Source organism: Urocitellus parryii, chromosome 8, assembly GCF_045843805.1.
Source record: "Urocitellus parryii isolate mUroPar1 chromosome 8, mUroPar1.hap1, whole genome shotgun sequence".
Taxonomy (NCBI): domain Eukaryota; kingdom Metazoa; phylum Chordata; class Mammalia; order Rodentia; family Sciuridae; genus Urocitellus; species Urocitellus parryii.
In genome coordinates, this window is record NC_135538.1 from 120,957,202 (window position 1) to 121,029,290 (window position 72,089).

A 72,089-nucleotide genomic window follows, 5' to 3' on the forward strand; every position below is an offset into this window, starting at 1 on the left:
AAGCAACTCTCCATATAAACATGCTAAACTCTCTAAATCCACAGAACCCGCTCTGCCATCTCATCTATCATGCACTGTGAGATGGTGGGAAATGCCTGACACCCAAAATACAACAAAATGTGCCAAAGTACGTTTGGCTTGTTTGTTTGTTTTGAGATAGGATCTATCTATGTTGCCCAGGCTGGACTTGAAGTCCTACATTTAAGTGAGCCTCTCATATCAGTCTCCTGAGTAGTAGGGACTACAGGTGCCCAGCTGCCAAGATACAATTTAAGTTTTGTAAAACATACAGCATTTCATAAAGTCAAGGGAAGCGATTCTGGAGAACTGCTCCAATGAGTGCAGCCATTGGCAGAAGGACCTGAAAGAGTTCATTAACAAATGAAGGGGACATATATATGCTTTGTAGGGGAAAATATGGATATCAAAGTCAAAGGATTATGAGGGAAATTGAAGGCCTCAACTAACTTTTGCAAAAATGATCCAGTGTTAGATACGTGAACATGAAATGATGTCCTATTGTCCAATAATATAATCTGGGGAGAACAATAAACCTCAAATAGTCTTTTTGCTCTAAGAATTAGCTCAATGAAATTACATTTTGTTGAAAGATATTTGTTTTAACAAAACATCGGGGAGATGTTTGTCAAAGTATATAAATTTCAATTAGAAGGAATGAGTTCTGGAAATATACTGTACAACATGCTCACTACACAAAAAATGATGAGGTAATGCATGTTTTGTTATAGCTTAATCTAGCCATTCTACAATGTATATATATTTCAAAACATCATGTGTGTGATAAATATATACAATTTTGACAATTAAAAATAATTTTCAAAATATGATTGTCAATTAATTTAGAAGAGATACTTTTTAAATAATAGTTTCATTTTTCAAGACAAAATCCTAATCACACCTTTATCATTCTTTTCTATATGAAACTCTGGTATTTTTTTTTAAATGTTTTAGTTGAACATGGACACAATACCTTTATTTTACTAATTTATTTATTTTATGTGGTGCTGAGGATGGAAGCCATTGCCTCACATGTATAAGGCGAGCGCTCTGCCACTGAGCCACAACCCCAGCCCGAAACTCTGGTCTTTTAAGTAGTTTGACTCTCAAATGTGTTTTCAGGCCCCAGTTCTTTTTGGCTACAGTCTTTGAATGTTTACTTACCTGCTTGATCTTCCGTAATAGGTGGCACTTTCTTCAGGGCAAATAGTGCCAGAATCAGAAATGCCATGTAGTCTATGGAATAGCAGGGCTGGGATGCATCTGAGTGATCAGAAAAGTGTGTAAGAGCCTCAGCCCCCAATTCCTTGTTAAAGGAGAGTCATAGGGTACATCCAGGGCTACTGGATGCAAAGACCTCACAGCTGAGGGCTTGGCCAGGGTTGTCCACAAAGTGCGATTACAGGGTACAGAAATGAAGTGGGACAGAGGGGCCTGAGCAGTGCTGGACTCCTACTCTCAGCTGCAACTAGTCCCTTCAAGCACTGTCATGGGTCTGGGGTCCTGAAGTGGTTTGGAGGATAAGGCTTCATGGAGGGTTGGGCCTGGGTAGGGTGCTCTGGGAGCCCTGCTGCCAGGTTTTCTGCTCTAAAGCCACACAGAAGCCAAGTGTGGTGGCTTTGGCTGCTCTGGTTCCTTCCTTCCAGAACTTTCTACAACCCAGTTTCTAAACAGATTGAATGGTAGAGTTTTTCCCAGACTCAGGAAAGGCCAGTGGAGATGTTGGCATGAATTCAAGTACAACATGGAAACAGGAGACCAAGTCTCTACTCGGGATTGGAAAAGAAGAGGGCAAATTGGCACTTGGGTTTACTCGGCCCTAGGTGCTAGCCATATCCTGGAAGCAGAGGACAACAGCAGAGGCCAGTTTAGGTGAACCCTGGCTGAGCCGGCAGAGTCTCCAGGCCCCTGAGAACTAGTCCTATACTAACATCATTGAGCTGTATGGGGATCTGCAGTACCAGGTGTACACCAGAGGCATGGTCACATAGGCTGTCTGGGGAGGTCACCTGATACAGTCTCCCCAAGCACCTGCAGAAGGTGGGCTCCCCTGCATTCCTAAAGAGACTCATATGGAGCTGTGGTAGTAATGAGTTTCCATTTTGAAAATCTTGATTATTTTTTCTGTGGTGCTGGGATGAAACCTAAGACCTTATGCATGCTAAGTGCATGCTATACCACTGAGCTACACCCTCAACTTGATTTATGAATTTCCTAGGAAGCAAATGTGAAAAAAGAAAAGAGAGCTGAGTCTCAGGAGTCCCCACACCCAGGAAGCAGAGAGAGGGTATCAAAGGCAGCTGCAGATAGGGAACCAGAGGTGTAGCAACTATTCATTGTTGGTGGGGGGTGTTAAGAAGGAATGCTTTGAAGTTGGATCTGGGGTGCATATTTGGGCTGCAGACACTGGAGCACAGTGACATGGGCAGCAAGAGCAAAGAAAGTGAGGAGGAAGGGGAGGTGAAGTAGACACCATGGGGAGCTAATTCACTCTTTTGGGAGCTCCAGGGTGAAGGGGAAGACAGGTAACCAAATTCAGGTTCAGAAGTTCATCTGACAAAAAAAACCAAAGTTCAAGAGATGAATGTTAGAGAGAAAGAAAGGCTTTATTCAGTGATCAAAGAATGGAGAAATAGGAACCAACCCATGCTCACAAATCACTCCATAGAGGTTGAGCAGTTACAGATAACAGGGTAGGAATAATGCACAATAAAGGGGAGGAATATTCATGTCTTTTCTGAGAAAAGTAGAAATCTTCCAGAAAATTGGTGCTACCTTTTTTTGTTCCTTTCATGGCCTGGTATTTCTATGGTGACTGGTATGTGTCTTTAGCTTGGAAATGGGAGGAAAGAGACTCAGTAAGTCTAATCAGCTGAACTCTGGATAGCTCTGAACAAAATATTTCTCAAATGTTCAAATGTTCTCACATGGCTACATGCAGAAATCTGACCCAAAGATCATGGCCAGCAAAAGAGACAGACACAATGTGAAGGCAGAGATGTTCAAGCCTTTTCATCTCATGCCAGCCACACATTGGAAATCTACAGGCTCAAGAGAGGAATCTGTATTTTCAGCAAAAGAAGCCTAAGTCCCTGAAAAGTAATCTAGGCAACCATTATTATCTTAACCCAAAAGCTAATGGGAGACTAATAATGTACTACGAGTTGTGTGACACCCCCCCCCGACACAAATTAGTAATTTTTACATCAACTAAAAGCAAGTGAAGCTGGAGAGGTTATTAGTCCTCAATTAACACTTGGACATTTGCTGGAGGCAGAGACGGCAAGAGCTTGCTTTTCAGACTTTAGGGTTCCATAGCTTTGGGGACTGGGGAGGAGCCAAATCAGGCTAAAGTCATGAGAGACATGGCATAAAGCCCTATACCACCTGGCTGATGTCATCTTTGTCAGCTTCTGGGTCCTAACCTCAAAAATGTAGGGTTTCTGATGAAAAAAACAGTACCATGGTTTGACTAGTCTGTAACACATGCTAAAAATTAGTAAGGCTTTGTTGCATTTTGCATTTTCAAAAAAACCAAAACCATTTGGGAGGCTAAGGCAGGAGAATTCCAATTTCAAAGCAAGCCTTATCAACTTACCAAGACCCTGTCTCAAAAGAATAAAGTAAAAAAATGGGCTGGGGATGTGGTTCAGTGCCCTGGGGTTCAATCCCTGGTACCAAAATAAACAAACAAAAAGAAACCACTGCCAAAACCATGACAACCCACTAAATAAAGATGTTTAAGTTAGTTGCCTCTAAGAAGTGGTAATTTTTGTACTGTGTTAATAACAATGTTTTAGATTCTTTGTTTTTGTTTGCCATCCTAGGGATGCCACCCAGGACCTCCTGCATGCTAGGCAAGCACTCTACCACTGAGTTACATCCCCAACCCCAGTGTAATTATTTTAAAGTAAAAAATACTATTGGAAAATTCAATAGTAGAACTTTCCTTGCAGTGAGAACACCCTCCAAATTGCCTCTGTAAATAGAGATGTTCACATTCTGGGCTGCTAAAAGTCCCTCAGCCCCCTGAGCCTCTTCCTGCCCCATACCTCAGCAGGCCTGGAGGGTACAGCTGAGCAGTTCCTGTAGCACTGGAGCCCTAGGAGCCCAGGAACAGGAGTCTGACCTGGCTCAGACTCAGCCTCCCGAGCCACTGGGATTACAGGCATGCACCACTACTGCTCCCATGTCAGCCAACTTAGAATGAGCAGCAAAAGATAGTGCGTTCTCTTTTTAGGAGAAAAACAAGTCTTACTTAGAGCTATTTGCCTGCAGGTCATGTGGGTCTAGCCTGCTCACTGCCCTGAGTGTTCTTCAGTTCTCAGGGTCTCTCAGGCAGGGGGATCCTATTAGAACCTTTGGGTAAGTATTTGAGAAGGGAAAGAGAAAGTGAAGGTGGGGAAGAGGAGAAAGAGCAGCAGTGCTGGTGACAGTTGTTCTCTCCCTCTCCCCAAGCTCTCCAGATGCTGGCACAGTACCCGGAGGGAAATCTCTGCTCTGAGGCTTTCTCACCATTCATTCCTCCCACAGCCCACAGCCCGAGTCAACCTGAGCAGGGCCCATACAGGCTATTTCCATGGTGGCTGTCCTCTTTTGTGGCTGCAAGGCATCCTTTAGAGGAGAGCCACTAGCTCAAACCAGTTAGTTCAGAAAGCTGCTTCTCGGCTCCTCTGTGGATGCAGTTCCAAGAGCAAGGGGTGGAGGGTTCAAGGCCCCTTTCCTCTCAACCCCAATAAAACTAAGATCCTATTCCACAGCTCAGTTGGCAGCTATTTAGAGGCAATAACTTATAACAGCAGCCTCCATTTCAATTGATGCTCATCTCAGTAACTTCCTGGAAAGTAGAGATCTTACTGTCACCCCCCAGACATAGCCAGGAGCCCCGAGACAGCAGCTAGCTACCTTATTAATCAGAAAGCAGAAGACAGAATCATGGTACCCTTGAGGTCACATGTCACATCCCAAGAGCTGACAGGGACTCCCACAGTAGGAGCTATGCTAGTACAGTGTACACCAGCTGACACTAGCACCTTCTGGGGGAATTGAACCTCAGATGCCAGGGATTCATCCTCCAACTGGAGAAATGTAGTGGGAACCATTTACCATGAACTCACATCTTTTTTTTTTTTTTTTTGGTACAAGGGATTGAACTCAGGGGCACTCAACCACTGAGCCACATCCCCAGCACTATTTTCAATTTTATTTAGAGACAGGGTCTCACTGAGTTGCTAAGTACTTTGCCATTACTGAGGCTGGCTTTGAACTTGTGATCCTCCTGACTCAGCCTCCCAGCCACTGGGATTATAGGCATGGGCCACCATGCCCAGCTATCCTGTCTGTTTTAACTTGGATGATAAAATCTTAATTATGCTCAGCTACTTTAGAGTCTTATGGCATGGGGGGTGATGGCAGGGAGACCACCTCAAAGCAAGGTCTTTACTTTCTCTTCTACCCTCAGGTGGAGATATGCTTTGTTTAGAACACAGCTGGCCTGTACCTCTACCTCAGGCATCCACACTGCATACAGGCAAAGCCCACCCTGCTCCCCCTGACATCTTACAGCTCAGTCTTCAGTTGGGAACTTAAAACTCCTCAGTGTTCAGCAAAGTGAGGCCACACCTGACATCAGCCTCAGCAGGATTGTTGTTGGGGCAGGACTCAGGAGTTCTCTGACAACCCCAAAGAGCAATTTGTCAGCCCCTCTCCTTCCTACTGCCTTTATATGCTTTTTATTCCTTTGGTGGTGCTGGGAATAGAAACCATGGTTTTGCACTTACCAGGCAAATATCCTATCACTGAACCACATTTTCAGCCCATCTTTATATGATTTTAGACCTGTATGTATTAGAAAATTGTTTCAATTCTATAATAGAACACATACATTAACTTTAGTTTGTTTTTGGCTAGTGATACCTTTGCAATTAGTGAAAAACTGAGATCAGAATGCTTCAAAGTCAAAAATTTTAACCTTTTGAGGTCAAAGCAACCAGGACTCACTTCACTGATTTAAGGTGACTTGAATTTAGATGACTCATGTGAATAGCATCACTTGTTTTATGCATTCGAAAGGGTAAGAACAAAAATACCAAATTCCACTAACACTAGTTTTTTTAATGTGGCTGGATCAGAAGCATTGCTGGGCTATGATGGGTCAGAATGTCTGACTGCCAAAAAAAAATGTGGCATGGAATTTTACTCAGCATTGAGAGAATAAAATCATAGCATTTGCAGGTAAATGGGTAGCAGTGGAGAAGATAATGCTAAGTGAAGTTAGCCAATCCCCCAAAAAAACAAATGCCAAATGTTTTCTCTGATATAAGGAAGCTGGCTCATAGTGGGGTAGGGAGGGGAAGCATGGGAGGATTAGATAAAATCTAGATAGGGAAGAGGGGTGGGAGGGAAATGTAGGGCACAGGATTTTAGCAAAGACAGTGGAATGTGATGGACATCATTATCCAAAGTACATGTATGAAGACTTGAATTGGGTGTCAACATACTTTATATACAACCAAAGATATGAAAATTTGTGGTCTATATGTGCAATAAGAATTGAAATGCAAAAAAGTACATGTATAAAGACAAATTAGCATGAATATACTTTGTATACAAAGGTATGAAAAATTGTGCTCTATATGTGTAATAAGAATTGTAATGCATTCTGCTGTAGTGTATTTAAAAAAAATAAAATCAATTTTAAAAAAAGGAAAAAAAAATGAATGTCTGACTGCCAAAGGCCACCTCATCTTGTGGGACGTTGGGAAGGGGAGCATTTACAAAACACCAGCTTCAAACCCCTTTTGTGCCAGGTGCTCTGCTATAGATGAAGATGTAGTGGAATTTGGCCCACAGGCAGCTCAGCTGGTACTTTGAGGCTGGGATTCAAACCTGGGTCTAGTTCTTTCCATCAAACTGGTGCATTTCAAATTGACCCCTGTGGCAACACTTCAGACATTCTTTGCATACATTTATTCCAAATGCAGCATTAAATATTAAAAACAATCTTTAGTATGTACACTTAAGGGTCTAAAACACACTTTAGCTGAGGCTTCGAACACCTCACAGCATGGTCTCCATTGTTGTGCATGTGGCCTATATAGGCAGAAGTCACTGATCAGGAGGGTGTTGGCCAGGGGCTGTGATCACCAGGCTGTAGCAACTCAATGCTAATGGCCCACCATCTATAAGAATTTTGGGTGTTTCTTACCTGATATATGGCAAGTGATGAATATTTTATTAATTTGTTTCAAGCATCTACTGCAGTTCTATCAGGAACCAGAGAAAACAGGCAAGCTGTGACTTACTATTTAAAATCACTTATCTATATAAAATCAGAATTTTTTCCCTTCCATATTGTACAACCAAAACAATTCAGAAGTAAACTGGATGCTGAAACAGTTCCCAACTAATCAATTTGCATTAATCAAAAAAAGTTCCCTCTCCAACCCCAGTGATTAAAGATGTTATGACTTGAATTTTGACTATTCATACTAATGATATCATTTGTTTTTATACTGTTGAAAAAGTAAAAATAAAAACAAAAACAAAATTATATTATCATGCCCTTTTGATTTGGATTAGAACAGAAAGTAAGGTTCATAATTTAACAGCTTTTTTGGTAAAAGCTACTAAGCCCCTCTCCAAGATTTCTGGTCTGGCCAACACAAAGGGAACCAAGCTAAAATAGCTATTTACATAAGGTTGCCTTATGGAAACCCAAGAAATTAGGGGGAGGGAGCCAGGAAGTTTTAATTCAAATTTTGCTATTAACTCACTGGGTAATCCATATGACTTTTTGCTCCTCTCTGAGCCTGTTTCTTCAATGAAAGGGAGGAGGCTGGATTAAATTAATAGATTTTAGACTTTTAAGAGCCAAAGTCTTTCTTTTTAGAAGATCTTTCTAGGAAGTTTAGTAGACCTTTCAGGGGCCTAGGGCTCCCGACCTACCATGATCCTGCAGAATAGTAAGAAAAACCACAGAAATGGGGTTGGAGATGTGGCTCAAGCGGTAACACACTCGCCTGGCATGTGCGGGGTGCTAGGTTCGATCCTCAGCACCACATAAAATAAAATAAAGATGTTGTGTTCACCAAAAACTGAAAAATAAATATTAAAAAATTTTCTCTTTAAAAAAAGAAAAAAGAAAAACCACAGAATCAAGTGATGTAAGGCCCCTCCTACCTTAAAGTCCAGGATTTCTGTACCCTGCTTTGAGATTATAAATGCTGACCCATGGCACCACCTCCTGTCTGAACCCCTCTCCTGGACTAGGCTGAGCAGATTCATCCCTTGCACACAAGACCTTGCCTCAGCACTGACTGGAGAACCATAAGGGCAACTGAAATCCAGGGGCTGAACAACTGTTTGTGGGTAACAATGGGATATTTATTCAACTTAAATGGTCAATGAGGCTACAGCAGAATCAATGCTGTTACAACAGGCAAGCACTACTGTCAGCATCAACACACCAGTACATCTCTTCACCAGCATCTGTGCCTCATAGGTTACATTCTCATTGTTTTTCTTTTAAATCTTATAAACCAGTTGGGAAGCAGCTAAAGGCCAATTTTAAGTACCAACGTAAAACAAACTTCACTGAAAATACAATTCAAATACAACTAGATCAATGTAGGAAAAGTTGACTAAGAAATTAGGTGTAATAGAAAAGAACTTACTGGAGTGAGATGGTATCTTAGGGTAGTTTTGATTTGCATTTCTCTGACTGCTAGCGATGGTGAGCATTTTTTCATGTACTTGTTGATTGAATGTATGTCCTCCTCTGAGAAGTGTCTGTTCAGGTCCTTGGCCCATTTATTGATTGGGTTATTTGTTATCTTATTGTCTAATTTTTTGAGTTCTTTGTATATTCTGGTTATTAGGGCTCTATCTGAAGTGTGTGGAGTAAAGATTTGTTCCCAGGATGTAGGCTCCCTGTTTATCTCTCTTATTGTTTCTTTTGCTGAGAAAAAACTTTTTAGTTTGAGTAAGTCCCATTTGTTGATTCTATTTGTTAACTCTAGCGCTATGGGTGTCCTATTGAGGAATTTGGAGCCCGATCCCACAGCGTGTAGATCATAACCAACTTTTTCTTCTATCAGATGCCGTGTCTCTGATTTAATATCAAGCTCCTTGATCCATTTTGAGTTAACTTTTGTGCACGGCGAGAGATAGGGATTCAGATTCATTTTGGTGCAAATGGATTTCCAGTTTTCCCAGCACCATTTGTTGAAGATGCTATCCTTCCTCCATTGCATGCTTTTAGCCCCTTTATCAAATATAAGATAGTTGTAGTTTTGTGGATTGGTTACTGTGTCCTCTATTCTGTACCATTGGTCCACCCGCCTGTTTTGGTACCAGTACCATGCTGTTTTTGTTACTATTGCTCTGTAGTATAGTTTGAAGTCTGGTATCGCTATACCGCCTGATTCACACTTCCTGCTTAGTATTGTTTTTTGCTATTCTGGGTCTTTTATTATTCCATATGAATTTCATGATTCTTTTATCTATTTCTACAAGATATGCTGTTGGGATTTTGATTGGCATTGCATTGAACTTATAGAGAACTTTTGGTAATATCGCCATTTTGATGATGTTAGTTCTGCCTATCCATGAGCAGGGTATGTTTTTCCATCTTCTAAGGTCTTCTTCTATGTCTTTCTTTAGGGTTCTGTAATTTTCATTGTATAAATCTTTCACCTCTTTTGTTAGGTTGATTCCCAAGTATTTTATTTTTTGGGGGGATATTGTGAATGGAGTAGTTGTCCTCATTTCCGTTTCAGAGGATTTGTTGCTGATATACAGGAATGCCTTTGATTTATGCGTGTTGATCTTATATCCTGCCACTTTGCTGAATTCATTTATTAGCTCTAATAGCTTCTTTGTAGACCCTTTTGGGTCTGCTAGGTATAGAATCATATCATCTGCAAATAGTGATAATTTAAGTTCTTCTTTTCCTATTTTTATGCCTTTAATTTCTTTTGACTGTCTAATTGCTCTGGCCAGTGTTTTGAGGACTATGTTGAACAGAAGTGGTGAGAGAGGGCATCCCTGTCTTGTACCAGATCTTAGAGGGAATGCCTTCAATTTTTCTCCATTCAGAATGATGCTGGCCTGTGGCTTATCATAGATTGCTTTTACAATGTTGAGGTATGATCCTGTTATCCCTAATTTTTCTAGTGTTTTGAACATAAAGGGATGCTGTACTTTGACGAATGCTTTTTCTGCATCTATTGAGATGATACTGGCAGCCATTAGGAAGTCAAACAACAATAAGTGCTGGAGAGGATGCGGGGAAAAGGGCACTCTTGTTCATTGCTGGTGGGACTGCAAATTGGTGCAGCCAATTTGGAAAGCAGTATGGAGATTTCTCGGAAAGCTGGGAATGGAACCACCATTTGACCCAGCTATTCCCCTTCTCGGTCTATTCCCTAAAGCCCTAACAAGAGCATGCTACAGGGACACTGCTACATCGATGTTCATAGCAGCTCAATTCACGATAGAAAGACTGTGGAACCAGCCTAGATGCCCTTCAATAGATGAATGGATAAAAAAAATGTGGCATTTATACACTATGGAGTATTACTCTGCATTAAAAAATGACAAAATCATAGAATTTGGAGGGAAATGGATGGCATTAGAGCAGATTATGCTAAGTGAAGCTAGTCAATCTTTAAAAAACAAATACCAAATGACTCCTTTGATATAAGGGGTGTAAACAAGGACAGGGTAGGGACGAAGAGCTTGAGAAGAATATTTACAGTAAACAGGGATGAGAGGTGGGAGGGAAAGGGAGTGAGAAGGGAAATTGCATGGAAATGGAAGGCGATCCTCAGGGTTATACAAAATGTCATATAAGAGGAAAGGAGGGGTAAGACAAGAGAATACAAATGGAAGAAATGATTTACAGTAGAAGGGGTAGAGAGAGAAAAGGGGAGGGGAGGGGAGGGGAGGGGGGATAGTAGACAATAGGACAGACAGCAGAATACATCAGACACTAGAAAGGCAATATGTCAATCAATGGAAGGGTAACTGATGTGATACAGCAATTTGTATACGGGGTAAAAGCGGGAGTTCATAATCCACTTGAATCAAACCGTGTAATATGATGTATTAAGAACTATGTAATGTTATGAACGACCAATAAAAAAAAATAGAAAAGAACTTAAGTGGTAAATAAAATACAATAGCAGCATTTAAAGACTAATTCCCAGTTCAAAAGATGCCCCTTCCCCTGCCCATACCATACCTCATGCCTGGCCCTGTCCAAGAGGTCTGTTAGATCAGGCAAGGCAACTGGCATATGCATACAAACATGCAGCAGAGGAGCAAGGCTTCTGTGTGTTTATGTGCTGAGGATCATAGGACTCATGTTTAAGTGACAGACTCTTAGAAGGGTCACCTCCTACTCCACAGGAAGCCTCTCATGCATTCTGGGCCTGTCCTTGAGAGATCTTGTCAGTAACCTCAACTTAAAAACAACCTCCTTGGAAGTGTGACTAGAAATTAAACAGCTGGGACTCCTGTCATGTTTCCCAATTCTCTCCACAGCCTAGAGCCCATTTTAAACCCTATTAGCTCTACTCTCAGTTAATGCAATTTTGGAGGGTACAGCTGCAGCCCCAGAGACAGGCCACTTGAACAGGTACCAGTTAGATGAAACCCTGTAATAGCACCTTCAAATCAGCCCTCATTCTTCAAAGATAGAGGTCAGGGCTACAGTTAACTTCCATAGGCATGGAATCTCCTAACCTCAAGTACAGTCAAGTTTTTAAGTTATTTCAAGACCAATCCCTTGCAATCTTATTCTAGGATATACCCTTGATTCCTATTTTAGTATCAAAAACTAGAAATTGTTCAACAATTTCTATTGCACTGTTTTTGTTCATTCTCCTTTAGAAATGCCACGACACCTTTTTCCTAGAATACTCTTTGCTAACATGCAAAGTTAACAGTGAACAGATACACAAAATTGATAAGAGAAAAAATGTTCTATACACCTCCACTGGGAAATCCCAATGGATTAAGGCAGCCATATCATGGGAGTGGAGGGGAGGAAAGAGACTTGGAGTTAAGGAGGTCAAAGTGACATGTGTGTATTGAGAAAACACCAGGATACTCAAGTTCGGAGATGAAAAGGACATTCTGGCAGCTCAAGATCTCTGTTAGTGCCAACTACTTTAGGTATAATTCCTCTACATAATGGCCTGAAGACAGCTGGCCTCACCCATGGAAAATGGCTTTTCTCATGCACAGCCATCTTCCATAGGGCAGTCATAATGTGCAGGTATGTATTATGGCTCCTCTCTTCTTATCCCCAGCAGTTCTCCATTTATGGGCCCCCAACATGGCTTGCTTAATTATGCCAGTGTTTTAATTTGATGAGGATTGAGCCATTACACTTCAAGAACAGCAGTACTGTGTATAGGCACACATTAGCCATAACACCACTCAAGTTCTTCCACACCTTGATCTGAATGCAGACTGGGCTCCCTAGTTGACTGAACCAGACTCAAGGGGCTAAGGTGGAACCCTCTTTATCTGCAGAGGGCAGTTTTATTCTCAGACAAGGCACCCACAGCTTTCAAACTGAAACCAGCTGAGTTGTTTTTAAATGCTTATGCACTTTAGGGAGAAGGGACATCCAGAAAGAGATCCTACAAAGCCTGCCCTGAAGAGTGAAGGCCCCCTGGGGTGCTCTGAACAGGTCACTCTTCAGAACCCACCTGACTCACCACAGACCTTAGGCTGGGGACCTGAGAGCCAGGTGCCACTTAACACCAACCTTCCAAAGAGATAATACATCTCACCTACAGACCCATAGGATGGACAGGATGCTAAACACCCATGTAGGGAAAGAAAATCCACTTCTTTTTAGAAAAAGTAATAGTCCAGAAATGACTAGATATCATGGCCTTGCTCAGCTTAGAAGTCAAAAATCTAAGTAATGGAGCTTCCTCTCTGTGGGGGAAGGGAGGATGATGCTCTATTTAAGCATATAATCCAGTCATATTCAATTCTATTTCTGCCTCCAAGTTCTCTTGCTGCCCACTTGTATTATCTCATCCAAGAAAGACTGGCTAAGACGTCTTCTACCCACTCCCCACACCATGTCTCTGCCTGCTCCCTGCTGCATGCAGGCTATAATACTCCCTGGGTGGGGTGGAGTAGGGGTTCAGGGGCCAGAGAATTGGCTGCCCTGAAATCAGAGGAGCAGCCAAAAAAAAATTAAAAAAAACAAGGAGCCTAGAAGTCAGAGATAGTTTTAATTATTACTGATTCGCAATTCTTCCAATGCAGAAGAACAGTCAATTGTTCAAATGCCTGATGGCTTTGCCCCTTTTTAACTTGGGAGAGCTTAGGGGCAAAATCATTAAGGAAGTGTTTTTCAGTGCTTGGGCATCATGATCAATCTCCTTGCCAAGGTCTAGAGTTGAAAAGAAATCTGTCATTTTCCTTTGCCAAATGTCAAGTTTCCCATCAGCACCAAGAGATCAAGAGACCAAGAAACGAAGTGACCAAGAGGGGATAAACCACAGGGCAAAGAATTAAAACATGATATAGCAAATGCCACCATGTGAAACACTCAACTTTATTCACTTTATTTATGTATTTAACAATTCTAAAGTATTTACTTCTTGCTTTAACAAAAAATGAAAAATATAGGAGCAATGACTGACTCCTCTTTAGGAGAAAAGGGTTATATGTACAGCTACGGAGAGTTATGGTTCCTCCTTTACATACAAAGAAAAATATTTAAAAAGTGCTTCATTGATCAAAAAAAGAGCTAAGAGCTGCAAGCATTTATTCACACTGTACATCAGACCCAAGAAACCCGTATCATTACCTCTTGGCACCTGTCACTAAGAACTGCACAATCTTCAATTACACGTACTTCTCCCTACCTTCACCATCAGAGCATGTGGAGTGTGGAGAAGAATTACACCCTGTTTCTCTAAGCTCAGACTCTGGGCTTTGCCTGGACTGACAGCACCAGGAAATGTTTCTGGGCCACATGTAACCATACTCAGGCACACATAGGAGCCACCTTCCTAAGACACAGCTTGCCCTTGGCCAGGGACCTGCTTCCAAAGGGAAAGGGCTGGAACTTAAGCATTCCCTAACCTCACCCTTTCACCTTACATGATGTACCCTGCCACCAGTTAGCAGCGTTCAGCAAAACCAAGCATGGCCCAAGAGGGAGGGCAGGCACAAAACATGGATGCCAACATCACAAAGCACAAACATAAATTCCTCCCTGTCCTTCCCCACACCCATCTCCATCACAAATACTCTTGATTTAAGGCTCTTTTTGGACCACATCAAAGCTCACTGAGGAAAAGTACCCCAAATCTCTTCCAGGTGATGTCACATCTCTAAGGAACACTGCAGAGTAACCAAGTGGCCCTTTACTGCTGGCCAGCAGCCAGACACGTACCCACTCAGGCAGCCAGAAGCAGGGCAGGGGGACTGCTGGGCCTTTCCTGCTGCTCCAAGAAAGGAAGGAGGAGGAAGGCTGATTGTGTGGGGACCTTCATAACTATAAAGGCTGATTCTACCCCTTAAGGGGAAGGTCCATGATTTGTTTGGTTTGGGAATGGGGAATTTTTGGAACCCTGAGTCTGGATTTCCCTGTCCTGGCTGAGGAAGAAAGATTGTTTGGGGGACCAGGCCCTGGACGTGGCTCCAAGGTGTGCCTGGGGCTCAGGGTGGGCCTTGGCCATGGAAGCAGGACACCACATTCTGGCCATTCTGTACTCTCACTCACAAAGAAGCACTATCTGGCCTGCCCAGGAGGCAGCCCCCTGAAAAACGAAGGGAGCCCTAGACAATTTGGGTCAAGTTAAAACAGAATCCCATGGGGAACAACATGCTGATCACCCATCCCTAGCTCCTTCTACCTTCCCCAAAATGGGGCCTGAGGGATCCATTTGCTGTGTGTGTCCCTCCCTCCAAATATAAACCTCATTTTCTGTTTGTAAAGTGGGATGGCCCAGCCCCTCTCAAAGAGAGAGAAGGCACCTGGGGAGGTTCTCTTGGGAAAGATGCTTCCAGCTTTCCTGGCAACAAATGTTTCCCAACCAACTTTGATGTGGTGGTGGTGGTGGTATGAGGAATGATCACAAATGTTGGTGCTAACCTTCTTTCCTGCTCACTGTCTCAGGCCTCCACTCTTGGCTCTGACCAGCCTCCTTCCATAAGGAAGCACCAAGCCATCTCCCAGTGTGCCTGACAGTAAGCAGCTCGGCAATTACAGGAGACTTGGCAACCTCTGGTCTTCCATTAAAAATAATAATAATAAAACAACCAGGGGATTTTTTTCCTTTTTGAGGGCAGAGGGAGGATGAAAAAGGGAAGGGGGAAGGAAAGGGGGAGAAGGGGAAAAAATTTTTTAAAAAAAATCGATCTACAATCCAATGGTACATCCCAATTTCTGTCACTCTGTACAGGTGATTCCATGCCCCCATTCCAAAGTGCATGGGCTTCTAGGTCTGCTCAGGCTGTGTGGCCCTGTCAGTGGGTCAGCAGCTTGGCCTCTGCCCACCCCAGGTCACTGAGCTTCAGTTTGAAGTGGCAGCAATGGGCTTATCCAGTTCAAGGTCAATGCTGAAGCTTGTGGGATGCAGACTGCTATAGCAAGACTTGGACACTCTACTGGGTTCAGAGAGCTGCTGGCTAGGAACCAGGACCTTCTGGTTATAACAACTGGAGCAGAATACGTTTCCACAGTTCCTTAAGAAGAAACAAAACAATGTTAGCTTCCATTAGCAAGTATGCAGTAAAGAAACCAACTTCAACAGAATTTTGTTCTGTGTGATTTTTAGGATGTGCTGGAGACTCTCTTGAAATCAAACACTTTCATTTCTCTGGCCCAGGAACAAGATAGGAAGGAATGATATCCCTACCTAGTAGAATCATATGTCATTTTCACTTTAAGGCCAAGGATACTTGGCTGTCTTACCACAATGGCTCAAGGTTATCAGGTGTACAGGAAGATGCTGCCTGACAGACCTCTGTGAGAACAAATGTTTCCATGGCAGAAGCAGTTACGAGCTAAATGGTAAGTCCTGACCCAGAAACTTACCCAGTGGCCACACCTACCTAGGCAATGGCCTCTGTGTAGCTTGTGATCACTGAGTGATCAGAGTCAAATGGAGTTGTCTTTGGGCCCTCAGAGGAAAGAAACAAGCATCCAGCCCAGTTGGGGATAAGGAGCCTTATCCAAGGGCCACTACCCAAGAGGTTTAGAGGCAACAACTTATAGGGCAGACTGCTCCCATTTAGGATGGCTCTGTAGGCAGCATGCAAAGCCAGGAGTCAAGCAGCCCACAATTCATGCTCAGAAAGTGAAAGAGAGGAGAGGTATAAAGACAAGAGCACAAATGAGCATACATGCACACACATACCCTTATTAGACAGCTGTCAGTCAGTATGGCTCCCTGCCCTGCCCCATGCATCTATCTTCAGGGAAACTCAAAGAGATCTGCCAGAAGGCTTGACTACAACACAGACCCAAGGTCTCCACCCTCTTCCACTGAAAGCCCAGCTCTGATGCATCTGTGTGGTCCAGATAAATGCCCATCATAGCTAACAGGAAAGAGAACTGACAGAGGATCAGTTTCTGCCTACCTTATAACTCTACTTTTGTTGGACTTTAAAGTATAAACTAATCACAATGAGCTCAGCACAGCAAACTCCAAGGGTCATGACACAGCCCACCAACGACTAGGGGAAAGCAGCTCAAGGGAAAGCCTCCTTCTCAGCCAGCATCTCTTTCTGCCCTTTTCAGTCAAACCCCTCAGTATGCAAACCTATTATTGGATTAATGCCACTCAGGCACAGGAGAGAATATTTAAGACTACTTGGGGACAAAAGAACTTTACAGAGAAAAAGGTGGACCAAGGGCCACAGAAAACTAAAATGAACACATGGAGACCCTGTGGTTACACAGAAAACTTTCTGAATGCCTATGCTTTTTTTTTAATACTCCTGCTGGAGTTCAGCTCAAAAATCTGATACAAATTTAATCAATTAAGCTTCTCTTACTTCTTTCAGGGGACTCCAAAAGACCTAAGTGGAGTCTGCCCTTAAAGTCTTCCATGCTAAAACATTCTCTGTGAAGATCACTTGTTCAGTTCTGTCTCTTTAAAAACAAAACAAAAAGGCACACTGATACTTGGAAGGTACAGCATCATTTCAATGAATGACTGACCCAAAAGAAATAGTTCTGAAAACCCAACTGGCTCCTCCATAAAATTAGACCCCGAAGAAGCACTGTTTCTTGTTACAGATGAGATGGCCCAGCTGACCTGTATGGTCAGGAGAAAAGCACATGGCTGCAGCTGGACTCAACCTCAATGGTCTCCATCATCAGCTGTTGAGGACCACCCCCAAGCCCACCTGCCTGCCTGTGCTCCCCAACCTCAGGCTTTACCCCACTGAGTGCAGAAAGGGGAGATGACAGCATTAGTGTGGAGAAGTTATTATAGATGTGCAGACATCACAGACAGTTTGTTGCAAATGCTCACCACGTTTGATCAACACGGTCAGTGTCCCTGCAAGGAGGGGAGAAAGAGCTCAGAGAAGAAGCCAACCAAAGATATTTGGGCTTCGGGTGTAAGGTGGGAAGACATGTGGTCCTATAAGCATCATTAACAGATAAAGATGCTGTCCCACTTTCAAACCAGGTTCACTCATGTGGTGAGCAATGGTCCAATTCTGATAAACATTCTATCCCAAGAACACTGAACATCTGCCAGTCACTACCCCAGTGAGGCCAAAGCATCCCTAGTAATTCACTACCCAAACCAAGAAAGAGAAAATAAGTTGGGAGCAATATGAATTGAAGACCATCTTCGGCCCTCTACTACTCTGCTCAGCTACAGCTGTTCATCAGTGGCACAGGGACACGAAGTTCAGAGACAAGGAGCAGGGAAGGAGTAGGAAAATGAAGTACCCTGCCCACAGACAGAAAACTATTTTTGCTCATAGTAGTAATGTTGAATTTTATGATGGGAATAAGAAACTGATTTGAGTGGTAGCTATTGCCTCACCAATCTGGGGCATGGGATGGGGAGAGGCTATCATTTAAACATTTCAAAATATAAAAGTGATCACTCTCAACTGGAAGAAAGATATCAAATGTAGTTCTTCAGCACCAAATTCATAGGTACAGAAGTCTGCCCAGACAGCACACTGCCAGAGTCTGCCCAGACAGCATACTGCCAGCCAGATGCTTGCCATCCACCATATTGCAGACTCTGTGGGCCAAAGCTTAGTTTCCACACCCAGCCCACAGCCCCTATAGGCACCTGCAGTGGTGTTTCCTGCTGGCGAGCCAGAAGGCACTGTCACACGCATAGCAGTGGGCAGCCAGGTGGTCAGGGAGCCAACAGGTCATCTGCAAAACAGATGGGGCCAGGTTAGTGTGACAGGATGGGCCAGGCAGCTGGAGCCAACAGAGCCATGCTGGGGGCAGCAAGAGTCACAAGGACCGTATTGGCTCTGGAAGCACCAGCCCAGCAGGTCTGATGCCAAAAGTACAAGAAAGGAGTCCAAATCGTTTCCCTGAAGGGGACTCCAATCTCCCCTGAGATAAAGTGGCAGCATCACCTTAGGTTGCTGTGAGGGCTGGCAAGGGTCCAGTTCACAGAGGCAACGTAGACAGAGGGCCAACCTGCTGAGTCTCTCTGGCTCAGAAATGATGGGCCTGATGTGGGTTCACAGGAGCTGAAATACCAGAAGCTCAGGACTAACTGTGCTATGAGGTTCTTCCTTGGTAAGGGGCATGGGGCAGAGATGGGGCTCAAGAAAAACCACCAAATAGTTGCATGGATGGCACTGAGAGCAGGGGCTGAGCCTGTACCTCTGTGTCCTGTTTATCCACCTGCTCCCAGCTGGCTTCAGAGAAAATCTCTGTGCTGCAGCGAGACAAACAGTTCTGATCCAGATTGCTTTCCAAGTCAGGGATTGAAGTCTGTTGGCAAACAAACACAGCTGAACAGAATGAACCCAGTCTCCTCCTAAAAGAAGAAGAAAGGGCTTGGTGAAGAAGGGAGCACTGAGGACTAGGTGCAGGCCTAAGTACTAGGGCTACCAAATCTGAGATGCATCAACCATTGGGCCTTGGGCTAAACAGGTGCAGAGATGATGCTGGGCTCAGTTGAAAGGAGATACCCAGGTTGTGTGCACTGACACTGGAGTCAAAACATGGACCTTAGGGTTCCAGGAAGTATGTGGGAGAGAAGTGACCAGGATGGATTGGGAACTGAATTCCCAGTGTAAGCTGCCCTGGTGAACCTGCTGATCCAACCACGCCACTTTGTAAAAATAGTGCTTTGGGCATGGCCTTTCTCTGAAGGATTCTTTGCAACAATGAGAAATCATCATTAGTATGAAGTAAAGGCCAAAAAGTTACTTTGGATTGAAAGTCATTGGATGTGCCCGCCTTTAATGTACAATGACTGCTTCAGAGCCCAGTTCACAATTGCCCTTGACAAGACCCACCAAAGAAGAGAGCCCCTCTTTGAAAACCCTACTCTGTTACTCTCTTTTCTGATTGGCAAGCTTCATCAGTTAGAAACCAATCCCTTCTCTCCATTTTTACTGCCAGCATCTATCAAAAAGTGGATACAAACATTTGTTTGAAAAAAAAAAAATCTAACCTTCAAAGTCACAGCCCACATCTGGGAAGGCTATCAATTTACTAGTTTTTAATGTAGGACAAGCACTACAATTTCACAAAATATTTGGCATTACTCTTAAATTGTCATTCTGAAAACAGAGAATCCTCTCTCTGAAGAGATCTGAAGGTCCATGTAGTGCATGCTCTTTCCTTTCTCTAACTGCCCAAACAAGACATGAAAGTAAGCAAAGCAGAAAAGAGACAGTCTTCCATTTATAGGGCTGAGGCTGATCTTCAGCCTCCATGAACCGGGGTACTTTAAACCTTTTCAATTCATTTAGAAATCCTCACCAGTCACCATGCACTGGGTAAAAAAGTGTGCCCATCCTCGTTCTGCCATCTTCTCTCAGACAGCTACAGAGGAACCATGACCCACTCACCACTTCATCTCCAAAGTCCCCATTGAAACGCAGTGATCCAGTCAGGTATTGGCTCTCCAGGCAACTCTTCAGCTCCTGGACTTGTTTCTTCAAGGTCTCCACTTCCTGCTGGTGGCCTGACTCGATCTGACGCAGGCACTGTTGGATTGTGTCTGTGTACACAGGCATGCCATCATCATCCAGGTGGCTGCGGGAAGGGTGCTCAGGGCTGCTGACTGCAGATGGCCTTCCCGAGTGGCTATGCAGCCACTTGTGGTGCAAGTTTCTCGAGTGTAAATGGACAGAGCTGCAGCCTGTGGCAGACAGCTGGCGGCTCAGCGAGTCCTTGCTCCTCCCAGCCTCTGCATTGGCACAGTGCCCATTGGGTGTGGAGTACTTCTGGAGGGTGCCAAGTGCTGGGGGCTGCTCTGAGGCCTTGTTTTCAGTCTCTGGGGCACCGTTACACACAAACCCCTCTTTACATTTGGCTAAAGGCAAGGCACAAGGGGCCCGTGTTGGGCTAAGAGTGCTGCCAGGAGAAGTCGTGTGTACCACAGACCCCCCTGTGGCTTCTCAATGAGGCTCCTCTCAGCAGGCCTGGGCTCCAGTGCTGGGGGAAGCACGTCTTTGCCACTGAACCTGCCAGTGATAACAAGGCAAGGCTTACAATGGACCTGGGGTCCACTTTCTGACTTCACATTATCTTCCATCAACATATCCATGGAACTGTCCATGTTTGGTCCTCTGGTCTCAAAAGGGACTTGGGAAGGTGGCAGAGAACTAGACAGTGGGGTACTATAACCAACTTTTACATCTACTGGGATGGAAGGAGCTGCATCCTCCTGGTTCTCTGCAATATCCTCTATTGGAGGCTGCTCCAAAGGAACCTCCAGAGAATCCTCTCCCCTGTAGGGTTCCTGGAGTGAACTGGAGAGAACACTGGGCCCACCCTGCTCTTCAGGAATACCCTGTGAGAATAGAGACAGGCTGGAGTCTGGATGGCTCCTCAGAATAGCAACCCCCAACTCTGCTTCTTGGTAAAGTACAATGGCTGAGCCCTCAGTTGCGATCCTGTTCTCCTCTTTGATCTGTGGCATCTCCACACTACCCCTGTGTGCAGGCACTTCACCCCCACTCTCTTCTTTGGTGGCCTCTTGCAAAATGTTCTCCATCTGCTCCTCAGCCACCCCAGCTGCCACGGACAGCACAGCACCCCGGGCACCCGGCTGGGCTTTCCTAGGCTGTCAGCAGAAGGCTCCTCTCCAGGACCAGCAAGGTTGCTCAGTTCCAGAGAGCGCTGGTGCTCCTGCCACTTCTCATTCAAGCTGGGGTCGCTGCTTCGCCGGCTGGCCAGAAGCACTGTGCTGTCGCAGGCTATGGTCAGATTTTCAAATGATCTAGTCTTTGGTAGGCTAAAAGAAAGAAGTTTGGGAAAAGTGAGAATCTTGGAGCCTATTCAGAGGAAATCAGGAGACAACAGGTTTTAACAAGCTGGAGCTATGACATTTCAAATAATGTTCTGGAGTGCAAAGCTCCCTCATAAGTCCTCCTATCTGCACTGCCTCTACACTATGCCCCATCCATACAAATAAGTTAACAGCAAATTTTATTTTCAAAAGGCATTCTCCCTAATGCTGTTGTGTTTCCTCAACTGGGGGCAAGGTCATACTGCTGATTCTTTGATATTACAGTATTTTAATATATTAGCCAATCACTCTGAATTTAATAAAGCTAATTCATAAGTAGCAAAGCCAACATTTCTATCATCTCACAGCATTTGTTTTCAAGCTCAGAAGACAAATCAGGGCAGGGAGGCAGGAGCAGAGAGTAGTGGATGAAATACAAACCAGGGTTCACAAAGAGCACAGAGGATGTACTCTATCACTGAGAAACTGCTTGGTGCATGTCGTAGAACAGGGCCCAACTCACTTCTGGAAACTAGGCTGTTTATTATCTTCCCAGAGAAAACTTTAGAGACCTAAAAACATGTTGTGGAGCCAGACAATATCATGATCTTTAACCATCCCTGGCATGTTCCCATACAGGAATATACCCACACAGGATCTGAGGCTTGTGGCATCACCCCTGGGCTCACCGGCTCAGAGGAGGATCATCAGGGCTGGTGCCTGGGACTGGATATGGTGCACAGCTGTCATCCACAGGGGTAGAAAGAGACGGGCAGGGCAGATATACTGCACTCCACAGCATCAGGTTATGCACATGGCACACAGGGTACAGTACCTGAAGAGGGGAAGAGGACACAGATTTAAATATGTCCCAATAAGAATTTTAGAAATATCTGGAAAGATCAAGAATATACACCCAGCTCTAACACCCCACAGCACTAGGACACTGATCTCTGGGGAAGCAGCATCAGTGGATAGAGAGCTATCTCCTAAAAAGGCCAATAGAGGACTAGAGATTCTGTTTGGCAACATTTTTCACCTAAGCACCTCTTATGGGCATGAAAGTCTGAAAGGATCTTTTAAAGGTCCATTTTTTCATTAAGTATTTCTCAGGTCATCTTTATTGAATGACTAACTTTCATCAGCTTGATTTGCTGCATAAGAAAGTGAGTCATTCTGTTACAGTGATTATTTGTTTCCTGTATAAAAGCCTGGCTTCAGCAGAAACTGCCAAACCTGCTTTATAGGATCATTTAAATTAATCATATGAAAAGGAGGGTATTTTCTTCTTGCCCTGTTACTCCTCCAGGAGGCAGGGTGAAGGAGGGAGAGAAGCAGTTGGCTTAAATCTTTGATTTGATTATTTAAATGTAATGAGAAGCATATAAATAGCCCAGTTAAGCAATATAACTTCTGATTAACCTGCTTTGATTTCTTATGGGTTTAAGATGCATTCTGAACAAAGGAATTTTACCATCTATTGACACGCAAATGTATGTGCCCCTTTTCTCTGCTGAACAGAAGGTATTCCTTTGAGAAATAAAGTCTTAAAGGGCCTGCTAGCTCTCAAATGATCAGAGAATCACATACACATAATCAGTATCAGACCCAGTTCTGTGCTGAGACAGAAGCTGCAGAGGATATCATCACCTGGTACATGAGGAGGTGCCAGGGGCCTAGGAACAGCTCCTTCTGAGATATGAGAAGCACCCAGAAAACAACTTAAGTGCTCTTCCACCAGTTAAACAAAACATGCTACGAATAAATTAATCTCTGGAGGAAGTGCCAGAAAAGATTGGTGTCTAGGGTGGCAAAGTAGAAATGTATATTAAAACACCCTAAGCAAAGTGGTCAGAAGCAGGTCAGAGCATCATCAGGAAACAGTTCTTTCTGAGAATAGTAAGGGAAAATGGAAACAGCTCATCCATAGATAGAGATGCCTTCACAAAAAGAAGCACTATTCAAACAGGCTCCCATATGTCCCCCACCCCAAACTCATTCTGCTGATGACAGAGGAAAGACTGAAGGATACATACGACTTCTGACTGAGCGGAATACAGTAGGTTTTTGAAAGCCTTGTTGCCAGTCCGAAGAAGTGACCATACAGAACATGTTCATTCCTGAGTATGCTTTTCACCTCTCTCCTTGGCATTGTTGCACAGGAATGTTCCAAAGAGGCAGGAATATGTATGCTGCACCAGTTTCACCTATGGGAGTCCAATGAGGCAAAATCATGCAGTAGGGCACACATGGGAGCCCAGCAGAGCCATCTACCCCGACATGTCTGAAAGCACATCAGTTTACGCTGTCAGGATAGGGAAGCCCGGTTGGTTACACAATAGCCTCCTCTTCATGCCACCTACTCCAGGGCCTGACTCTATCCACCAGCATTCCTGAGTTAAAGATAAACTGGTACACCCCCATTCCTCTTAGATTCCCTGTTCAACAGTCTCTGAGCTTCTGAGTTAACAGCCATCCTCAAGAGCAGCAGAGCACAGAAGCTGGGTGCAAGAGCAGATCAGTGTAAAACTGTGTCAAAGCTGAAAGCAATTTTTAAAACTATTTGTTTATTCCACAAATCATTACTGAACATTTCACTTACCCCAGGAATGACTACAGGTACCAGAGGTGATGAATATGCAGCAATTATCAACCAGCTTTCCTGCCCTGATGTAGCTTACTCTAGCTAGGGCAGAGGTGACAAATACTATGAAGAACAATAGGACAGGGTGAGAGGGGTCTAGGCTGTGGGAAGGCCTCACTGGTTGAGACCTGATAGAAGGAAGAGAGGAGGTCATGTGGGTATCTGATGGAAAATGCTCTAGGCAGAGGCAACCACAAGCACAATGGCTGAGGGGAGTACATTTACAGTCTGAGAAATAGTTAAGAGGCCAGTAGAAGGGAGGGAGGGATAGGAGGAAACAAGCCTAGAGAGGTAACCTCTAAGATGGCCTTTTAAACCATTTTAAGGACTTTGGCTTTTATTGTATGAAATATAGTTACTGGAGGTTTCTGAGCAGGGGATGACATGGTCTGTCTAATGTTTTAGAAGGACTAGCTTGACTCTATATGAAATGAGAGTAGGAGATAATGGTGGCTGGACCAGTGTGACATAGTAGAGGTGACAATAAATAATAGGTTTTAGACACATTTTGAAAGCAGAACTGCAGACTCTAATAGACTGAATGTGAAATAAGAAGGAAGAGTTGAAGATGGCATAAATGTTTTGCCCTAAATGACTGGAAGGATGAAGTTGCCATATGGTGAAATGGAAGACTCTTACAAGATTAAGTTTGTGGGGAGATGTAGAAATCAAGAATCAAGTTTTAAATGAATTAAGTTTGAAATGCCATTAAGACATCCAAATAGAGATACCGAGTGTTCATGATTGTGGCTGAAGTTAAGTGTAGAAGTCGAAGCTGAATGGATTCTCATCACATGGAGAACAATTAAAGCGACTAGACTGGGTGAGATCCTTCAAGTAGTTACATGGAAAAGTAGCCTGGAGGATGAACCCTGGGGCATTCCAAGATTCAGAACTAGGGAGACGAAGAGGAATCAGCAAAGCAGACAGAAAGGACCAGTCAGAGAGGAAGAGGAGAATAAGAGTGGTAAGTGTAAGAGGTCAACTTGAAGAAAGTATTTCAAAAAAGAAACTGAACTGTGCCATTAAAATTGGTGGATCAAAGAGATAAAGACTAAGCACTGATCACTGGGTCAGCAACATGAAAGATCATTGGTAACCTTAACAAGAGTAGCTTTGGCAAAGTGTTATGGTGCATGCCTTCCTGGAGTGGGCTGAAAAGAACAGAAGAAATTTGAGATAGCTAAATAGGAGCTCTGCAGTAAAAGAGACCACAAATTCAGGATAATAGCTGGAACAGAATGCAGGACCAAGAAAGGGTTTTGATAAGACAATATATATATATATATATATATATATATATATATATATATATATATATACACATTATACTTTGCCTGTATGTTTACAGCTGTGATCTGGGAAATGGAAATATGGCATTGCAGAAGGAAAGAGGAGAAATGCTGGAGCTAGCTAGCAGGACAGATGGGAGGAGATGAGAACTGTGTATAGCAGAACAGATGGGCTAAAAAGGACAAGGATAGTGCATCTTTTATCAAAGGAGAAGGGAGAAGAGAACTTTGGAGACAGTAGGGGCTTTGGTAGATGGATTGGAGGGAATATGGGACACACTAATTGCTTCTATTTCTAACTACTATTTAGGGTTTCTATCATCTCTTTTAAAAAGCTAAGTTTAAAACAACTCAAGGTTTACAAGAAAAAAATGGTACATCTGGATTCACTAAGTAAACAAATGCCTACTTATTATTGTTTTCAAGTAAAAATAGGAGAAAATAATGACCCCTCTACTTAAATTATAAAAAGGCTACATACTTTCATGTGAAAATTGGACCACTAATATTTGCATAAGTATCACCTCCAATTTTGATGGTTCCCAAAATGTAGAATCAGGAGCCCAAACTCACAAGGAATGCTTCATTGAACTCAAAAGAGCAAGGAAATTGCCTCTAAAGCTGACCTCCTCTCTTCCTTCTATCAGGTCTCAACCAGAGAGGAAAAAAAAAATTGGCAATCTTTGTTTTATAGACAAAAAACTAAGACCTACAGTAGTAAAGTCACTTTGCCAAGGTCACAAACTCAGTTTGTGGCAGGTCTCCTGGGTTCTCAGCCAGGCACCTTCTATGCCTCATCTTACAGGAAAGGGTGCTGCCAGATGGGTCCTGGAATTGTGTAGGAATTGCAAATAGCAAATCCCAAAGGAAAGTAGGAAGCTCTTTTCTTCAGTCTGCCCACAAAGGACACTTGCTTTAACCTAAGGGCTGAATGGAACAGGAATGAATTTAATCCTTTGCTACTAAAAGTCAATACAAGTGGTTTAGGCAGTACCTGATTTAATAAATCCAATAAAGAGTGCAGCAAAACTCAATGTGATCATGAGATCTACTGAATAGGACCCAGGGAAATGACTATGGGTTTTAGCACAAACTCTAGAAAAAATGAATTCTGTCTTCTCTGGCACCAACTCTAGCTTCCTGAAATAGTAGAACAGGGGCTTTTAAATATTTATTGTCCATATTTGTTTTACAGAGCTCTGCTCCTAATTTATCTTGTATTCAAGTAGTACCCTTGCAGAGGGTATTACTTCACCTTCCTTATTACAAATGCCAACCATTCATTTTTAATGAGCAATAAAAATCATGATAATGTTCTCAGTAAATAAAAGAGTAGTTTAGAAATCAGAAGCAAGAATAAAAGAAACTGACCTAATGACAAGTTTAACCCATTTTAGAACATGAACAGTAAACTGACTTTTTGTTGTAAAACAACCCAGTTCATAGCAAATAAGTGTCACAATAGGATTTCAGAAAACAAAGAATAAAAATGCTTTAGGACAAAAACAACATGAAAGAGAAAGGGTGGGAGTCCCAGCACAAACAAGGCGATGCTTCCATTCTAAAAAGGACTGAGATTTTTTTTCCTGTGCTGCACATTTAAAAATGTTTCAAAGGGCTGGTTTTTCTTCCATCTCTGCTCTATGCTGCCTTGTTCCTGATGCAGAAAGAATATGTAAAAAGGCTAAAAATGTAACTTAAGTATACCATGAATCAGGAGAGGATACCTCCAAATTTAATTAACAACAAAAAAAGAGCAATGTAAAACTAAAGTCTTACTTTCCAGGATCTGGCGTCTGTGTGCACAGCAACCTCAAAGACTGAAAACTCCTCCGGATAGAATGAATGTTTGCCATCCCCATAAACACAACTTCACAGTTCAGGTAATAATCTGGAAAGAATAACAATAAACAGAACACAAATATGTTGAATTTAAAGCCTGCATGACCAAATTTAAAATATGCAAATTGGCTATAAAACAAATCCATTGCAGCTGCTAATTAATGAAACTGCAATGTTGTGATGCTTGACAATTAATCCAGTGCTTTATTCAAAGACGCAAACAGCACTTGCATTTTAGCTGTCTTTGTAAAAGAGGTGGAAAAGAAAGGTTAGAGCTGTAAAGAAGGTACTAACAAAATAAAAGCTATTATGTTTTAAAAGAAAGACCTATAAACTTCCATCTCATCTTTACTTCCTGGGCCTCATCTATTTGTGGCTCTGGAATCTCTCTGAAAAGAATCTGGCAGAACAGTGCTTTCATGCATTTAAATTTTACCTTGGTACAACTGCTTCCAATTTCCAGCTCAGGTCACATCTAAATAAGGAGCTTGGTACCTCTTCCTGCACCATCAGCCACAAGTGGTACCAAGGAGTCCCTCCTCAGAGAAAGCCACCATTCAAACAGCAAAGGTGTTACAAGTCAGGACAATTTTCACCCCAGGTTTTCTAAGGAAAAAATCCCCACATGGAGTTTGCCAGGAGGCCAGTAAGGAGCATACCCACTGTCAAAGGCAACAAAAAGCTTTAAGAAGACTGAGAAATAGAGCCACTAAAGCAGCATCCAAATGTAAACAAGTCTTATGGAAGATTTGCTTTCTTTATCACCTAAAGGTTGGCAGGAAAGGTAGATTATTTGGCTTCACTGCACCTCCTCCTCCATATCTGCTTGGAAAAGAACACACAATTTTAAGAATACAAAGAGAAACTCTGGCTCTCTCAAGAAAGAAGGGGAGAAATATTGCTTGTCACTTATTTCAAATTGAGTACTAAGTCCAGGTTGGGCATGGGCTGGACTCATAAGGAGATAGTATTTGAGGACCATGCACTATCCACCTTACTTGGGCATTTGCAGCCTCCTCCTTTGGCTCGGTTTGCCACAGCTGCTGCATAGGAGCGAGCATCCAAGATCAAAAGCTTCTGCAGTTGGATGGCTAAACTCTCTGCTCCTGAAGCATTTGATAGAGAAGAATCTACGGACATCAGGAAGGGGGGACGGGTAAAAACTAAATAAACCTGTGTCTCTGAGAACTGTAAAAACTAGAACCAGAGACACATGTTGTAGTACCAAAAAACTCAAATGAAACCTCCTAACCAGACCTCGATAGATGAACTACTCTTCTTAGTTTATTTTCTATTTTCCCTTCTTATTAAAAGTTAACAATTCATTTTCCAAAACCAACTTCTGAGGTAAACATGGAGATCCACATAGCCCAACCTCCTATATCTCATTTCTACACCTATAGTCCAAAACTTGGTACCTCCCTACAGGAGTATAGATACACTACAAGTCCCCATCACACTCATACTCCATTCTTGTCATGACAGTCAGGCTTGAAACAAAGAGTCTTCTGGTTCTTGGCCAAGACTCAAGACTCCTCAAATAATCCCATCAAATTCTCTTCCAGAAAGCTCTTCTAAAGAAAAGGCCACTTCGGGCTGGCATTGTAGCACAGTGGCAGAGCACTTGCCTTGTACATATGAGGCACTGTGTTTGAGCCTCAGCACCACATAAAAATAAATAAAATACAAATATTGTGTCCATCTACAACTAAAAAAAAAAGAAAGAAAGAAAAAGAAAAAAGAAAAGGCCACTTCAAGAAAAGTTTCTCATATACTATAAAACTGCTGCTATGGGTGCAGGTAGCACCTTACCAAACACCACATCGGAAAGGTCTCCCCCATTAGGAAACTCTTGGGAACTATTCCTAGTTGAAGGCTTGCTGCCACCACTGGATTGGAAATCAGAAGCACAAGCTTTGGCTACTGACTGCACGAAGTGCTCATCATCTGCATTTCGCCAACCCCACCAGCTGACCTCTGGCTGTCCACAGTGGGCAATGACAGCTCCATTGCTCTGGTGCCTGTGCCAGGAACAAGAGAAAACAACTGTATCATCCTAAGGGTACATATTTAGGGAGGCCCATTCAAATGCTCTGCACTCATATAGAGAGTAAGGTAGAGAAGTTTAAGCACATTAATGAACAACCTACTCTAGGTAAGTCCTGAACTGGCTTCAAGTTGTCTCAATATTAAAGAGGGCAAGAAATGTATACACCAACAATAACAACAAAACCTGTATGTATCTTTCTCAAGTACCATACCATCACAGAGATCTCTGTAAAGTTACTTACAAAATGAATAGAGAAATATTCATTTAGAGAAAATAAATGAATACTCATAATTTCAATATTTGAATATTGTATTTCTAGGAAATAAGGTAAAAATGATCTACAAATACTACATTAATTTTCTAGTCAATAACTAACTCCTCCTTTCTGATATGGTACCTAAATACCCTAGAATAATATATGCTGAACTGGAGGGGAAAATGTGTTGCTTCACTGACTCCCGAGGGTCTACTGCAGCAACTGTGCACTTATGGCCGGCTTGGGCTTCTTTTTTTTTTTTTTAAACCAAAAGATTGAACCCAGGCATGCTTAACCACTGAGCCACATCCCCAGCTGCCCCCTAACAGCACGCTTTTAAAACATTTTATGTAGGGTCTTGCTAAGCTGCTTAGGGCCTCATTAAAGTTGCTGAGCCTTCTTCCCCCCACTCTCCCCGACACACCCCAAACAGAGCCTACCTTTGGAACTGAAAACACTTGCCTAGACAAAATCTGAGATTTCATGAGTCAAAAATTGCTCTTATTTAGGCAGATGGCTCAATAAGCCCACTATCCTTCCTCAGGCTCTTAGTAAAAGAACAGCAACCTCAATAAATCATACTCTGACAGATCTTTTTTCCCAAAGCAGAAATCATACTCACAGTCTACTTTAAGATGCTATTAAAACCCAAAGTGTTTTCTAATTAGGCAATTATAGCAATTAAAAGGTTAGAAAAATTATTTAGCACTAAAAAGGAATAAAGTTCTGATACATGCTACAACACTGATGAACCCTGAATATGTTATGCTAAATGAAATAAACTAGACACAAAAGGCCACATATTTTATGATTCCATTTATATTAAAGTATCCAGACTAGGTAGATAAAATAGATTGCTGGTTACCCAGGGGTAAGGGCACTGAGGAGGGAACAAGGAATGACTGCTAATGGTACAGAATGTCCCTTCCAAGTGATGAAAATGTACTAAAATTGATTGTAGTGACAGTTGAACAACTCTGAATACAGTATACTAAAAGTCATTAAACTGCACATTTTAAAAGTGTGAATTTTACATGGCATAGCTCAATTAAGCTATTTGTTATTGTTATAAAAGTAATCAGTTGGCAGTATTTCTATCACTTTAATAAAGAGAATGAGGAAAATTATAGAAGTTGAGATAGCCAATGGATGAGCCTCACTAAAACACTGAAAGCTTCAATTTTACACAGAAACAACTGTTTTGAAGTATCCCCAATTTATAGGTTAGGCAAGCCCTCTACATGATTAGGAGTTACTAATAATCACCACATGCACAAAGTGGGGAGCTGTGAATCGCACTACAAACGGTGCTCTTTTCACCATCTTGCTATGTTAGAGCAATCTCTGTCTTCAGTTATAAATCCAATTAAGTGTTCTCTCATCACAGCAGGAGAAAGCCCCAATCAGGCATTGGTTCAGCATGGTGCTATCAAGTAACTGGCTACTGGCAACCTCAGGAATCATTACCGCAAAATACAAAATATAACACACATACATACACACACACACACACACACACATATAACATATTTACTGAATTTGGTGTCTGTCATATTCAGAAGCACTCTGCCACCTAGGCTGGTAGAACAGAGAGTGATAGAATGTCCCAAACATACTTCATGTACCCCTTAAAAAAAAAAAAAGCTGCCAACTAACCTAGCAACCCAGTTTGGTACTCAGATAAAAGATATATGTTCTCTAGTTTGAGTCATTTACATCAAATAAGAATATTAGTTGAGATACATATGTAGATATATAATAAATCACTATATAGTTAGTGTGTTTCAAAGAATACGTAATAATTTCTGAAGACATAAGGATTTCTAGACATTAAACAAAAACTAATGAAATGTGTATCAGGAATTATAAGTTTGCCTTTCTAAAATAAAAAAAAACAGCTAATCCACTTGATTAACTGGTGTATTAAAAATAGATGATTGTGAAAACACCTAGAAACATGAATAATATTAAATGGAAGAACCACATATAAAATTATATATCAATGATTACAAGTAAAGACCATTTTTAATATAGAGTGGGTATAAATATTCCTGTATTATAATAGCTGATGTGGTTATAAATAACTTTTAAAATTTCTTTCATATAAATTGTCTGGATTATGTTTAGTATACTTTCTTAAGTAAATAGTAAGAATTAGAAGGTTTATGATGCTTTAAAATTAACCTTCATCTAATTTTACTGTTTCAACACTAAATATAAAGGAGGAATTACAATTTTATTTTTAAGCAAGATTCCAAAACAGTAGTTTTAATCTAAATTTTGTATTTTATATAATATTCAACATAAGTTAAATTTAAATTAACCATAACAAGTTAACAGAAAAGAAATATCAAAATCTATTGCCAAATAAACAATGTCATTTCATTAAAAAAAAAAAAAAGATATATGTTCTGGGGCTGGAGTTGTGGCTCAGCAGTAGAGCACTTGCTTACCATGAGCAAGCTGCTAGGTTCCATTCTCAGCACCACATAAAAATAAATAAATAAAATAAAGGTATTGTGTCCAACTACAACTAAAATATATATTTTCTTAAAAGATATATGTTCTGAGACAGAACAACCAGTTCCAGAAAACCTATCTGGCTTTACAAAAGCTATACCATGAACTTTCATTTGTAATCTTTTGAGAGACTTTCTCTGAAAAACTATAATTAAGAGTTTTCACTTGTATATATATACTTTATGGTCTCTACAAAGGGAAAAAAAGCCCTAGAGTTCATGCCCTCTAGAACAAATTTTAGAAAAGAAAAAAGGCTTCTTATTTTTATTACACTCTAGTTTTTCTTCAACTAGTATTCTTAGGCTTCTCTGCCAAAAGGGAGATTCAATCACAGCCTTTAACTTAGAAAATGAGAGTACTTCCCCCTTGTGTTCAAAGCCAGCAAATGCCTGATCTAAACCAGTTGCTGGCCAGAGCAATGACTGGCTTCTTTCCCCATTCTAATGGGAATGATCATTAATTAAGAGTAATAAATCCCTTCAGTTTTAACTGCTCTCCAATTCTTGTATCATCCTTACCACTTGAGTGATAGGTAAATTTGGTGACCTACTGTTTTAGGACTGTCTGAAAATAAGAGTGATGAAAACTGAGATTGAAAACTTAATGGGTTCTACTGAGCCATAGCAAAAATCTTTCCATCTGTACTCAGGGTGAGCATCAGAATTTGCCTTCAATGAACTAAATGAAAATCTGGTTATCTCCATAAGATCTCCACAAGGAGAGAAATCCCTTCCTACAACCTCGATATTTCAGTGGAATGCCTCCTGGCATCAGAGAGTTTCTAACTAATCCATTGACTTGGACCAATTAGTCTGTAAACTGGAAAAATGAAATGGAGAATGCTATAGGATGTAATCATTACTTCCTAGAAATTTTAACATGATAGTGTAAAAACTGAAATAGTCACTGAATTATAAAAGCAGGGTTCAAGTATACAATCTACAATCTGCTCCAAACATTTCTTAAAGAAGAAGCCCAGTGTTTATAGGTACTCATTCAGATGTCACAGTACATCTGCAAAGTAAGATCTATCTATCATTCCCCTTCTTCTCATTAGGAAAAGACTGGGATCAGCTCGGAGACTTACTCAAGGGCACAGCAAAGAATGTCAAAATAGGCTTGACCTCCAGTCTGTGTCTCCAAAACTTGTAATCCATCACCATTCTACCATCTCCTTCTAGAAGGTGCATTCCTTGGTTCTCACAGCTTGGATATTTGAAATCTTCAACCAAGTTCAGCCCCACCCTTTTTCTCTAAATGCTCTCTCTCAAAACAAAATTCTTCCTCATGCTAAAGTGTCAATCACAAAGATAATCACAGATGATTCAACACTATTCTCAAGACTCAATTTCTAGGACTCACCTCTCTCAATCTAAAAGCCCTGATAATATCTAAAGATAAATGCAGTACCAGCACATGATCTTCTCACAGAACGAACTAGGAAGGATCTTGAAATAACAAGTCCATCTGCTTTTCTATTAAAATTTTCTCATCAGTGTCAACTGAATCACCAGCTAATGCACAGGATGCATTATCAGTGTGTTACTAAAAAAGCAGCTTTAGCAATAAGGAAGCACAGACTTGCCTGGAAAGTTCTCTGAACTGTTCCCTCCCTAGATTAGCAACAGCAGAGAGAGCACACCACAAGTAACGAACAAGCAGTAGCACCAACCAAAGCTGGGGCTAATCCAGCTTACACTTACCTGTAGACAACGGCAGGGATACATTTCCAGAACCTGAAGCTTGCTACACTTTCAAGCTCTTTATCAGTGATCCAGGCAGCCACTAGGAGCTCTTGTAGATAACTATCACATAACCTAATAAGAAAGATGAAAAGGGGGATGGGGAAGGGAGGGAAAGACACTAGGTGAGCCAGCACAGAGATTCTGATCATGCTATTACAAAACCACTTAAAAGGCAAGGAGGCATGAGTTGAGTTTTGGTCTCAATAGAATGAAGCACGATAAATGTTTGCTTATATATCTCTTGGATTGTTGCTTTTGATGTTACCTTTGAGAATCTGGCAATCTATCCAAGACAGCAAGATGTAGGGGAGTTTAGGGACACTCTCCTTATTTATCATAATTCTCTGTTGTAACAAATACATAGGTAATTTCTATCTACACAAGACCCAATTATTGGGGCAGGGGGTTCACCTCTAACAGACTTTTAGTCATTCAGACTTTTGTTAAAGGAAATGTGAAAAAGGATAAAGGTTCACAATTTCAAGTTTCCAAAGACCTTTTATGAGTAATTCATTCTTTGATTTGAACCAAACAGATTGTCCTAATTACAGGTAACAGGAGCAGCCTTGAGTATAAAGAAACAATACCACATTCCAGTGTAGGTGCACACTCACAGTCTCCTTGAGAGCCAAGTTAGTAATGTGAATGAGCTAATAATCATAATGTCTATAAAACACACTTCAGAACAAATTATATTCAAGAAGAAAAAAAATCTTTTTTTTTTTTTAAAGAGAAGACGTTAGCTGCATGCCAGTCAAGCTGGTGTCAAAGGAAGCTGTTTTTTTCTGATAAGTTTGTATTTACAGGACAATCTCTCTCTGTGGGTAACCCAATCTTCCTTTTTAACAGCAAAGCGAAGCTTGCCACAGACTTTAATCCACATCTTAACACACACAAACTCTACCACCTCCACCACCACCACCCTCTACTCTAGACTATTCTATGCATTAGAGGAAGAAATAGAACAATGCACTGGATTGGGAATTGGGGATTTTGATCACTTTGCACCCTTCTCCTTATGATAATCATTTTCTTAATTTCCAGAAGACAAAAATATCATGAATTAAAAAGCCACTAAACTAAGAAAACAGCTATGATCAAGAGCAGTTATACAAACTTTCTAACACCTACCCCATAAATTTAGCCTGGGACACAATGATCATGATTAATATTCTAACCATTAGTTTCATTCCTTTCATTCTGTTTTAAACTCAAGATATTTGGCTCTCACTCTTCCTTTTATATAACTTTGCAATGACCCAAAGACTGATTTTAGAGTGGAACTAGTAGACTCAAAGATAAGAAGTTAATTTTTAAAATCCATATTAGGGATTTTGTTTTTAAATAATTAATTTTGTGTGTGTGTGTGTGTGTGTGCGAGAGAGAGAGAGAGAGAGAGAGAGAGAGAGAGAGAGAGAGAGAGAGACCTGCACAATGTATAATGAACCTATTATTTTCCTAATGACCAATATACAAGCTTTAAAATGCTCACATGCATTCTTGTGCAGTACCCAGGATTGAACTCAGGGGCACTCAACCACTGAGTCCCATCCCCAGCCCTTTTTTCTTTTATTGAGAGACAGGGTTGCTTAGCACCTCACTTTTGCTGAGGCTGGCCTTGAACTCGGCAATCCTTCTGCCTCAGGCTCACAAGCCACTGGGATTGTAGGCATATGCCTCTGTGCCTAGCTTAATTCAGGTTTCTGACTCACCAATTTTTCTGAAAATTATGTTCATGTCCTTTAGGTACTACATTATCCAGAAGTCAGCCCTTAAGCAAGTACTAGCTGCTCACTCTGAGTAAGCAATTCCATTTTAGAAAAGGGGGGTTATAATCAGCAAAGCCTATAGTAATCTCGGGTTCTAAGGCTCTCCCTTCTCCAGTCTTCACTCTCCTTCTCTGCTGTGACTTGTCACTGAGAATAAGTAAAGATATGACAGACAGATCTGCAGACTGTGATTCTTCACAACACCCAGGCTTTTAACTCCATGGGTGAGGTCCATGTTAACAGCTGTATACAGGGGTGGGGTTGTGGCTCAGTGGTAGAGTGCATGTGTAAGGCCCTGGGTTCAATCCTCAATACAACATAAAGAGAAATAAATACAGGTATTGTGTCCATCTAGTACTAAAAAATATTTTTTTTAAAAAAAAAAAGCTGTATACAGTAACAAGCTATAGTTTTTTCAATGAAATTCTGTGATGGTCAGACACAAATAGACCAGGAAAATAGCTATCATAAAGTGAGGCAGCTCAAAGAACCAAAGGATGATTAGTGCTGCAAGGAAACTTAAGAAAAGGATATATTAATTTAAATTTTCTGGACAATTTTGTTTTACAGAAACTCAGATAACTAAAATCACAGTAGTTAATTGTCTTCTCCCCACCAAAGCACTTATATGTTTCAAGAAAACAAGTAATAGCTAAACATTTAATAATTATTACATGAATATTTAATGGGGAAATGATTATGATTTGAAGTTACTTTTATATCAATATACTAAAAGACCAGAATATTACTTATGTCCATTTCATAAGATTTAGAATGAAATTACAGTCACAAAAACTAGTTTCTGAAGGTTTTGTCACTGCTTTTCATTGATCCTAATTCTCATGTGATGCCAAGTGAGGATGAGAATAATGCTTACCTACAGGTACACACAATATGATCTAGACATACATGTGCAAAAAGAACAGAGGCCTGGAGGGATAGAAAGGAAGATTCCTGGATCACTTTCCACTCCAGTGGAAGCAAGAGAATGAAAGGCTCAAGAAGTACTTTGATGATCGTATAGTTAAACTTAATAAATAAAACCATTTCAAAGAAAATTCTGGGTTCAAGTGTTCTTCCACATGAGAATTGGGGTTTCTGAAAAAGGTGTTGGTTGTCAAACACAGTTTACAGGGACCCATATAACTCACTTATATTTCTCATTGATGTTAGAAAACCTCCAGTCATTGTTCATATCAAAACCCATTCGCTCCACTTCATTCTTAAACCTTGACGTTACATGATCCCCTAGGGACCACAGACAGCAGAAAGGAAAAAGTGAATATCATTTTGCAAAACAGAATAAAATCATGGTTACCTTGTTCCATTACAGTTAAAAATATGTTAAAAGACAGGAATTGTATAAATAAGTCCAAGTTATGATTTTTATAAAGAAAAGGAAAGAAATTTAATTTTGAGCAAGAATTGACTTATGTAATCTCTAATATCAACTATGAGGGCAACAGTACATAGCTCATTTTACAAAGAACAAACAGACTGGCAGATTAATTATGGCTTATCTCTCTGGCCCCAAAGCACATGTTCCTTCTTTTGACCATACTGATCACTTTCATACTTCGACACTCAGAGTGACATAATAAATAAAATTAATTAACAAGATCACCAGGAATAATAATGATCTACAATACTTCGTTTGAAACCTTCTGTGTCTCATTTCAGAACTTAAGAATTTTCTGAATTTTAAGATGGTGCATATATTATACTATTAGGTTCATGATCTCAACAGGAGCTAATAAAGCATTGATATTTTTTTCTTTTTGTATACCAGGGATTGAACTCAGGGGCACTCAACCATTAAGCCACATCCCCAGCCCTATTTTGTGTTTTATTTAGAGAAAGGGTCTCACTGAGTTGCTTAGGGCCTTGCTTTTGCTGAGGCTGGCTTTGAACTTGCAATCCTCCTGCCTCAGCCTCCAGAGATGCTGGGATTATAGCCATGCACCACCATGCCCTGCTGAATTTTTTCCCCCTCAGTGAACTACATGGGTAATTCATACCACATGGGATTAATAAAGCTACAAGTAGTTTCCTGTCAGCTCAGATCAGGTCAGGTCAAGTCATCGAACAGTAAGAGAAGCCTTTTGGTTTTTAGAGACTTTGAGATTACAGAACTACAGTAGTAGTCATGGAATCCCAATTGCCATTACCCAAATGCACCAAGAAACACAATACTAAACTAAAGTGATTGCTGGGCTCAGTGGCACACATCTCTTATTACAGAAACTTAGGAGGCTAAGACAGGAGGATCCCAAGTTCAAGACCAGCCTCAGCAACTTAGCAAGGCTGTAAGCAACTTAAGGAGACCCTGTCTCAAAATGAAAAACAAAAAAGGCCGGGGGTATAGCTCAATGGTAAAATGCCTCTGGTTTCAATTCCTAGAACCCCAAAATAGGTAAAATCTGGCTACTTTGCCCTGATGAATTTGGCTTTTTTCCTCATATGATAGCAATAAAGGTAAAAATGAACTTAACATAAAAGTCAGTAAGTCTGAAAAATCTTCCTCCCTAAAAACACATTTACTAGAGAAATAAAATTATTAAAGCAAAAACAAAAACATTAGCAGACCCCTAACATACACAACCTGGTGTTACAGGTTGTAAAATAAATGCTGGTGAGGGCTGAAAGAAATCACAATGACAAATAAAAGCACAAAGCAGACTGCTTTGATGATCAAAGCATAAAGCTTTCCTCTCCCTGGGAGAGGAATTACAGAATAGGAAACAGCAATTACTTGAATGAAGGACAATTCTATAAAACTACTTCCCATTTAAACTGCTTTTCTTGAGCTTAGACTAGGTATTATGTGTTTCCTGAGGAGAAGTATAAAAAGATGATGTTCAGAGATGCAGAGAGAAATAATAGCTGAATCTGCTCCATTTGGAAAAGTTTTAGAAGCAATGTAGTAGGCTTCCAAATAGGAAAAAGAAGCTATCCAAATGGGGTGCCATCTATCAACAAATTGCAAGGAATATTGACCAGGAAGAACAAAACAGGAAATCTTTCATTCAAAAATCAAAATCTAAAGGCTGTAAAACTGGCAACTTCCAAATTCAGTAATGAAAGAAAAGATATTCCTCTTTCTTCCTGGTAACAGGTCCAAAATATTGCAAAGGCAAAAATACCTTTATTAAGGATGTATTACATTAATCTCTCCATCTTAGCCAACATAAAGATCTTGTGATTTAAAAACAATCACTGGCAATAACCTACTATAACTACTAGCAACAATTTGCCACATAGAACCAGTAGTTAAAGAAGGGCTTAGAATCACCATCCAGAACACAAAATTCTGATCTTCACACAGAAAAATAAATACTGATTAATGACCATAGAAAATTTGTTATTTTATGTTATCCTATAAATCAGTGATCTTCACAAACTTTGAAACTGACTATCATGACCCACAATATGAATTACATTGATGTTTACATCACAACACAGTTTAAAATATTTTTACATTTATATTTTTTAAAGATTTTCACAAACAATACCCCTACCATGTGTGTGATGCATTTTGACATTTCTCATTTTAATTCATTTCTTTACAATTTGATTTCATGACCTATTAGTGAATGCTTTTTAAAAAAAAATGGGGCTGGGGTTGTGGCTAGTAGCAGAGCACTTGCCTCACACATGTGAGGCACTGGGTTCAATCCTCAGCACCACATAAAAATTAAAAAAAAGAAATTAACAGCAGATCTTATAGACAAGAGTAATTCAGCTTTTGAAATTTGTGTTAAATATTCACTATGTTTATTTAGCCAGAAAAGTGAATAAAACATATTATATTCCTCATAAGAATTTCTACCTCAGCATTCCCATGTCTTAATTTATTCAACATTGTATACATTGTAATATCAGAACTTATTTTAAATACTGTGACCATAAGGTTTTTGTTTGGCTTTATATTTCCATTTCAACTCTTCCTGTATGCTTCCTTCACTCCCAAATGGGGATCTGTCTCTTGCTAATGCTTAGTATTTCTTATACTACAATTATAGACAATCCAACATTTTTCATTTCACTGGAGATAAAACTTATGTTAAAAGATAAGTTCCCTCTATCATAATCACAGAATCAATCTACATTCAAAAAAAATTATTCCCCCCAAAATCTAGCTCATTGGATGATTCTAGGTATTAAAACCCACAATACACACATGTCAAAGGCCTAGGATAAAAGAGATAGGCTCTTACCCAGCATGTGAGGAAGCAAACCCTACCAGACTCAGAGAGTAAAAACTAAGTCTCCAAATTTTCAAATATGGAGGGAAGAATCACCCTTTTATATGTACAAAGATCCCAGAGAGTCCTCTAGGTACATACTTCCTGGGCTGTATTCAAGCTTGGATAAGACTGAGACTTATATGATGTTAATGGAAAAACAAGATGCACTTAATGGGCATTTCTCACCTGATGCTAAACTAGTAGTTGAACTGCCCAATCATCTGTCAAGACTCTAGACTAATGCTCTAATACATAGGCATCACCAAGAAGCCAGCTGCAGTGAGGAGCAGCTGGTTTTACCTTTAAGCTCCCCATTTCTTGTGTTTCTTTCCTTTTACAGGTTTCACCACTGAACTCCAATAGCAATGCTAAGACTTTTTCCAAAGCTGATTAAGACCTAGAGTTATGGCCACAGTATCGTTGGCTTAACTAAAATTTATATTAGTACCAAGATAATCGTGTGTTTTGGCCATTTTCCTCCTCTCTGATACATTCTATTCTTAACAAGCTAGGTGCAAAGAACTGATAAAAGGCTTTATTAACTGCTGAAAGACTATTACCTCTCAGGCTATGCTTGTGATCTCACATATTGGGACAGATTATACAAAAGCATCACTTTAAAAAATCTCAAGTATTGTCTCACCTTTCAGATGACTTCTTAGAATGTGGCTGTCTGGTATGCTCATAAACAGTGAGTAATGAATGCTGCAGCCACAACCAACACTCAACAATAGTGGGTGGAGACAGGAGAACTAGGTGAACTGGCTTTTAAAAATACCACGAGTATTCTGTTTCTTATTGAAAGCAAATTTTTCTTCTGTAGTCCATAGTGAAAATACACAAAAGGACAAAAGCCATAATACAACACACTTAAGGTCACTAAAATACAATAACATTCCATGTGAGCAGGGGCAGGTTGATTTCAGCATGGACCCTGTGTCTTGGGAAGGAACAAAGTGTAACCTTTACTCAGAGAATCTCCAACATTGGTTATGACAGCATTACCTTGTAAGTTGCATAACTTCCAAAGAGTCTTCACAAGCATTGCACATAGGAGGCACCCAAAACATTTACTAAACTGAACTCTGTAGCATTAAAAGATTTGCTCTTTAGGACATCCAGCTGAATCAGTACCGACAGGAAGAGTATGAATATCCCAGTTTGAAGAACAAAGGAGACCAAAGTGCAGAAAGGATGAATGACTTATCTGATATTATTTTCAAATAAATAGTATAGGTTTAAATTCAGGTTTTTGAACTCCAAAATCAGAACTTTACCACTTACACATATAATAAGCCTGTGGAAAGACAGAGGACACTGTAGATATCTCTAAGTCCTGATGGCCAAGAAACCAGACATTATCAGGAAGAGAAGAACTTGGGGACCCCTCTTAAGGCAAAGCCACCCATAATTAAAAAGAGTGGGGTTCTGACTTAGCACATGTTAGGAATTCCCTAAGAGTTGGCTTAAATAGAAAAGAAACTGAAAGTATCAAGGGAAAAAATAAATCTTCTTAAAAAGATGGGGACTTGGGGCTGGGGTTATGGTTCAGTGTAGAGTGTTCACCTAGCATGTGTGAAGCACTGGGTTCAATTCTCAGAACCACATCTAAATAAATAAACTCAATAAAGGTTCATTGATGACTAAAAAAAAAATTTTAAATTAGGACTTTTCAGTGAAAGGAAAGGACAGAAGAAAGTAAGCCTTATTGACAAAAGCTGACAACCCCAGATTGGGAAATGTCTCTTTAGAGTCGGGATCCTAAACAAATCACAATTCTTATATAACATTATGAAGTATGATGCACTCTTAAATAAATTCATTATCATAGGAGATGGTGGAAACTAAAAATTTAATAAATAAGAGCCGATTATTAAAAACTCAGAAAACATAACACATAAGATTTGTACAGTTTGTTGCTTGTAAACGTTACCATTAAAATCCTCCAAACTTGAAAAGAGCCATAAACAAATCCAAAAATAAATTTAAAATATGACAGCATCTCAAAAAATAAAAAACAGGAAAAAGAGGGGGCACCTATCAATAAAGGAAAGTGAGAAACTTTCAAGGTGGGGACTGTTTCTTGTGAATGACTGGATTCCACCAGTATAGACAGGCTAAGTAGACTTTGGTTTCTGAGGCTGCCCCCAAGGCTCCATGAGGGTAGGTACCTCTGTTCTTCACACTAGGTAGCCACAGCACCCCACACCTTGGCTTTCAATAACCGAGGACTGGTTTTAAGTCCTACCTTGCTTACTGACTAGTAGTAGAACATGGCAACAGGTTTTACCTTTAAGCTCCCCATTTATTGTGTTTCTTTCCTTTTTCTGAGTCTCCATTTCTTTGGCTCCTAAAACAAGGATACCAACCTATCCTGCCTGATTGATGAAGTCATAAGAATCAAGCAAAAGTATATATCAAACATCATTTAAAGTAAGAAAAGGCTTATGTTTGTCATAAGCATTTTGATTAAATAGGACAAGAATCTGAACCAAAAGCTTCCCTTCCATCATTGATGGTTCAGGAAACAAAGTAATATAAACATAGCCCCTTTAGCCTCAAATGTTTTAAATAACCAGGGCAGACACCGAAAATTGAAGATTTAGTATTAAAATTTCAGGTTTAAAGAAAAACATCCCAAAAGTAAGAGAGCTTACAACTTTCCACTGCTTTTAAATTCAAGACACACTGAAGATTTGTTGTTGGACCAGCAAAGTTCCACTTATGGGAGCATAACATTTACAGAAAACTGCATGCAGAGAAATAACATGATCTTGGTCAAAGCCACTTCAGAGGGAGAAAGAAACTGGAAGAGACAAGGACTATATGAGGATTCAGGAAATCTGGGTTTTAGTACTGGCTCAGTGTTTCTGTATTTGTCAGTGAGGAAGACAAATTTGCCTTTCTGGATTTCTTGTTTCTTCATCTTTGGGCATAAAGGGGTAACTACTGCTAATTTATGCCTTGAAAATTCTATGAGAGCAAAAAGCTATTTTGTATTCCCTATTCTCAAACCTGTGTACCTCTATTCATGCTACTTGCCATCTAATGTTCCCCATTCTCTAATCAATGAGCACCTATTCAACCTTCAAAGCCTACTCAAAAGCCTTTTTTTTTTTTTTTTTTTTTTGGACTGGGGATTGAACCCAGAGGTTCTTAACCACTGAGCCACATCTTCAAACTTTTTTATATTTTGTTTAGAGGCAAGATCTCCCTGAGTTCCTTAGGGCCTCACTAAGTTGCTGAGGCTGGCTTTGAACTCATGATCCTCCTGCTTCAGTCACCTGAGTCACTAACATTACAGGTGTGTGCTACCTTACCAGGCTCAAAAGTCATTTTAATGTGAAGTCTTCCCAAACTTATACACAAAACTCACAACTCCCTTCAAATGGGATTCCACAATACCCATGAACCTTATTATAGTTGCTTTTAGGTATAGAACACAATACCAAATCTTTTATTCTTCCCTTCCCCTGACAACAATATGTTCTTAAAAGGATTAGAAGAAAATAGGCACTTGCTATGATCCATAAAATATACATTAATTGGAATATAAGAGTACTAAGACACCACATTTTGTATTAAGGTTACCTCCAGCCCCATTTTAGAAAGGGTTACCTGATCTGCACAGGTCTCCATGTTGCTCTTTTTCACTGGAATAGACCTCCACACACCAAGCATGGTATGCAAATGAGAAGAGATCTTCTATTTTAGCAGGTGGTCGGATTGCATTGTTCAGTCGCTTAAGCCAATCTTGACACTGTTCAAAGGTTGAGAACTGACACCTTTGTAAAGTCAAACAAGTATGAATATAATCAGATGACAGCTGACTATGAAATCTAAGAAAAGGCACCATTTTCTTAGATTATATTATATAAATAGACACTTAGAGAGTGTCTATTTATACTGAAGTACTAACTGAACAGAAAGCATCAAAGGCAATCATTTACATATTCACTACTGTTTATAATAAAAAAAAACAGTTCCAAAAATTTTTAGCCAGCAGTGCAAAATATCAAAAAGATGAGAGCTTGGGGCTGGGATTGTGGCTCAGTGGTAGAGTGCTCGCCTCGCACGGGCGGGACCCAGGTTCGATCCTAGCACCACATAAAAATAAAGGCATTGTGTTGTGTCCATCTACACCTAAAAAATAAATAAATATTTAAAAAAAGATGAGAGCTGGACATTGGAAAATCTGATAATCTAATGAAACCTCTCCTTATAATGATTAATTATAATAATTAAAATAAAATTGCAGTTATTGTCTTTCAGAATGAGATTTTATTCTACTTCTTCAATCAGTATTATGGTTGTCCCTTTCAAGAAATATAGTTAGAAGAGTCCTTTTAGTTTTGTTATGACATTTTAGGCTAAGGTTAAAAAAAAAAAAACACAAATACTACTTTTAGCCAGCTAGGGAGTAATCAAAATTTGTCTGTTTAGCAATGAGGACAAATCAGCATATTTGGATACAAATAAGACAGATTACATTAAAATTTTCAGCTGTGAACATGCACAGAACAAAACAAATTCTATTTTATCAATTGCAATTTTCATTATGTACAATTAAGAGGTTAAAATAATAAATGCAAACTGCTTTTTAGCAATTAAGTATTTGAGGTTTAAGACTGAGTAATTAATAAGCAAACTTTGTGAAACTATGAGTGATAGTCACTATCATCATAAGTAAATCAAATCTCACTGGCTAACATGCAACTTAAATATTTACTTGAAAACTAATAAGGACAGCATTTATACCTCTTCCTTATCCCAATCAATCTGACTCATCGACATGCTGACATACAATGCTTATTGGTATCTCAAAACAGGTCAAAGGGATAAAATAAACATGTTCAGAATTTAAATTTTCTAGAGCTACTAAATTTAAAAGGCACATTTCAGATATCATTCTGCAACCATTATAGTTAAAATTAGATGAAATAAAAATAATCAATGAGTGGTAAATTTATGGAGAAGTTTTGATGAGAAGCAAGACATTTTCTCAGAGTGTTTCCCTAGACTATATTAGTTGTAAGGAAGAAAATATAGAAATTACACAGAAATCAGATTGAAATAATCAAAATTCACCAATGAGGGACAAGTGGACTGTTCACCTCTGAATATAACACAATAATGCCCTGAAAAGGACACAATACAAAATTCCAACTGAATACACAGTATTCCAGCTGGGAATGTATAACATCAATTTAATCTTGATGAAACCTAGGACAAACACAAAATAAGAAACATTCTATTAAAAGAAAAGACCATATTCTTCAAAATGTAGATGTCACAAAAGACAAGGAAAGGCTGTTGTGGAAAATGTTCCAGATTAAAATAAGGCTATTGAATTATGGCAACTAAATGTATTTATTATCTGAGCTACACTGGATTCCCACACTGAATGAGGTGGGTCAACTATCAAAATTGGAACATGGATTTGGGGCTGGGGTTGTGGCTCAGTAGCAGAGCGCTCACCTAGTACAGGTGAGGGACTGGGTTCTATCCTCAGCACCACATAAAAATAAATTGATAAAAATAAAGGCATTGTGTCCACTTACAACTACAATTTTTTTAAAAAAGGGAACATGGATAGTAGACTGGATAACAGTATTACCAATGTAAAACTGTGATGTTGAGAATGATACCATGGTTATGGAAGAAAACATCCCTATTCTTAAGAAAGCATTCTAAAGTATTTTGAGATTAAGAATCATGTTTATGTCATTTACTCTCAATTTGTTCAGGAAACTCTCCTCTCCTCCCACACTCCCCCCCACCAAAACACACACACATCATAATACTCAGAAGGGTTCTGGGAATGATAAAGCAAATTGGAGTAAAGTGTTAACTACAGGTGACTCTGTTGTTCACCTGTTATACTATTCAACTTTTATGCTGTTTTTATTTTTGCACTTTAAAAAACTTGAAATTATTTCCAAATGAAAAATAAGGCATTTGTCTACATAAGCAAAATATTCAAAAAAATATTGTAGGAACTACTCAGAAAATATTCCTAACAGTGCTTACTTTCAAGAAGATATTTTGCCACGTTTACCAAACCATATATTCATTTTTTAAGGTGTAGATGGACACAATATCTTTATTTTGTTTGTTTGTTTGTTTGTTTTCACGTTGTACTGGGGAATGAACCCAGTGCCTCACCCATGATAGGCAAGCACTCTACCACTGAGCCACAACCCTGGCCCCTTCATTCTTTAAAAAACATTTTCCACACAAAACAAGCTGCACAAACGTACCTTATAACTTTGCAGTCTTTGCAAGTCAAATGAAGCTGAAATATATCTCGGCATTCAATGCTTTCTATAAGCTGTAATGGAACCTGTAATTTAAAAAGATGAAGTCCCTTAGTCAAAAACGTTCTTCAATGTACCCAGCAAGACTGATTAGAAAGATCTCCAGGGGGAAGAAGCAAAAAAACCCTGTAAATTTAGCAGAATTAATAGTACCCCCAAGTGATCAACTACAAAGTGAATTAGGGCTTTCCTTATTCTACATAAATAGCCTCAAGCCATGTCATGGCAAGGGGAGGAACAAAGGGGAGGAACCACCTCTGGAAAAACAGTGTAATTATGTCACTTGAACATCAAACTTACAAGCTCATCTCTCAAAGTACTACTTTTACAGTTTGTTGCTGTCTATGATTTGCAAAGACACAGAAGCTGAAGGGTACTGGAATAATAGTCCAGTCTTGCTTATAATAAAGAATCACAGAACACAGTGCAAGCGAGACTCTATTGGAATATTGACAAATGGAGTGGGCTTATGGCTTAGTGGCAGAAAGGAGGCTTGTGAAAAAGCTGGAAGTCTGAACTGCCTGTAGGTTGCAAAGAAGAGACAACAGGACAGTAGCTCCTGGTCCAGCTCTCAGCTCAGCAGGATAGACCCACAGGAATCAGAAGGAAGGGAGAAGGTCACACAGTGGTCAAGACAGTAGGCACAACTTGCTTCAAAAGACCAGTTGAAGAACCCTGTTTGCCAAGTAGGGCTTGAGAGATCTGAGCAGGCTGTAATGGTTCTCCCCCTGAAGATCTAATCAACAGAGTGTACTTGAACACAGGATTGTACGAATAGTGAATAGGATCAGAGACAGAAGGGAAAGCATCTAACGGGGTGCAAATCTTAAGGGTGACATGAGGATCCTTCTCCCTCTGTCCCTGAAATCATGCTGACTCAATAACTGGCTTCAAAAAGCAGTTTCCAAGCCTTCAAAACAGAGGCTGGTAAATTAATAAGTGGATATTTTTATCCCTTGGAAAAGTAGTGGATCACTTGTCTTTTACACTATATCAAGCCCAGCCAAAATTTGGCTCTAGGAGTTGCAAGCAGCCTCCCAACAATTCTTGGTTAGCCTGAGAAGGATACAGCCTCCTCCAAAGCAGAGACAAGAGTTCTGCCTGCACAGGGTGGCCCTCATGTCAGCTGAATCAGTTTCAGAAACAGGCTTTCTGCAAACCCTGCCTCACCATGCAGCTGCCATAGTCAGCAGAGAACTCTGAGAACAAGGATACAGAGATCAAAAAGAAGCCCAGTGCTGGAAATCTGAAACAAAGAAACAGAAACTGGGGCAGGGATTAAAAGAGAAGAAAGCAAAATAATATTGCTCAGATGAATGGCTGTGAGTTTTTACCTCAGGGCTAAAGCCTCTTGTTTCTAAATCTATAATCTATAAAAATTCCCTTACAGTTGTAGTAAGACTGGGAATAAGGACAAAGACTAAGAAATCTTGCCTGTGTTTTGAGAAAAAAAAGAAACTTTTGGCTCTCGGTTTTTGTTTAAGTCCTTAACCCCAAGGTGTTGTGAGAAACTGCAGCCAATGTGGCTAAAATTCTTTCAAGACCTGTACATCTAAGAAGGAAAAGAAAAACAAAAATGTCAGTAGAGATAAATTATAAAGAAGGAACATGGAGATTAAGAAGATACAGATTAGAAGATAACACTGATTTGTTCTCAGGACAGTCCTTTTGGTGCCCTGTAATAGACTCTCATCACTTTGTTTATTTATTTATTAAATGTACTCCAAATATACATTTAGATACTGATGGCTTAAAAAGTGTACATCTGACACTCAAGACCAATTTGTTCCAAGCACAGGTGCAGTAACCACCTAGGATTCTCATTCCACCTTGCCCACTCACCCCCAACCCCACTCCCGCCCCCACCCCCACAAAAAGTGGCTAGCTGACAGGCAAATGAGAAGCCTGAATTCTAGGCTTGTTTTTCTAAAATTTTACCAATTAAAAATCTGCCTGCTTCCTGGCTTCCTTGAATGAACCTCCAGACCCCTTATATGCCACCAGCCTCTGCTTTCTAAATTTCAGATGGTCACAATTTACTAGGTCTCATGTACAAGACCTGGGGTGAAGTGATAGTTTTAAAAATCCACACAGAGAGGCTGCTCTCCAGTAGTCACCTGCATCCCAGGTCCTCTTCAATTGCCTTTCCTTACAGCTAGAAAAGGTAAAAAACACTTATGCTATTAGCTGTTGGGAGAATGTTATCAGCCTGTGCTACATTATTACAAACAATAGACAAGTTTTACATTTCTACTATTGGACCAGAGCCCAAGGGCCTGAGTCCAAACTCCCAGAATAAGAATTAAACCCCCCCCCAGAGCATTCAAAATATCTGCTACCTAAAGTGCATTCAATAAAATTTGTATGAATCTTAACATTGCAGTTGTAAAGAATAATAATAAAAATGTTGGTTCTATGTTTCAAATCAGATTAGAGATACTAGACAAGACACCAAAACCAACAATGTGTTCTCAAGTCAGATATACAGAAAAGCGATTTTAATACTCATGCAAACTAACAAATGCAGGGGAGTTTAATATGTAGCAAGAACAAGGACATTTAAAAGAGAACCACCTAATTTTGTATCAATAAATGATTCTTTTTTTCATTTCTCCATTTATCCTCTCTGATTTGTCCTCTCTTCCTCCTAAAAAGGCAGAATTTGCCACCTTTTCCTCTTTGACATTCAACTATACTGTTTTTCTACTTTAAGACCTACCACATGGCTCTAGTTTTCTTAACATTTCTCAACTATAGAAAGGATCTCTTACCATTTCTATGACTAAATATATGCACTACTCAACCTCATAAACAAAGAATCAAATATTCAAGCCCAGTCTATTTCCTAGCCCAGGTTGGTTGAAATACATTATAAGCAAGCAGCAAAGTCTGGGTTAGAATCCACGCTGCCTTTTAACCCAGGTTCCTTCGACCACATATGGTGTGACTTTCTTTCTTCCCCTAAGACTGACTGCCCTTCTGTTTAATACGAGATTTCTTTCACTTTACTTCCAAAAACAAAAATTTGGTTTCTCCACCAGGGATCATCAGGAGAAAAAAAGAATTTAAAATAAAGATTCCTCAGAGGCAATTCCATCTGCAAAGGAAATGGAAAATCACTTTCAAACCTTCTCCAGACCAATGATTCGATGTTTCAAACAACTCATTTTCTTTTTGCTTCTTTCTCTTCCATCTTCTACTTGTCAGGTAATTCTATCTTTTTATAATGCATTTGGTCTAACAAATTAACCAAACTCATGCTCAAACAATGCATAAAACACTTGGTACTGTTAATCAAATCCTCAAAAGGCCAAAAGTTACACTTTACAGGCACCAAAACCCAAGAGCATCAATCCACAAAAGCAAAAATGAAGCAATTTAAAAATTTAATAGACATACATATATATTAAAGACCCATAGTACTGTCATATTCATGAGGGATCTGACATCATCATACTCTAGTTTAACTCTTGAATTCATTCTGTGTGTGTGTGTGTGTATGTGTGTGCATGCATGTGTATTATTTTCAAGCACCAGGATTTAGAAGTGGAATAATTTCTACCTTTTTAAAAACAAGCACTCTTTCCATAATCTGAATGAGAAGTATTAATTTGTACATATGAAGTAAAACTGACAATAACACAGTAAAATAATAATTCTAATGATAAAATATAAAATAAAATGGAATATCTAGGCACCCAATCTAATCAGAGGAGGAAAAATACATATACGCAAGCTATCTCCTTCCAGCCCTGATTTCAGATGCCTCAACTATTATATGAATGCTAAGCCAAAATATACTTAAGTATTAACAATAACCTCCTCCTGGTAATATGGGGAATGAAGGTGACTGTTGAAGGAAAATGCAAAGAAGTGCAAAGAAAAGGTGTTCTAAACTACTATACTTCCACACTATTTTCCTAACAGGCATTGGCAGATCGACTTGAAAAACAGAAGTTTAATGTGCTCTTATATACAAATATTGATTTTACAAGTTATTTCTGGCTAAAACTCAGATTACATTTCCATCACTTATGTATAAACTGAGGACCTTAATCTTCACCCCACAATCTGTTCTCATCAAAGCATACCACTAGAACAGGGAAGCAAATCATGCAGAGAAGACACATTTTGCTGATTTGCAAAGTGTACATCTGACACTCAAAACTAATTTGTTCCAAGCACAGGTACAGTAAAACCTAGGATTCTCATGTACTTACTGGGATTTCAGAAGTAGCAGATTGAGAAGTAGTCTATTGAATTATACAACAAAAATTTTTTTAAACTTTCATAAATTCCACTTGAACATTTCTTTGTTTATATATTATCTAAGTTTCAAAGAAATATACCTGCATATATGTAAAAATATAGTTTTGGAAAAAAACTAAGAATGGAAGCAATTCATACCTTAAATGTTAAAAAGGAACTCTATTACAGAGATTGTTTACCCTAGGAATTGGAACCTTGATATTTAGTGAATATGTGTAGATTAAGGTAATGATGTTCATGGTATCTAAATATACTGACACATTTTACTCAATGTGCTGTGAAATTAAAAAAGAATACATGATTTCAGGTAGCTTTTTAAAACTTGATGGCAAGTTATTTTCTAAAGTGCTAAATGATGTAAAGTGGGGCATGCTACAACACAGAAAGGCACATTTAGATACTGATGGCTTAAAGATTATTACATCCAAATCAAACATATTTAACAGGGGTTTCTTGATCTCCTATATTTTACTAAAGTATTTATTTGCTGAGGAAAGGACAAAGGGAGGGAGGTGAGAAACAACACTATCAATAACCCTCTGATCTCCACCCATGTCTGATGCAGGAGAAGTCATTATTTCCTGGAATAACTTGAGGTTCCAAAAATCTAATGCTATGATGAGATTAACATATTAGTATGGAGAAAGGCTGATCTATCTAAATAGGAAGTGTTTATAGACACTACAATGTCAAAATATTTTTGCACAACCTTCTTTTTTTGCAAAGCCATTATTTTGGGCTTTTAAGTGGCATGTAGGCTCTAAGCCTTAGAATTATAATGCTAGAGAAAACATGTATATGAGGAACTGGGTCCAAAAGTAAGAGCAGTAGTAAGTTTCCTTAAGCATAATACTTCATCTGTAAAAGGGACCCACAATTCCAGTAAACAACCTACACATAGAGCTAATATTTGAGACAAAAACCACACATACACACAAAATATACAGGCCTATTCCCATAGAAATACATTGTTTTAAAATGAACTATAAATTCAAAAAGGGGAAAAATTGTTCAAAGTCTATTTCAAATTCATAGTAACTTCAATTAACTTAATATCTATTAAATAGCAAAACATCAGGAAACAAGCTGGATCCTGGAGATACAAAGATGAAAACCAAAAAATTACAATATGCCTAGTAAATATTGTAAAGATATGTTCAAGATAAAGAAGAGGCCACATGACTATAATTAACTGTCAGGAAAGGAATGAGGACTGAGCAAGGCTTTTTAGAGGAAGTTATCACCTGAAGTGGGTTTTGAGAGATGAAGAGACGTTTGCTGAGCAGGAAAGAAGGGAGAGATAAGAAGTAAAACTGAAGAGAAGTATGAGGTATGACTGACCAGTCCAGGGAGGCTGGTTTTACTAGTATAAAAGGTGAGAAGAGGGAAGAAGAACGTAGAAAAGCTAGCAGGGACTCAAAGATCACTGTCTTATATCATGCAAAGTAATTTGATTTTCATCTTAGAAACAAAAAAGAAACACTGAAGGGCTTTAAGATAGTGAATGGCAAGATTCTCCAACCAACCATTCCCAAAATAGATCTAAAACCAGTTAAAACCCAAAATGTTGATAATACAGTATGGCATGGGAAAATGCAATGACATGAAACTCTATCATTTTCACATGCAATTTACTTTTACTGAAATAACTTCATCGATTCCATCCATTTAAAACACTGAAAGAAAACAAAATTAAATTGTGTAGTTCTATTAATTATTACTTCCATAGTAGATGACGGGAAATTTTTGATGGCTGAAATTTTAGAATTTCCACCTTTTCTTTTCCATCGTACACTCAAATTCAAATGGACCCTCCTGATCATAATGCTATATGGTATGGAAGATAAGTATTGCCTCATTCCTTGATGAATTTGGCACATACTTTTAACTGATGGACAGAAAATTGATGTAACAGCTAAGATTGTAGCCCAAATCTAGAATCCAGAGGAATTCAGGTCAAAAGGGCTCCTGGACATAAATGTTTAACTACAAAAAGAGATTAGATTAGATTAAATTAGATAACACATACTAAGAAAATGGCAGCTACTGACTCGTGGTAAATCAAAGAGGATTTAGGTAACTTTTGGACTGGTGAGTAAAATGAATGAAAGTGACAGATCTCAAAGAACCACAAAATGAAAACCAAAACACAATCTGAATGGGATATAATACTGACCACTTATTAGGTGTTATAATATATTTCTCTGCGCTAGCACTGACATGCAGAAAACCACAATACTAGCAAATGAAGAATGCATTTGTTTTGTGCAAGTACAACTTTTGTGCCTCTGTGGGTTTCATTTAAATCTACTAATGACAGCAGTACACTGAAAGATCCAGTTCACTGAAAAGACCCTCATAATTGAAAAAGGGTAAGTATACCCTTCAGAATTCCTTTTCTTCAGTAATATATGGTCCATTATGCAAATAAACTTTGCGCTTAACATCTATACTTATACCACTTAGGAGCCATTAGAGTAACTTCATCCTATAATGAGTCTGCAGTGAGCTCAAAGCACATATCATCTGACATTAAGGCCCAGGAAGTAGTTGGTAACTACTAACAATTGAGGAATAAAAGCTTATTCAGACTCTGTACTTTTATAAAGCTTAACATAAGGCATTACTTAGTGCAAATTATTCAGTTTTAACTAAACTTTGAACACCTCAGCTGACAACTAAATACATCATTTTAAATAAGGCATAAGAATTGCTGACTAACTAAATGTCCTTCGAGTGCAAAACAGAGAAAAGCAGAGCACACAATGCTCGCACACACCCAAATCCTGTATGTCTCTGAGTACACTGCAAAGTTTTTTCAACTTAAACTTTCTATGTCTACCTTAGAGACAGTAGTTAGTAATCACTTACATTAACAAGAGACTCCTTGAACTTGATGTGAAGTCTATAATCTGAAAGGGCAATGATGGCATCCTCATCACGACCCACATACTCTGTGCTCTCTCCATGAAGTTCAAGGGAAGGAACCTTCAAAATGAAGAAACTCTTCAGAGTTCTGAAGCAATTAAGGCCAAGTCTTTAAACAAAGGTCCGGTGAATAGATGGTGCATCCTCTCTTTAAATGGACAGTCATCCAAGTTTAAAGTACAGTACATAAGTTAAGAGGACGAGATTATACCCACCAAATTCAAATATAATTATTCAAATCCTGGACTCCTAAAGGAATGATAGAGAACATCATCTCAAATAATGAATTCTAAGAACATAAGTCTTGCTACAATGGTTTCCAGCTTGCATTTCTATAGGTATGGCTTAAAAAAAATATATGTTTATAAGTCCATCCCTTTAATCCATTAGCTCTGCTACATCATTACTATGATGCTAAATACATATTACAATCCAAAGTGGCCTATGATTACCTGAAGATTCTCATCCTCCTGAATCAGCTGCTTCCTGGGAAAGATCTGATTGGCCTGGATGCACTCAAGACTGTGCCGAGTCTCTTCATCCTGAAAAAAACAAAAATTTTAAAATAAATAACTTCAAAAACTTCTAGTTATCTATATTTAGTTTTTCTGCCATGTCTTCTCACATAATCACAGTAAGAGCCCAACGACCAAGGCAAATAGGCAGAAAAATGCAAGAAAAAAATATTAATTCCCCAAACTGTTCCATCAACATATTAACTGCTACTATGGTTTGGATAAGTGTCCTCCAAAGGTCCATATGTTAAAGGGCTGGCCACCTGTCTGTGGTGCTACTGGGAGGTGGTGGTACCTTTAAAAGGTGGGGCCTAGTGAGAGGAAGTTGTGACACAGTGGGATCTGCCATTGAAGGAGATATTGGGACTCCAGCCTTTGTGTCACCTTTGATTTTTATGTGAAATTTTCATCAATCGAATCTTGAAAGAATATTTAAGAAAAAGTAAGAACTAAATTTCCCAAATTTGAAACATGTATGAATACCAGCCCTAATTTACTCTGCCCTATATTCCCAAATAAATCTATTTCTGTTAAGGAAATTTCAAAAGAGAAGAAAAACTTCTCATCTAAATTGCACTACAATTTAATTCACATTTTAAAAAGTCATGTTACAGGAATACCCAAAAGAAATGTAATCTGTTAGAAAGCCTGACTCAAAATGATAGTGAAATCTGCTTACACAGATTTTTGAGGAGAGAGGGGAGCAGTGTTGGGAGTTGAACCCAGGACTCATACATACATACATACATTTTTTTAACACAACCATTTTTAAAACAGCAAAAACCACATCATGTTCAACTTATAACCACTACTTACTGAACATTTAGCACATGCTATTTATCACAATGTTGTAAATCTCCTTGGGGTGGGAGGGAAGTATAAACAATACTTAGGATTAGAGTTGCTGTTAAATAAAACCATAAGATTACACTACTTTTATCAGTGTGGTTCTTCAAGTGAAGTCTGCAGATTCTATGAGGTCAAAACCACCTTCACAATAATATTAAGGCATTATCTGCCTTTTTCCTACTGTGTTGATACTTGTTCTAATACTGTAAAAAGAATAAGAAGGGTAAACTGAGCACCTTAGCACAATCAAGGCAGACATACCAATTTAACTAAAAATGACCTTGGAAAAGGCAGGAGAAATTTATACTGAATTATTATGGTTGCTTCAAGGAAAAATATCTGTGTGACTTTCAATTAACAATGAACTAGCCATTTTTATGCACAATTTTTAATTGAAAAAATAACTGATGGACAAATTGTGGAAATTAAGACTTGGCCATATGGCAGATCTTTTTTCCAAATGACAATGTATTTTTTATGCAAAAATTACAATACTGGAAAACCTGTCATCTGCCACCATGAATTTGATAGCTTTCCAATACTCAAAAATTTTGTGATAATATCAGTGTGATATATCAAATATGATGTTTTAAAAATTCACTATATGTCAACAGTTGAAAGACCTGCATTGCATAATGAACCTATTATTTTCCTAATGACCAATGTATGATATTTTAAATCATGCATGGATAAAAGTGCAAGATAAGGGCTGGAGTTCAGGGGTAAGGTGCTTGCCTAGCACACACAATGCCCTGGTTTTGATCCCCAGAACCACACACCTGCCAAAAAATTACAAGACAGATCAAAAACGGTTAAAATAGAACAAAGAGGTTCACTTATAGTTTTAGATTCACACTGCAACAAAATTAAGGAACTACCACTTGTCAAGTTTTGGTGTAGTATTAAAAGAAAATACACGTGATTATCTAAAACACTTTTAAAATATTCTTCGCTTTTCTAACTACCTATTTATGAATGGCTGAATTTTCCTCACATTCGAAATAAAATATATTTTAATAGATTGAATATGAGAGTAGATATGAGAATGTGTCATCTATTAAACCAAGCATTAAAGAGATCAGAAAATTTACACAATTTTTGGATAAGAAGTTATTATTAATTAAAAATACTTATATTGCCATGTAATTTCTTACTTTTAAATGAATTTATAAGCATTTGAGAGATTTCTCAGCTTTAATTTCTATTACAGTAAACACAGTAAACATAACCCACATAAACAAGCCCTCTTGGGAGTCCTTAATAATTTATCAATGTAAAAAGAGATGCTGAGACCAAAGGGTTTCAGAACTGCTATTCCAGACTGCACTCTAATACTAAGTAACAATTAAAGCTGTATAATTGGAAAAGCCAAACTTGTCCCAAAACTATTCTCCTATTGTTAATCCATGACAGAAAAAGCCACTCACAATTTAACAATGACCTCAACCATCATTCTAGCAATCTTTGCTACAAAATGACTAAACCATTTTATTTTGAGACATGAACTTTTTAAGGGCCTTTTATAAAGATTAATATTTAAAATTTTTAAATAGCTTCAAATTATAAAAATGTAATTTTACGAATGGTTTATAAAATGCTATGAAAAATTATGAAACTTCCATTATTAAATATACTTTTATTATTATTATAAAAACTTATTTCCCTAGGATTACAAGCATCCCAGGATAATTGTTAAGAAACTGTAGCTGATAATCAAATAATTTTAAAAGCAAAATTATAAAAAAAAGAAAACAACTTTTGTTTCTTATGTAGCCAAAATAAAAATGTTTAATGAGGGCTGGGGTTGTAGCTCAATGGTAACGTGCTTGCCTAGTATATGTGAGGCACTGGGTTCCATTCTCAGCATCACATATAAAAAAATAAATGAATAAAGGTCCATCAATAACTAATATTTTTAAAAAATAATTAAGTGATGCACTTTAATAAGGCTGATATGACAGAGCTTAGTGGTCTCGGAAAGAGTAATTACGTAAAGTGTACTAAATTCTGTAAATGGCTCCACTCCTATAAACACCAAAATAACTTGTTAGATGAAAAATATTGAATTATGTCCCATCTGATTCAAATGTATGATATGTCAAGGTCATTGTACTGTCGTGTGTAACTAATTAAAACAAATTAAAAAATAATACAAAAAAAGAAAAATGTTGTGTTGATCTGTACTATATTATGCCTTTCCACTCATTTCCTTTGAAGTCAATTAATGAGTGAAAGAACAGGGGGAAGTAATTTTTTTTAAAAAAGAACCCACTTTTCTACCATAAGTACTGGCTTTAAAAAAATCCTACTTTCATTATTAAAAGGTATCTCTTGACGTAAAGAAGGCTTAATGTTCACACTTAAAGGGAATAAAAGGAAAAGAGAGAGAATCCTGAATCAAGAAAAAATGTTCTCATGAACCAACAGGGAATAGGTAGGAAATGCTATAAAAGAGGGAGAGGGGACAGCTTTTAAAAATTCTTACCTGAAAGTACACTTTAAACATACCTTCTCAGCATCACATTAACTAGCTTTTTAACTCACAGAAATGTATAAGGCCTAAACTTTTACTGTCTTTAAGATCATTTTACAGAGGCACTCATTATTTCTTTATGTGATTCCTCCACCCAGTTTTCCACTGACCCTCAAAACAGCTCAGAATTGAAATAATGTAGCAGACTTTTTAAAAAGAGAAGAAAAGGAAAAAAAGGGAAAAAGAAGCCATTTACCTATTCCTTCTTGCTAGCACACTCACTTTGGTGCTAATCCAGACGAATGTACCTAACCAAAGTAGCTACTGAACACTGAAAGAAAATTGTTTTCAACATATGAGAACTGACAATTAAGCCAGCAAGACAAGACCATGAAGTACTTATTTTCAGTTAAATCAAATAAATGCTCTTTTTAAAAAATACTGCCTCAGCTCATATTACCTATAAGGCTTCAGAAAAATGTCCCCCTGGGTTGGGGTTGTAGCTCAGTAGTAGAGTACTTGCCTGGCAAGTGTGAGGCACTGAGTTCGATTCTCAGCACCACATATAAATAAATGAATAAAATAAAGCTCCATAAACCTCTAAAACAATATTTAAAAAAAGAAAGAAAAATGTCTCCCTTTACACAGAACTGCATTTAACCTCAAAAATTTAATTAACATTAGGACCAACTAACTGCCTAATTTTATTATAGTCTCTGTGATTTTACAGGTATAAAAGGAAACCCAACTTGACACAGTTAATAGGGAGGGAAACAGGGAAGAGGCAGAACTGGAAAGTAGTGGTGTGATAAAAGGCTGGGAACAGATTTTGCTTAGGCTATATGCACTTATTCATTAGTATTAAAAAATGCATTCCACATTGTTGATTTTCTGGTATTACTCAGGAATGCCAGGTGATGTAGAATCTGATATTTCTTTGACTCCACCTAGCTCTGTAAAGTTAGCAGGGTCACTTGCAAAATCCCAAAAAGGGATCAGTCAACCAGAGTTTCATGCGGGTTTCTGCTAGTGGCTAAATTATGCAGGTAAGAAAGTTAAGTACATACTTCAGAGGAGAAGTCAACATTAAATATGAATATTTAAAGTACATAAGAGAAGACTGCTGACCAATTAAGTCCTATGAACTAAATCTATATATATATAGTGTTCATGTTCAAAAAATGTAAAAGTAATCACCCGTCTTCTTACTGACAGTATTGTCCATACACTATTCTTGGGGCTAGTATTTATAGTCATTGAAAATATATTTCCCTTGCTACAATCCTTGAAATTTGGTCAAATCAATTCAAAGGGCTAGGAAGCACAGAGTAGGAATCAGATAAAACAAGTAGCCATAAACTGATAGTTACTGCAATTGATATATATGAGAGTTCACTATAAATTCTTTCCTCATATAAGTCTATGCTTAAGATTTTCGATACTGAAAATAAAAACATCGTTTCATAATGTCTGGTCTCTCAAAGAGACATAAATATCATTTTAGATCTTTTAAGATTACAAGAGGCAGGAGAGGATGTTACCTTCAGATTACTACAGAAATATACATCAAAAACAAAATTCAATACTCCTTTCTTACACAAAACTAAGGATTAAGGACATATAATCTGAATGTTAAGATAATATGGTATATTAAATGTATACCATATGAGTGGATCAAAGCCTCAATAACTTGCCAGATATTATGTAGCTAGTAAAATGATCTTTAGGAATCCAGTAAATCAACATAGGAAAACGTTTAATGCATTGAATGAAATGAGCAAAAGACTTCATTATGTTATTGTAACTATATATGTAGATATATGAATGACAAGGACTACTTAGGAAAACATACAACCGTAAGTTCTGGTGGTAGAATTACAAATGAGAATTTTTAAAAAATTTTGTTATAATGTTTTATGTGGGGGGCAGGATGCACCACGGTCAAGCTGTTCCCCAACTATCACACATAGAGGTGTCTCCAGAACATTTATGGGGCACAGGGGCAGGAAATACACAAGGAAGATAGTTGGGGACCAAAGAGATTCCAGCAGCACCAAGAAGAGGACCATGCTAATTGTTTCTAGTTATGTGGTATAAGATGAAGGACAAAGTCTCCATATAGAACAGATCTGCTTTCACAAGCCCATAATTTGATAAACATTAGCATTGGCATAGCATACCATATAAATACAAGGCAAGCACTTTTTCAATTCATTAAAAACTGAGACCCAGCACCACAAAAAAAAAAAACTGAGACAGGTAGTAAAATAAAATGTAGTCTAGAGAATTAATAGTAATGTTAACATTAATGTTAATGTTTGGGTACAAGAAATTAGAAAGTTGTAATGCCCACAAAGTAAGAAAAAAAGTCTACCTTTAAGAAGAGAACAGTTACCTTTCTCCTCTTTTTCATATGACATTTCTGCACAACTACCTTTTTTGTTTTATTTTACTATGTTTTTAATTTTAAGAGCATTTTCCATACACATCCCTAATCAAGCTTGAAATTAACATGGTCTTTTCAATTCCTTTTTTGTGCACCAGCATGAAACAGTTTGGATCTAGGAAACACCATAAGGTAGAAACAGGACAATATTACAGAGAATCATTTTTCTCTTAAGATCTGAAGTGCTGTTTATATGTCCTCAAGATTAATAAAAATGTAGTTGGCTTGTTGCTCCATCTTCTCTGCCTTCCCTGGACCCTAAATGGTCCAGAAATCACTGAACTGTCCATGATATGTTCTTTTCAGTCAAAGATTCAAGCAAGGGAATGCAGATCTGCTACCCTACTACCGAATCAAAATACTGCTTTGAAGAGACATAGATAGGCTGGGGATGTAACCCAGCGGTTGAGCACTTGCCTAGCATGTGCTAAGCCCAGGGTCCAATATCTAGTACCAAAGGGCAAGAAAAGAGGGTAGGGGGAAAGAGAGCAAGACTCATAGGAAATATAGGGAATTGTTTTGTGAGGTAACACATGTTAACTAGCTCAATGTAGCCATTCCACAATATATACACACTTCAAAGAACATTGCACACAATATACATAATTTTGTCAATTAAAAAAAGTAAAGACTATTCAGATGAAAAATCATTGTCACTATATCCTACTTCCTAGAAATTTCTTTTTCTCTCTTTTCTTTTTTCTTCTTTTGGTACTGAGGTATGAGCCCAGAGCCTTGGGATACTACTGAGCTATACTCCAGGCCAGTTTCCCAGAAAAGGAATGAAAAACCTAGAGTCCAGGAACCATATGTTATTCTTTGGTTCCATTCACTAGCTGATTTAAAATGAGACTTAGTGTCCAGGTCACAGAATTCAAGTTAAGAGAAATGAAACTGCTCCATACACTGGAGTACCCTATCATTACTAATAATAAAAGAAGAGAGATTCTAGGGGAAAGAAAAATGATTTCTAACAAAAACAGAAATGGGTAAGTATGGATTAGTGTTCAGCTAAATTTTTAGAATTGAGTTCAACTCCAATTTTCTTATTTCCTTATACTTACCATGACAGGAGGTCCAGATTAGGAGGAGAGATCCCCGTCCCTTCTTCAGTGTCTGGCAAAGCTCTTCTTTCTCTTATGCTGAGATCCTTTATTTAAGAGAAAGAGAGAGAAAGAGAAAAAGAGCAAAATTGGCAATAGTTTTCCCCTAATTGGTATATCCTAATTAAAGGAACTGCACATATACAAACTAAAAAACTGAACAGAATCACTCAAGAAACAGTTGAATATCATCCTGTCAGTTCTCACTAGTCAATTCCAAACTTGATAATGCCTTTGCAAAAATCTTTCTGGACTTAACCTAGTTCTGAAAAAAAAAGTAGCAAATGCTAACATTCTTACACTGATAGTTGTTAAAAACAAAAAGGCTAAACTTTGGATGAAAGTAATAATTAAAATCAACCCGTAAATGAGAAAACAATATTCTTTTATTATTTTTAATTATTTCTAGCAAAATTAATTATTACATTAAATATTCAATGACTATTTAAGTTCAAAGCCAAGTAAGATATACTTTACCTTGTGAGGAAAAATCCTGATAAAACTAGATTTAAAATATTTGGATTAAATTTTAATCATATGATGAAAAACCTGTTTATGTGTATAAGCACATGTAAATCAAGACCTGACAGGTTACATTTTTCAGGGGTTCTTTTTGTCTTCCCTGCATATTTTTTCCTGGTTCCTCCTAAACTTAGTACTAGCTACCCTATGTTTTCTTACATCAGGATCTGGAAGCCTAACTTTCAGATACCTCAACCATAGATATACTGGGTTTTGAGAAAAACAATTTTCACAAGAAAGACAAAAACATCTTTTAGATTTGTCAATAACAAGAACAACTACTAAAAGCAAATACTATAAGAACGTTCAAGACTTGGGGTGGGGTGGGAGGGCTTGGGTTGTGGCTCAGCTGTAGAGCGCTCACCTGGCACGTGCTAGGCCCTGGGTTCCATTTTCAGCACAGCATAGAAATAAATAAATTAAATAAAGGTATTTTGTGGAGAGCAGCACACCCCAGCAACTCACCCTCAACGTCTTTTTCTTTTAAAGGTCTTCTCCCACAAACGCGAAGAATGGAGTCCTCAGGCCACATGGAGCAAGTATTTGTTGAAGATCAGTGTAGAAGACTCACAGTTCAACACACTGCGTGAGGATGGGTCTTCTTCTCTTCCGCCGTCTTCTTCTCTTCTGACTTCCTCTTCTCTTCCGCAGTCTTCTTCTGCCGTTGTCTTCAGCTATCTTCTGCAAAATGTGTTTGGCAAGAGGTCTTATATAGCACTTGGGTTACTGTGATTGGCTCAAAGTTATGCTAATTAGAGTTTGAAAAATGTACCAATGCTATTGGTCCAGACTTTGGCCAATCAGGTTTGGAAATGATCTAACGCTATTGGTCAATTCTGTATTCCCACCATTCATTCATGTCTGACCCACTTCCATTTTCTCAATGGAGATTGAGTAGTGGGAAGTTGAGGTTGTGGACCCAGCTGCAGTGATGCATGGCATGGGCTTCTGCAGCAGTCCTCCCTGCTGTGCCAAGGCCTGGCTGCTGCAGATGACAGGTCTGACAGGTCAGGGAGCCTTGACCCCCTAGGCACTGGCTCCAGGCAGCAGCAGGGTCGCTGGAACTCTGACCCACCCAGGCCAACACCCCACCCCTCTTGCTTGTTGGCAGGGATTAGTAGACAGGCTGTGTGACTTTGTAGCCAGGGCCATCAGTGCTTAAATACACAAATAAGAAAGACTTTAATTGCAGGGGGAAATCCTGATAAAACTGGATTTAAAATTTTGGATTAAATTTTAATGATATGATTAGGTGTATAAGCACATGTAAATCAAGACCTGACATGTCTTGCAGAAAATGAGCAACAATACTGGGGACAGAGCCAGGCACAGTATTGGTACTCAATAAATTTGAGCTATTGGGTATACATGTGTATCTGGAATGTTTTCCCACTAGAGAATGTTACCGTCAGCTCTTTCTGTGTAACAAGACAACTTAAATTTTCAAGGCTGAAAACAACAAACTTTATCATTTCTTATGTTATTGCTTCTCATAATTCAGTGGGTCCAGAATTCAGGTAAGGCACAGCTAGACAGTTCTGTCCCATGTGGCATTGGTGGGGTTCACTCACTGCCCTCAGCTGGTGGGACCTTCTAGGTCCCACTGGGCTAGAAAGTCCAGGAGGCTCCCTCACTTGCCTAACCCCATGGTGTGTTTCCATGTGGTTGCCCCTTCTTCATGGATGTCTCATCGTTCAGTCATGGTGTGAGTTTCTTCACAGCATGACCTCAGCTTCCAGAACGATGGTGGGAAGGGCCAACCCTGTTCAGAATGAGGCCCCAAACTGGCAATTTGTCAATTCTGCTGCATTCTATTGCCCAGGAAGCCACTTGATCCAAAGTGCTAGAAGATGTAGCCCATGACTCCTTGGGTGGAGCAGTGAGTGTGTTAAAGAGGAAGTCATCAACTGTGAGTGTCTTTGAAAGCCACATCCCACAGAGAGGATCCAGAACTTTCCTGACTATCCAAATGTTCCAACTTATCATGCCTCTAGCTCTTGGAACAAGCCTTTCTCTCCCCCTGCATCGCTTGGCCTGACTAACTTGTCCTCACTCTCCCTGGTCCTGATTCAACCACCCCTGCCTCTAGCAAGGCTTCTGTGTTCCCCTAGATTGACTTGGTGCTCAATAGCTACTTCTCAAACATCCTGTCCTCTCTTCCTGAAGTAAGGTTAGCACTCCTGTCAGTAATTATAAGTCTGGTACCTGGCACCTTTCAAACATGGAAGACATGGAGTACAGAGTCATCTGTGAAGGACTTCATTCCCAGATCCTGATTCAGGGCCCAACACCATAGAAATAGACCACAGGTGTCATCATCAAGAGTGTTGGCTCTTGTGTTCTAGCCTCACCTTGGTCCCTTCCTCCTGGTATGGGCTGGAGGTTGCAGATTCCTCAGGAAGCAACTTCTGGGATCGACAATGTTCAGGACATTTCGTGGGATGGGAGGGAGGAAAAGGATTGGGGCTGGAGGCTGAGGATGTCACTCAATGGCCGAGTGCTTTCCATGTGCATGAGGCCCTGGCTTCTGTACCTAACAGCAGGACCCCCTCAAAAAGCAAGTATCATAGTGAGAGAGACTGGGCTGTGATGAACCTGAACAAAGCCATCAGCCAACCCTGTGAGGACTCTGAAGATGGGCCATCACTCTGATTGTGGCCAGAGTCTGTGTTATTATTACTAGGCTTTACCAGTCTTTGGAGGCCTGCTGTTTTGGAAGAAGATGTAGCCTTGAGCAGAGGGGATACCTCAGTGGAAGCCAGTGCCTGGAGAGGGCTGGAGCTGAAAATATCTCTCTGACACCATGAGTGCAGGGAATATGTCCTTTGTCCTGAACTGGATCTGCACAGCCTGCAAGAGTGACACTGGTCTAATATCTCTGGATTTCCTGTTGTATTTCGGAGATCAAGAGAAAACCAGTACACCTTCTTCCCCAACTCCCAAGAAGGTCTTAACAAATGAACCTGGAAATGCCACCAAGTTTCTTGGGCTGCTGTGCCAACATTTACACAGACAGGCACCATCTGGCTTTGGAGGAGGCACTGCTGCTCCAGGAAGGGACACCACACCCTACAAACATGAGGGGAAAACACAGTTTTATCTTGATGGGAAGCCCCTCTGCATGGGTTCAGTACCCATTCTGGGTTCTCCAGGCTGACAGATCACAGTGGAAGAATTGAGCCTCCTGCTTTCAGATCTATGGGTCCTTGCTAAGTCTTCTGCTTCTAAGACAATGATATAGCCAAGGTGCTTTGGTGGATATTTGTGTGACAGTGACAATGTTTCCTGATCACCAAGATGCCAGTAGCTATTGGCCATTCCCTGACATGTTCTATCCAGGCAGCAAAGAGAATGAGAAGTTTAGATCATGGGGAAGAATCTGGGCAGGAGAGGCTTGTAAGAGGCCATGCATGGGTGATCTGTAATAATAGCAGCTTTCCCAGGCTGAGACCAGTCTGTTAGTTTTTAATGGTCATGTGGTATGTTCCAGGCTCTGGGAAAAGTCCTTCAAGTACTTTGCCTTGTTGAATCCTCAATACCTTCCTCCCATTTTGCTGACAATAGAGTGGAAGCTCACATGACCTCACCAGTGGCAGTGACTTCAATGGGATTCAACTTTTGGAGATCTGGATCTCCAAAGCCTAGGTTAGCTCTCAGTCACTAGATGCATCATGTAGCCTGGCTAACATCTGTACATTGAGGAAGTTCTAAAGTGAACTCGGCCCATCTTGTCTTTAACTGGCTGGTCATGTTAAATGACAATAGCATTGTGACACAGATAACAATGCTATAGATATTCCCCCTTCTTCCTGCACACTCTTTCCTCTGTCTCTTACTCTCTCCCTCTCTTTCTTCTCTGGTCATTGATTGAAGGTCTATGTTATGTGAGACACTGCAGATATACAGAAACTGAAGCCACTTGTCCTCTCCTCTCTCTATCTTCTGGGAGCTGCAGTCCTAGGAAAATCAGACACACAGGCAAATGTTTACAAAGCAGTGAGAACTGTGAGAATGCAGAGATTCAAAGAGAGGTCCTCAGGAATATGCAAAGGCAACTTAAATGCCTGGAAACGCTTAAGCAAGGAGCCTCTTGAACTTTGACTTGGCCTGGGTAGACAGAGAGCCCACTGGAAAAAAACAAGGAGTGGGGCATATCTAAGCCAAAGGAAGGCCCAGTACCACAGCAGGTGTGCATCCATGTAGAAGCAAAGAAACTGGCAGGCTGGGGGGACCTGGGCTTGGGTGGAAGTCTCAGATGTGAGGGGAAGATGGCAGGGCTCCAGAGAAAGCTCTTCTTGTTATGACAGGTCTGGAATGCGATGCTCAGGTGACCAGACTTAGGACTGGGGATCCATGACAGATATTTAAGTGAGAAGGGATCAGATGGGTTTCATGGCTTGGAAAGATCAGTAAACAGGTGTGTGTAAGTTGAACAGAGGACAGAAACAAGCTGGGCAGAAACTGGAGGCAGGAAAATGAAGCCAGAGATGGCTCAGGCGGAGGGGGGGTCTTCTGTTCCCCATGGCCCTGGCCTCTGAAAACCTGTGTGTGCCAATGGGTTCAGCAGGGCCTGCTTTGCCCTCTGAAAGCACTTCCTGTGTGAATAAGATGGGACTAGGCAGCCCTGGAAGAACTCATCCTAGGGTGGGCTTTCAGGCTGCCCAGTCCATAGAGACGTTTCAAAGTTCTTTGAACACTCTCAGAGACCACCACGTCTTCCAAGCTGACTTTTCCCAGGTTCTCTGTGTATTTAACTTTATTTCCATCAAAGATCTTCACTAGGGTCAACAAACAGGTTGGGCCAAAATGGAGGCCACCCCGTTATCTTAGTGAGCAGCCACATAGTTGGTTTGTCCCCAGCAGAGAAGAAAGTGTCTGGCAATAGTTTCTCTCTTCCATCCTGAAATAAAAGACAATGTGGCTGGTGTTTTTCTGCTCTCAATTTTTACAGCCACCCTCACAAGCCAAGCCTCAATCTATATTAATACTATTACTTGGGATGACATTTTCTCCTACTGTCATTCTTTTTTGTCTTCCTCCTTCATTTCCTAATTTGCCTAATGTGCATAATTCAAGCCTGTGTAACAAGTCATCCACAAAACTATCACATTACTAAGTTCCTTCCTCTCTATCAACCCCATCTCTGTCTCTCACAGAAATTAGAGGGAGGTGACTACAAACCTGCAAGGACAGAAAATAGAATTATGAAATGTGTTAATTGAGACATCAAGTTGGCTTTTATTCCAGGCACTTCCATTCCTAAGCCACTTTGAAGCTTACCCTTGTGACACTGATTCTCATTTGATGGTGCTGTTAATGGTGAATGGTGTTTACACATGGTATACATATGTCATGCCTAGGCCTTAAGAATGGTGGGTCCAGATGATTGGTGAGTCCAAGAGGAGGACAAAGACAGCCAAGAGGTTCCAGGTAGTAAAGGGTAGAGATGGCAATGAGAATGGGCATTAGGGAGAAAGCATGCTGGGGAGGTAAGGTGCGGGCTATAGAGATTCCACCAAAATGCATTGTTTTAAACTTTCCCCTTTGCATGAAGTTCAGGGTCTGCAAGTTCATTGGCAAAATACATAACTTTATTTTCCTCCTTCTTTTGTGTTCTCCAGCCAGACATGGACCTGCTGCCTGCTAGGCTTCTCAGGAATCTAAGCCAACACCTTGCAAAGTGGTTGAAATGAAAGTTTGTGCACATTTAAGTGGGTGGGGGTTTCCCATAGAGCAATGGGATTTACAGTCAGGCATAGGATAAAAGCCTTTCTCTCTGACTCCTGGTAGGGCTTAACATTTTTCCATAAACCTACAGTCATGGCAAAATGACAACAAGACTCAGCCAATATGGTGCCAACTTGATGCTCTGTGGAGAAAACTGAACTCTTCCCTCCATTTGCTGCTTAGCACTGGGATGTGGCTCTCTCTTCAGAAAGACTTTTACAGTCACAAAAGGCACCTTACAGTCTCTGAATTCTGGAAGGCTGAAAGTAGAAGACAGCTAAGCATCAGCAAGGTGACCAGCACAGGAGAAGAGCTGACAGTGTATCTTTTGGAAACCTTCCTCAGGATTGTGATTTGTTACTTATGTTCAACTTCACTTAACAGAAGGTCCAAGTGGGCAGGAACTATTTTTGCTTCATTCACTGTTGTGTCTCCAGAGCTCCTGGCCCCAGTGCTGGCTCTTGGTAGATGATCTAAAACTACTTGTTAAATGATTGCATCAATATACATGTGCCTGATTGATGCTCCCAGCAAGATAAGGTATTATTGTTCCAATTTTCCTAGTCAAAATATTAAATATTTTAAATAATGCTGATCCTCTCTCTCTCTTCTCTTTTGCTGACAATGGTAGATGAGGGTGGTTACATTTATCATTTCATAAGCTACAAGGTATTGAAACAGCATCACAAAAGAATAGAAGACTAAACAAGACACAGGAAGTATATGCATTTGTGGCTAATTGCATTCATTGACAAGATATGGATTATTTCCCTTCAGGGGAAGGTGGCTGTCTCTGTTGAAACAGGAAAATGTGGTTATTTGGGAAGAACACATTGAAAAGTATAAATATGTATACTTTATATATATATTTGAGCTGGCAAAAGGGTGGGCTGCATTGGTTAAACATTGTGCTTGACTGCCTGTTATTTACTATGAAATTAAAGTGTGTGTCCTCCCAAAATTTATATGTTGGAATCATAACACCTGATGCAATGATATTAGGAGGCAATAGCTTTGGAATGTAATTAGGTCATGACAGTTATAAGACCCCAGATAGCTTTATTTCCGTCTTTCTCTGAGATGAGAACATAGTGAGAAGGAGGTCATCTACATGCCAGGAGAGAACTCTTATCAGAACTTCACCATGCTGACACTTTGATTTGGGATTTCCCAGCTTCCAGAACCATGAGAAATAAGTTTTATTGATTATTCAACCCTATCCATGGAATTTTCTTACAGCATTTGTTGTTTCTTCCTAGCTACATTCTATCTTATGTTTCCTATGAACAGAACCAGAGATGGGAAGTTATGTACTGAGGATATTTTCTCAAGCAGTGAGTGAAGAAAGCAAGATAGGAGATGTTATGCTTTCTGTATGAAGTGTCCCCCAAAATCTCTTGTTCATGCAGAAATGTTCAGAGATAAAATATTTGGATTATGAGAGCTATAACCTTATTAGTACATCCAAGTTTGAATGGAGTGACTGGGTAGTAGCTGTATGCAGGTGGGCATGGCTGAAGGAGGTGGGTCCTTGGGGCATGTTCTGGAAGGATTCTTCTTCCAGTGGGTCCCTTTCTCTCTCCATCTCTCTCTTCTCCTCTTTCTCACCATCTCTCCTCCACCCTCTGTTGACCTCCCCATGAGCTGAGCAAGTTTCCTCTGGTGGGCCATTCCACCATGATGTGCTGCCTCACCTTGAGCCCAGATCAATGGAGTCAGGCATCTATGGACTGAGTCCTCAGATACCACCAGCCTAAATAAACTTTTCCTCCTCTACAATTGTACTTGTTGAGTATTTTTTAACACACTGACACCAAAGCTGACGAAAACAGAAAGAGAGAAACAGAAAAGGTGTGTTTTCAAGAGCAGTGTCACCTCACCTGTTCTTTGGGGAGCTCTGGAGTATGATCTGCACCACAGGGCCATTTCCTCTTTGAGATAAAGGAGAGAGATATTTGCACTAAATACCTAAGATGTGGCTGCATGTCATGCCAGGGAGTGGGAGATAAAGAAGGACATGTCTCCCAAATACCTCCAGGGGAGACAGTGTACATCACTATGAACAGTTTTCTGGGGAAGATGACAGGTGGGGACATGAACAATAGCTCCCCCAACAGACAGTTCAAAGGCTCTCCAGGGGTCTGGGTGGAACAATATATTTGTTACATTTTGATGGGTAATAGCTCATTCCCAAACTCAGCTTCTTAAAAGCAATAGTACATATTTATTTTGTCTCACAATGTTTGTGGGTAGATTTTTTGGGAGTGGCTCAGCAGAGGCTCTGACTCAGAGCCTTTCATGAGGCTGCAGCTTTGGTGCCACTGGGGCTGCAGTCTCATGTTGAAGCTTGGCTGGGGCTGGAGCATGTATTTCCACAGTGATGACTCTCACAAGGCTGGTAGGTCCTTGCTGGAGGAGGCCCCCGTTTATTCTGTCATGGGCTTCTCCACATCTGGCTGGAACATCTTGTAAGGGTACAGCTACTTCTTCAAGAGTGGGTAACAAAAGAGATCAAAGAAGAATAACAGTGCCTTCAGAAGCCACATATCCTTTACTGTGCCATCATCCATTGGTTGTGCAAATGAGCTCTGGCTCAGTGTTAGAGTGACCTATGTTAATAGCCTAAATACCTAGAGGTAAAAATCATGACTCATGGGTATCCTCAAGGAGTGTGGTTGCCACACCCAAATTTGATTTCAAGTCCTTACCTTATGCATGGGTGACCAGGTAATTTCAGTTTTCTTCCTTTCTCTACAGGAATTAAGAAATATAAATAAGCAGGAAATAATCATATGCCCTCAGTCCAGCCAGTCAGATACCCTCTCACAAGATTCCACATCCTGATGAGTTAACGATGCAAAAAAAGAAGAGTTCCAAGCTATGGGCCACAGAAGACAGAAGCTGAGCAGAAACTCCTACCACTGTAGCTAAGGCTCCAGCTCTGCCACCTCGTATAGCTTCTGTGATTCATTTTCACTTTCTAAACCTAGTTTGCAAAACCTCCTTCCAATTCTGGGACATATAGGCTATACATTGAATAAATTAAATTTAGCTTAAACCAGTTGGATGTGGCTTATCTTTCTTAACAGTGAAACCCCCCTAACAGAGAAGCTGCTTTTTTCATGTTTTCTGGAATGAATATGTGTTTCTTTTATACTTGGGTGGGGGCAGGATGTGGAGAAAAGACCTTTGAAAATACTAAAAGACTCAGACCAAATTAAAACTCTTCCTAAACACATCTTTCTTCTTGCCTGAATAATATATTTCTCACCTCATTCAGATGTACATACACACAAGTCCACCACCTTAGGAAGAAGACAGAGGGTGTGAGTCCTGTGCAGTTTGGGCAGTGTGTCAAATTCCATCCAGTCAGTTAATGGTCACTGATACTATGCTTCTTTGAACACTAATAGACATTGCCATAATAACGGCTAGAGATGGAACAAGATCCCTGAGACAGGAAAGCAGTCTCTTGCCCAGTTGTCTACCTTTTAGGATTCATGTTGTTCATAAGTCCAAAGCCAGAAGATCAACTGAAGGAAGCTGTAAAGTCAGTGGCCTACTGAGATCTGGGTGTTAGAAAATTAAGTACAGTGGTTTCATATATAAGAAAATATTATATAAGAAAATCCCTCTCTATACTCTGGGACAGAGGAGAAAGGAGAAAGAGCTGGAACAACCCAGCCTGCCTTTCTACAGGCAGCAATACAGGCTCCAGAGTCAGTGTGAGATGGGAAGATGAATTTGGTCCTCACTCAGTCAGAACTAATTTCAGAAAGGCCTGATGTGTGACCATCCACCACATCAAACTTTATTCTGGTGTCTAATATATTTGTTTTGTATGCAATGTGTGTGTGAAACACATCCAGCCAATTTTTCTGGTTCTCAGATACAGAAAATGGGCAAATAAAACTCTATTCGCTGGGATTACTGAGAGAAGAGTTGCTGCTCTTTAAGAAGTCTCCTGAGGGAGACTCAGGGAGGCCTGTCCTCTACACAGATAATGCTGTCTCTCTACAGGCTCACCCATGTGCAAGCAGAAAATTCACCTGTATTTTTCTTATTTGTTGATTTTCCATAAACTTCTGTTGTGACTTCAGTTCCTCAAAGACTACACATCAAATAAAGTGAGATTGAGTATTGGAGGTTCCTGTTAACTGGAAGTAGTGAAGTAGTGATATCTCTCTCTCTCTCTCTCTCTCTCTCTCTCTCTCTCTCTCTCTCTCTCTCTCTCTCCTTCCAATGCCCCCAAGGAGATGATTTTAATAAAGTAAGACATTCCTGCCTGCTGGGATGGTACACTGTGGAAGTTGAGCAGCTATAAGTAGGGGAGAAAGAGAGAGAGAGAGAGAGAGAGAGAGAGAGAGAGAGAGAGAAATTTCAACAGTGAGAGGAAGAAATAGAAAACTGAACACCATCAATTGAACACCATCATTCAAACATACGAAAATCTTCCAGATAGTTCAGTGATAAGCAGGAAATTGATAACAAAGAAAGAAAGAACACCAATCATCATAGAGGAGAATATTGCAGTTAGAATGGTTTTTTATTCTTTTTGATAGTTGGGCAGGTAAGCTCATAACAATAGAATTTACTTTAAAGATCAACACAACAGACACTGCTGTTTATTATTGATAGTAATGTGGCTCCAGTAAGGGGAAAATTAAGTCTCATAAAAGCCATTGCAGCAGTCCATTTAGGCCCTGTCTGAGCTGCACACACTTGGGTTTCCCACTGTTGGTTCACATCTCTGGCAGGAGTTTTCTTTGGATTATACCAGGACATCTGCTCCTTGAAAATCTGTGAGAACCATTTCAGCTGCTGGTTTCAGTTCTATGGCTGATGGAACTGGGGGTGACCTTTCTCAGAATTCTTTTAGCATGGAGTGATTAATTAACTCATCTGGATCCTGAATATATTTGTGTGACATAGGTGGGAAGCCAAGTGTGATAGATGGGACATCCATCCCTCTAGAAATTAGTGAGAGATAAAAAAAAAATGATACGTTAAGGCACTTGGCTCAGTTCCAGGTGAATCCTGAAAAAATGCCAGCTATAGTGGGAAATGGTGAAGGTAGCAGTTGGTGCTGGATTTTGCACTCAAAATGTCAG

The 72,089-nt window shown here is 39.7% G+C and overlaps 1 protein-coding gene across 1 annotated transcript; it reads right to left on the reverse strand.

Annotated features, from left to right (window-relative positions):
- Positions 1-15,575: 15,575 nt before the first annotated feature.
- On the reverse strand, positions 15,576-57,213 carry LOC144256461 (phosphatidylinositol-3,5-bisphosphate 3-phosphatase MTMR3-like). Its single transcript, XM_077801513.1, is given in 20 exon segments — positions 15,576-15,747; positions 17,544-17,570; positions 18,327-18,415; positions 18,881-18,991; positions 20,080-20,621; positions 20,624-21,277; positions 21,280-21,470; positions 22,154-22,299; positions 23,501-23,671; positions 25,974-26,040; positions 27,186-27,291; positions 28,241-28,372; positions 29,055-29,263; positions 33,772-33,885; positions 36,734-36,830; positions 43,448-43,614; positions 46,090-46,172; positions 53,287-53,403; positions 53,796-53,885; positions 57,193-57,213. Coding segments are annotated over 20 exon segments (3,306 nt in total).
- Between the last annotated feature and the right edge of the window lie 14,876 nt (positions 57,214-72,089).